At 45.2% G+C, this 67,290-nt stretch overlaps 1 protein-coding gene across 2 annotated transcripts; it reads right to left on the bottom strand.

The window, feature by feature from the left end:
- Nucleotides 1-17,356: 17,356 nt before the first annotated feature.
- Nucleotides 17,357-65,807, bottom strand: LOC147005046 (actin-related protein 3B-like). Of its 2 annotated transcripts, XM_085836136.1 has the most exons (10): nt 65,712-65,806; nt 63,519-63,629; nt 48,262-48,357; nt 45,836-45,943; nt 41,126-41,269; nt 39,087-39,260; nt 38,393-38,485; nt 19,240-19,365; nt 18,564-18,647; nt 17,357-17,847 (listed from the first exon to the last, which is right to left on the bottom strand). In XM_085836136.1, exons 1-10 carry the CDS (start codon nt 65,751-65,753, stop codon nt 17,752-17,754), a joined length of 1,074 nt encoding a protein of 357 aa, XP_085692262.1. In that variant the 5' UTR covers nt 65,754-65,806; the 3' UTR covers nt 17,357-17,751. The 2 variants fall into 2 exon arrangements, with proteins under 2 accessions (XP_085692262.1, XP_085692264.1); XM_085836138.1 differs by lacking the exon at nt 41,126-41,269 and having other exon boundaries at nt 65,712-65,807.
- Nucleotides 65,808-67,290: the final 1,483 nt, after the last annotated feature.

Genomic DNA, 67,290 nt, shown 5'->3' with positions numbered 1-67,290 from the left:
CCAGACTAGGGTAAGCTCACTTTGGTACCACATCCACCTTTGTGCTCCCAAAACATCAACCTCTGCTTCATATCTTCACACCATGTCTACCAACATTCCTGAAAATTGTCATCCAATTTTCTTAAACTCCATTTTTCTGTTGAAACAACTCACCTTCCAACAGGAAAGACCATGTTCTCTACTATAGCTCTTGAGTATCTTAATAGTAAGTACCATGACAACCCTAGCTGATGGTTCCAACATGTGTCACTACTGTATTTGGTTCTGTCAATCACATCACTTTATAATAGTGGTTTAGGCTTAGATTTTTCCAAACCTAGTTTGTTTGTTTGTTTGTTTGTTTGTTTAATATTTCTTAAATGCTTCAACCTCCCTTCTAGCCCATCAACCAGAGGTAGGGGTGAAAGAAGGTTGATAGGAAAAGGGGGTTATGGACCTGTTTAGAAGAACTTCCTTGGAGAAATTTCACTCATCATTGGCAGGGTCCAGCAGTCCAGTTCAATAGCAAACACCAAACATGAATCAGTAGTGGTGGCTCAATCCAACAGAAACAGTGAGATTCCTCCAAATCTGCACAAGTCAGCAAAAGCTGCCAATATTAATCAGAAGACCACAAGAAGTTTTTTGGCACATTTCTTTTTACAAAGTGAAGACAAAGACTAGCAAAGACCAGCAAATAAGTGAAACCAGATAAGCATTACATGTCCTAGCAAGGCAAGAGCCTCCTCTCACTGTTTGTGGGGTTATATTTATATTATTTCTAAACATCACACATTCTCTCCTGTCTGTTTTCAACAAAACATTGCATGCCCTCTCACAAGACAGCTTCCAGAAGAACATCATGTGACACAACTGAGTTCTTTAAAAAACAAAAACAAAAAACAAACAAAAACACAGAAATGTTTACTTCACTGTATGCACTTTTTCTTTTGTGTGCCTTGTAATTTTGTTGAAATCTACAGATCATATGGAGCTAGCAGGGAATGAGCAGAGTGTTTGTGCCTTGGCTTTTGTTGGCTGGGCTTTTAGTATATGTGTCAGGAAGTTCTGTTATACCAATCAGAATGTAGTTGGAGTGAATGTTATTATGGTTACTCTAAGAGTATGGCAGACTACAAACGTTTAATGACTACTTATGATTATGGATGGGATGGGGAAACAAGATGCTATTCTACTCAACTTTCAATCTTTTTTTTTTTTTTTTTCTCATGGCCACCTAGTAAGAGTTTATCTCCTGGCCCACCTTTTCATGTTGCCTAACAACAATTAGGCTGAGGTAGAAGGGTCTCTGCTGCTCTGACCCAACTGGAATCATGGACATGAGTGTGGCTCTAGATCTTGGGAGGGGTCTTCTCAGGCACCCTGCCCTCCTCCCCGTGGCAGAAAACCATTAATGTCCTGACACCTCTATTTCAGAAGAGGCCTCCTTACTATTCCCTTCTTTCAAACCCAGGGGTTTCTCACTGGTATTATGAGGGTGAGAAGGTTTGGCATCTTCCCCTTTGAGGTTTATCACCTGATATACATGGAATATGGGCAATGAGGACCCAGAAAGCTACAAGTCTTTACCAAAGCCCCATCTTTCCCAGATCTACATGGTAAGGAAGGTTTTCCCATGATTTTTCTGTTTCTTGGCTTTCTTTTTTTTTATTTTTAATATTTTTATTACATATTTTCCTCAATTACATTTCCAATGCTATCCCAAAAGTCCCCCATAGCACCCCGCACTTCCCTACCCACCCATTCCCATTCTTTTGGAACTGGCATTCCCCTATATTGGGGCATATAAAGTTTGCAAGTCCAATGGGCCTCTCTTTCCATTGATGGCCGACTAGGCCATCTTTCGATACATATGCAGCTAGAGACAAGAGCTCCGGGGTTCTGGTTAGTACATCATGTTGTTCCAACAATAGGGTTGCAGATCCCTTTAGCTCCTTGGTTACTTTCTCTAGCTTCTCCATTGGGAGCCCTGTGATACATCCAATAGCTGACTGTGAACATCCACTCCTGTGTTTGCTAGGCCCCGGCATCATCTCACAAGAGACAGCTATATTTGGGTCCTTTCAGCAAAATCTTGCTAGTGTATGCAATGGTGTCAGTGTTTAGAAGCTGATTATGGGATGGATCCCTGGATATGGCAGTCTCTAAATGGTCCATCCTTTCATCACAGCTACGAACTTTGTCTCTGTAACTCCTTCCCTGGGTGTTTTGTTCCCAATTCTAAGAAGGTGCACAGTGTCCACACTTTGGTCTTCATTCTTCTTGAGTTTCATGCGTTTATCAAATTGTATCTTATATCTTGGGTATCCTAAGTTTTGGGCTAATATCCACTTATCAGTGAATACATATTGTGTGAGTTCTTTTGTGATTGTGTTACTTCACTCAAGATGATGCCCTCCAGGTCCATCCATTTGCTTAGGAATTTCATAAATTCATTCTTTTTAATAGCTGAGTAGTACTCCATTGTGTAAATGTACCATAATTTCTGTATCCATTCCTCTGTTGAGGGACATCTGGGTTCTTTCCAGCTTCTGGCTATTATAAATAGGGCTGCTATGAACATAGTGGAGCATGTGTCCTTTTTACCGGTTGGGACATCTTCTGGATATATGCCCAGGAGAGGTATTGCTGGATCCTCCGGTAGTACTATGTCCAATTTTCTGAGGAACCGCCAGACTGATTTCCAGAGTGGTTGTACAAGCTTGCAATCCCACCAACAATGGAGGAGTGTTCCTCTTTCTCCACATCCTCGCCAGCATCTGCTGTCAACTGAATTTTTGATCTTAGCCATTCTGACTGGTGTGAGGTGGAATCTCAGGGTTGTTTTGATTTGCATTTCCCTGATGATTAAGGATGTTGAACATTTTTTCAGGTGTTTCTCTACCATTCGGTATTCCTCGGGTGAGAATTCTTTGTTCAGTTCTGAGCCCCATTTTTTAATGGGGTTATTTGACTTTCTGGAGTCCACCTTCTTGAGTTCTTTATATATATTGGATATTAGTCCCTTATCTGATTTAGGATAGGTGAAGATCCTTTCCCAATCTGTTGGTGGTTTTTTTGTCTTATTGATGGTGTCTTTAGCCTTGCAGAAGCTTTGTAGTTTCATGAGGTCCCACTTGTCAATTCTCGATCTTACAGCACAAGCCATTACTGTTCTATTCAGGAATTTTTCCCCTGTGCCCATATCTTCAAGGCTTTTCCCCACTTTCTCCTCTATAAGTTTCAGTGTCTCTGGTTTTATGTGAAGTTCCTTGATCCACTTAGACTTGACCTTAGTATAAGGAGATAGGAATGGATCGATTCGCATTCTTCTACATGTTAACAACCAGTTGTGCCATTTCTTGGCTTTCTTAAGAGCACCCTTACAAGGGCTACAGAGCACAGTCCTTTGGAGAATAAGACTATGTTACTCCAGAGGACTTGAGGATCTCATCATAGTCCACATCATGCTTGAATACCTTTCAAGAAATTGTGTCTCCTATGTGGTAGCTTCTGCCCATAAGGAATGAGAGCTCTTGTCTTGCCACTCTTTAGAAAATAGTCCTAGCTTTCCTGGGGTGTCCAGTGAGTTAATGGCCTATGACTTTAGCTTTCTAAAGAACTAAAGTGGCATAGTTGATCAGTTGATTGTTATTGCTGTAAAGGTGGCTTTGTACATCCTTTGGAAAGCTGGGAAACGATGCATCAAAGACCATGACTGAAGGAACAATCTTTAGTGGAACTTACAGCAGAGACTGAGATGAGTGGCACAGAGAGCTAACTGGTGGGATGTACATATGCACTAGAAAACTAAAGCCCGGAAAGATTTAAGGCACTGTTGCATATAGTGGCAGAGAACGAAGCTGTCCTATATAATAAAATAAGATGATACAAAATGAATTGGCACATAATAGAACGGTATAATCATATATAGGGGAAGCAGAGTGACATTGGAGGGCATTGATTGTTACACACACAGAATAGAAGCTGATTAGAAACATTTTTAAATAACCACACTGCAGTCAGCTCTGCTACATGATGCTCATCATAAAACACAAAATAGCTTCAACATGTGTATTGAGGACCATTTTGAGTACAGTAGGAATGTTTCATGTGCTCATGCTGAGTTTTTTTCAGTCAGCAGTACTGTGGCTTGTGACTCCTTGGGTTAGCTAAGACCATAAGAAAACACAGACATTTATATTACTATTCATAACAGTAGCAAAATTACAGTTATGAATTAGCAACAAAAATGAATATAAATCCATAAGGTTGGAGGTTACCACAAGAGGAAGTGTATTGGCCTTCTGATTTCCACCTGTGCTGGGAGCAGAGCCTGGGCTCTGGACACAAACCCACACAGCCCACACCCCAGTTCCAACTTGACTCCTCAGATATTCTGACACATCCAGGATCACAGGTGAGACCCCAGACCCTGCCCCAATACCTGGCATAACTGGGACTCCAATAATCCTAGGAAGCAGATACCCCACCCAACCAAAGACCCACATGCCTTCCAGTTTCCATCTGTGCTGGGAGCAGAACATTGGCTCTGGATCCAAACATACACAGCCCTCACCCCAGTTGTAGATAGACTCCCCAGGTATCCTGGCATATCCAGCATCACATGATCACAAGCTCACATGAAGACCAGGCTTCATCAGAGATAGAGAGGCCAAAAAACACCAGTGATAACCAGATGGCAAGAGGCAAGGGCAATAACATAAGCAATAGAAACCAACTTGGCTTGGCAACATCAGAACCCAGTTCTCCCACAACAGCAAGTCCTAGATACCCCAATACATCTATAAAGCAAGATTGACATCTAAATTCTCATATCATAAAAATGATAGAAGACTTTAAGAAGGACATAAATATATCCCATAGAAAAACACAGGAGAACACAAGTAAACAAGTAGAAGGCTTTAAAGAGGAAACACATGAAAATCCCTTAAAGAAATACAGGAAAACACAATCAAATAGGTAAAGAAATTAAACAAAACTCTCCAGGATCTAAAAATGGAAAGAGAAACATTAAAGAAAACACAAAGGGAGACAGCCCTGGAGATGGAAAACCTAGGAAATAGAACAGGAGTCACAGATGCAAGCATCACTAACAATACAAGAGATAGAAGAGAGAATCTCAGTGGTAGAAGACACCATAGAAGATATCGACACAACTGTCAAGGAAAAAACAAAAAGCAAAAACATTCTATCTCAAAACATTCAAGAAATCCAGGATACAGTGAAAAGACTGAGCCTGAGAATAATGGGTATAGAAGAGAGTGAAGATTCCCAACTCAAATGACCAGCATCTTCAACAAAATTATAGAAGAAAACTTCCCTAGCCTAAAGAAAGAAATGCCCATAAACATACAAGAAGCCTATAGAAAACAAAACAGATGGGACTAGAAAAGAAATCCCTCTCATCACATAATAATTAAAACACCAAATGCACAGAATAAACAAAGAATATTGAAGGCAAAAAGGTCAAGTAAAATATAAAGGCAAAGGCAGACCTATCCAAATTACACCAGAATTCTCACCAGAGACTATAAAAGCCAGAAGATCCTGGCCAGGTGTGAGACAGACCGTAATAGAACAAAAATGTCAGCCCAATTTTATCTAAGGTCCCTCCCTTTGAGTCCTGAAATCTCTCACCTCCCAGGTCTCTGGTAGAGGTGCACATAACTCTTGAGAGACTTGAGTCCCCAGGGAGTGGGGAGGAATGGTGGGGAGGGTGTGTTGGGGAGGGGACATCATCTTAGGAAAGAGGTATGAGATGAGGAACAGCCAGATGGTCAACAGGGAAGGGGATAATGACTGGACTGTAAAACATGATTAAAGAATAATAATAAATAAATAAAGGAAAAGGAAAAAAATGCCAGCCCAGGCTACTATACCCAGCAAAACTCTCAATTACCATAGATGGAGAAACCAAGGTATTCCAAGACTAAACCAAATTTAAACAATATCTTTCCACTAATCCAACCCTACAGAGGATAATAGAAGGATAAGTCCAACACAGGAGGAAGACTTCACCCAAGAAAAAGTAATAAATTAATCTTTTCACAACAAACCCAAAAGAAGAGAAACACACAAATATAACTCCATATCTACCAACAAAAATAACAGGAACCATAAATCATTGGCCCTAATATCTCTCATCATCAATGGACTCAATTCCCTAATAAAAGATATAGGCTAACAGACTGGATATGCAAACAGGATCCAGCATTTTGCTGCATACAGGAAACATACTTCAGTGACAAAGACAGACATCACTTCAAAGTAAAAGGCTGGGAAAAATTTTTCCAGGCAAATATCCCCCAAGAAACAAGCCAGAGTAGTAGTCATTTTAATATCCAATAAAATAGACTTTCAACCAAAAATTTCAAAAAAAAAAAAATGGAGAAGGACACTACATATTCATCAAAGGAAAAAATCCACCAAGACGAACTCTTAATTCTGAACATCTATGCTCTAAATGCAAGGGAACCCACATTTATAAAAGAAACAATACTGAAGCTCAAAGCACGCATTGAACCTCACACAATAGTAGTAGTCAGGGCAGGTACTCAAGCAAGACAGGAACCTGGAGTCAGGAGTTGATATAGAGAACATGGAGGGGTGCTGCTTTTTGTTCAGCCTGCATTCTAATAGAACCCAGGACCACCAGCTCAGGGACAGCACCACCCACCATGAACTGGGTCCAACTCATCTATCAATAACTGAGAAATTAAATGAGTTACAGCTGGGTCTTATGGAGGCATTTCCTCAACCGAGGTTCCTTCTTCTCTGATGACTCTAACGTGTGTCAAGTTGACACAAAACCAGCCAGTACAGTATGTGTGTGTGTGGTGTGTCACAAGTATATCATATATGAACACTAATGGGTGCCAGTGAATACACCTATGCACCTATGCACATGGGAGAAGGCCAGAAGAGGGCAGCATGTGTCTTCCTCATCACTTTCTGTCTTATTCCTTTCAGGAAGTGTCTCTCCATGAATTGTGCTTTGGGGTTAGGCTGGCAGCCAGCAAGCTCCAGCTACTGTACTGTCTCTGTCTCTGTCTCTGCCTTGTTATCTGGATGCTAGGATCTGAACTTCATGTGTGAGCTGCAAGTGTTTGCCCACTGGGCCATCTGCTTAGGCCAGAGAAGAGTTTGAATATTTCCTTTTTCTTCACATTCTCTAGAGAAAGAGAGCATGGGTCCACTCTCAAGTCCTGCAGTGAAGGGAAGGAACAGGAGTAGAAACAGGAGAACCCACAGGGACAAACCATCACCCAGTCTATGAGTAATGTTGGAAACATCAAATAGGATGTCACTAACATTTCTCAAATAAAAACTATTTCCCTCTTTCAAAATTCTCCCTCAGCCCTTGGTTCTATGAAGACTCTATGTCCCAGTATAAGGGAATGCCAGGACCAGGAATGGGAATGGGTGGGTTGGGGAGCAGGGGGAGGGGGGAGGGGACAGGGGATTTTCAGAGAGAAAACTAGGAAAGGGAATAACATTTGAAATGTAAATAAGAAAATATCTAATATAAAATTCTCCCTTGGGCACATAACTTTTAAATATGAATATGGAGCACGAGGCTCCTAGTTCCTCCTGGAATGGGTTCCATTCAACATAACAACCTCTCTCTCTCTTTCACTCATGACCAAAGGCTCATGTCCTAAGGGACAGAAGTCTGTTGTCACCTGGACCCATGGACACATTCTGCAGTTCCCATCAGTCAGCACCACTGCCATCCCCAGGTGTCTGATTCCCTCCCCTTGGGTTATTGTGTTTGAATTTCAAGTATACTCTCGGTTAAAGAACTAGGCTTCTTTTTCAAAGGCTATGTCAATACAGCTTGAGGAGAGCTATGGATCGAATGTTGCTCAGCCAGATGAGGATGAGCACAGTAAGGAGATGAAAGATGCACCAAGACACAGGAGCCCCATTTTGCTAAATACACCCTTTCTGCAAAGTGCCCTGTAACTAAAATTCTCCTTAATTATTTCTTACCAATGACCATTAAAAGATACTCTTTTCTCATAGCTCACAATGAAAGCAATATCCTGAAGCTTAGGGTTTTTGTTTTTGTTTTTCCTTTCTAAAACGCTTGGGTTCTCTTCCATATTCAATGGAGTCTTCCAAGAGCAGCGATGAAGGCATCCTTCATTAGCAGACCCAGCTGGGGGACCAACAGACAGACCCATCTGCAGGCAGCTGTTCCAGGGTGTCTGGCCAAGACTGTCTCCCAAGCCTGTTCCCACTGGTTTGCAGGTAGGTCCCAGATGCCGGCCCAGGCTGTGGAAAGTGCAAGAGCCTCCAGCATCCTAAAACCTCTCACAAGCCCTGAGAGGCACCATGTCCCACTGTCAGCCCAAAGCTCCCTAACCCTTGGAGCTTGCCTATGCTCCACTATCCAGCACAGGCTCAGGAACAACTGCTGAGAATGAAGCCCAGGCCACTGGGAGCCAATGGAGTCACCATGATTTGTCCCTTCTGTGAGGCTCACAAGTGACTCCTGTGTGCCCCTTGAACTGGCACTGGCCCATGGGATAGAGCATAGGATGGTGAGCTCAGTTCATGTCTCTCCCATTACCTCCATGGTATAGAGGGAGAGTACAAGAGGAAAGCTAGTCCTTATCCAATAGTGGGGGTGGGTAGAGATCATATCTATTTCCTGATCACCTGGAGATGGGGCCTTGGAGTAATTCTAGTATTCATGGCTGATGGCTTTTCAGACAATCCACTGGAACTGTAGTGCTTGGGGTGGGGGGGATCATAAGTGTGTGTGCATGCCTGCGTAAGTATGCATTCTCTCTCTCTCTCTCTCTCTCTCTCTCTCTCTCTCTCTCTCTCTCTCTCTCTCTCTCACTCTCTCTCTCTCTCTCTCTCTCTCTCTCTCTCTCAAGAACATTGCTGAAAGGACCCAAATATAGCTGTCTCTTGTGAGACGATGCCGGGGCCTAGCAAACACAGGAGTGGATGTTCACAGTCAGCTATTGGATGTATCACAGGGCTCCCAATGGAGAAGCTAGAGAAAGTACCCAAGGAGCTAAAGGGATCTGCAACCCTATTGTTGGAACAACATGATGTACTAACCAGAACCCCGGAGCTCTTGTCTCTAGCTGCATATGTATCGAAAGATGGCCTAGTCGGCCATCAATGGAAAGAGAGGCCCATTGGACTTGCAAACTTTATATGCCCCAATATAGGGGAATGCCAGGGCCAAAAGAATGGGAATGGGTGGGTAGGGAAGTGGGGGGCACTATGGGGGACTTTTGGGATAGCATTGGAAATGTAATTGAGGAAAATATGTAATAAAAATATTAAAAATCAAAAAAAAGAACATTGCATTAGTGAGTTGTCTTTGCTCAAAGGAGAAGGAGGGAAAGGAGGAGGGGCAGAGGAGGAAGAGGAGGAGGAGGACAGTGAGATGCCTCAGTGTTTGTGGCAAAGCCTGGTGACCTGAATTCTATCCCTGGGTCCCACATAATAAAAGGACAAAACTGTCACAAGTTGTCCTCTGACATCCGCAAGTGTGTCATGGCATGTGTGCATGCCTTTATACAAACACACACACACCAGGGGGGGGTAATTAAACCTGGCAATGAACCCCACAAAGCTGTCAAGGGGAATGGTTTCTACACCACTGCCCCACCCCACTTCAGAGCAAAGACAAACACCACCTCCCTGCATCATGAACATAACAACTTCCCAAGGAAGCACCTCAGGAAATGATGCACCCTGTTGTTAGTGTCTGCTAACTCTCAACCCTACTGGGGTTGCCACTGCTGGGCCTAAAGTCTCTGCTCAGAATACCAGCTCTGTAGAGGTCAACTATCTGTAAATCAACCAAGACCTAAACTGTGCATTTTCAGAAATTTTATAATGCTAGTAACACTTGTTCTTAGGGAACACTGAGGTCACATAGAGTATGGCAGTAACTTCCTTAAACTCTAATTCAGAGAACTGTAATTACATCACACAACCATGCCTTAATAAAGTTTAATTTATTATTAACATAATACCTAATGAATAAATAAGTTAAAACATGCTAATTCAGCTTGAGAAAATGGCCGAATTATCAGAATGGCAAGTTGAGTCTACTACCCTAATTAAGATAAAAGATGTCATGGGCAGGCGTCTATGTCTTCATACTGAGCAGGCGTGCTCTGCTAGTGAGCTTTTTTCTAGTTATCAGTCTCATAGGACTCCTGTAGGCTGCTGGACCTTGGGCTTTTCTTTGGTAGCTCTCTAGTACCACTATACAGACAGAGCACACTGGGAGTTTTCTTTTTCTTTACAAAATAAACAAGCACAGTGAGGTAGGGGGAGGGGAGTAGAAACGAAAATACTTCTAAATTTGGCCAGAAAATGATCTTATTGGTAGCTCCGGTTTAAAAATTATAAACAAGGGACTAGGTGATGGCCCAGTGGTTAAGAGCACTAGCTGCTCTTCTAGAACCAGAGGATTCTGGTTCAATTCCTAGTATCCTGTGGCAGCTCACACTACCCGTTTCAGTTTCAAGGAATCTGGCGCTCCTACTTAGACTTCATGGGCACCAGGCATGCAGCTGGTACACAGACATGCATGCAGTCAAAACACCCATACCCAAAAATAAAAATAAACTCCTTCCCACTATTCCTGTACTCTATGATAATAAGCTGTGGCCATCTGTGGCACACATGTGACGGTGACTGCATCCAGCCATTGTAACTTCTCATTCATTCATTGTGACTTCTCACAGCCCTTGTTAGCATCAGTCACATTGAGGCACACACACACACACACACACACACACACACACACACACACCAGAACACCTCCCTCATTGTGTCACCTGCCTCCCGCAGCTGCAGGTACAGTTTCCTCACTTCTTGCTGGTCAGCAGAGGTCATGGGTCATATGCAGTCAGTATCTCTTCGCCTCCCCAGGTCTGCTCTGTGACTAGAGAAAAGCCTGTGGTTAACACCTGGGGTGTCAGCTCTACCATTCCTGGCATTTCCATGAGTCAGTGCTGGGAAAACATCAGACTCACTCAGTAGGTATAAAGTAGGCAAGACTACTGCATTGATCTGACCACCAGATATTAGAACTGCAGCCAAAGCATGTCATTAAGCTTTTATTTGACATCATAAACCTTTAGGTTTATAATTATTCAATTTTAATAATTTAAAAGTATATTTCATGAAATGAAAATTTAAAAATTCCCAGTACTCATATACTATCTGAGAGGAGAGACTACACAGCTGCTTCCTTAACTGAGAATAAGTCAGGGTTTGTAAAAATGCAACCTTTATAATCCTAAGATCAAGCGATAGCTTCTTTTTATAATACTTATTTTTTAATTTTATTTATATATATGTGTAAGCATACAATGTGCCTGTGGAGGTCAGAGGAGAGCCACAGTTGTAGGCAGTTGTGAGCCATCCCATATCGAATGTTGGTAGCCAAACTCAGATCCTCCGGAAAGTCACCAAGCACCCTTAAACACCAAGCCATCTCCGCAGACCCCTGTCACTTTGTAATAAAGATTTCTTTCCTTGTCAGTCATCCATTACAATTGCCTTGCAATCAATTTATATTTCTATTTAGCAAGCCTGACAATACATTTAGAAAGAAACATTATAAAATGCTCTTTAATTAAGTACAAGTAAATTTTCCTAGCAGGGCACTCTTTGAAATCAGCTGTGCTGATTAAGCTGAGAGGTCGACCCAGCCGGACCATCTGTAGAGGAGACACAAGGGGAGGAGCCCAAGGAAGGAATGAACCGCAGGTCTGCACTTTAGTCTCATGAGAGCCTGTTAGTCACTTAGGAAGCTGTAGCAGGAACCACTGTCACCCTGAAACACACTCACACAGCAGGTCTAACGTGGGGGATTTCTCCTGCCTCTTGCTGAGGGGACATTTCTCAAGGCCACCCTCCAGTTCTAACCAGACTGGAGGGACCAGCTGAGACTTGCTACATCAACACACACACTCAGTCACCTGCTCTCCAGGTGCATCCGCCAGCTCTGAAATTCTATTCTAATTTTATGATACTATTAGAATCCTTATGATAAGAGTCATTCATATCCGAACACTCAGAGCCCCAATTCCGCTGAGAGCAGTGGCCAGAGGATAGATACACCTCAGCAGTAGTGCACACGTCACCTGGAGCAGCAGCAATGGAGTCCCCAACTCTGGCAAGTTCTATTTTCCCCCTATATTTATTTTCCCCTTAATCTCAGCCTATGTGGTAACAGAAGAAGCACTTGTGAGTGCCTGCAGTTTTTAAAATGGGGCTTTTCCTGGAGTATAAAGAACAACTCTGAGCTAGCCACTGTGACTCATCAGGTAAGCCTTGTTTGGTCCAGGGAGGAGGAGGTAAAGGAGGGTGAGAGCACGTAGGGGGAGGGCATTGAAGCAAGAGGCAGGGCTGGGCAGAGGGTGGAGAGAGAGGCAGAGAGATTCACCAATCAGTCACAATTGACAGATAAAGATGGTTGTATTTATCTTGTACAACATGAGGCTTTAAAGTCCATGTTCACTGTGGAACAGTTAAATCATGAGCTTTTTTCTACATTAAAGCCATATAATTTTTAATACTTTTTTCTACATAGATGAGAGCTGGTGTCTCAACCTGTCAAACAGGGCAAAGCTCTATCAAAGCACTTTAACAGGTCTAAGAACTGCTGGCTTATAATTCTAGGGTGTGTTTGTTAAAGATGATATTGATCAACATGGTGTCTTGGTTTCAGTTTTGTCAACCTGACATAAACTAGAGATATCTGCGAAGAGAAGCCTCGATTGAGAAAAATGCTTCAGATTGCCTATAGGCACGTCCATGGGTGTTTTCTTGATTAGTTGTTGATGTGGGAGGGCCTTGGGATGGGGCTGTCCTTTGGCAGGGTGAGTGTGCTTTGGTGAACAAGCCAATAAGCAGCACTCCTCCATTTCCTGCCTCCAGGTTCCTGTCTGAGTTCCTTTTACTGGTATACTGTAATCAGGATATGTAAGCCAGACAAACTCATTCTTCTTGGAGTTGCTCTAGGTCATGGTCTTTATCACAGCAACAGAAAGCAAACTTGGACACAGTAGTCTACAGGAAACTTCACTCGAAGTCATGGGCCTTTCCCTCAGGGATGCTTGCCTTTCCTCCCAATTCTACCACATTGCAATCTAGGCTAAGTCAACCTGAACCAAAAGTGTGTGGGAATTTTTTTTAATTAGTGATATAATTCTAACATAGTCCTTCTTTATAAAGTGACCAAATCATATTTTAGTTTTCTATACAATATCTGGCAGCTTTAATCAATAAACAAAAAAACCCTTAAACCTTCTGACAGCAACAAGGTCCTTAGAATGCTTGGGAAATTGAGGGAAGAGGAAAGTAGGTATCATTGACTTAAGGGTAGCCAGTCTTTATACTTACAGCTCTGAGCCTATACTTACAGCTCTGGGTCTTTTTCTCAGGGCTTGCAGACCCAGTTGCAGCCCAGCTCCACCCTGGAGACTGAGAATGGAAGCAGGCTCTGGGCACCTTCCTTGTTCTCCCCACTGCCCACTTCTGACATACTTCCTCTAAGATGTGTCTGAGCCGGGGTTGCAGAGGACAGCACCGTGTAGTTGCATTGCAGTAGATCATATTGCTCTCTATATTTTATATCTAAACTAAAATGATCACTGGGCTGGGAAGGAGGTTCAACGTGTGCCTGCCACACAAGCCTAAGGGTCTGAGTTGTTACCCATGTAAAGAGCCAAGACATAGTGGCACATGGCTAGAAGCCTAGCATGGAGGCAGGGTAGGGCAAGATAGGAGGTCACTGGCCAGCCAGTATAGTCGAATTAGTTTGCTACAGGTTGGTCGTGAAACACTGTCTCAAAAGCTAGAGCGTGATTGAGAAACACATCCAATGCTGACCTCTAACCTCCATAGGCATGTGCACTCACATAAACACATACACCCCACACATACACACACACACACACACACACACACACACATGCACACACACACACACACACACACACACACAATTTTAATTTAAAAAAATGAATGAATAAAAGAGTTTCAAAACAATCTTGTGGCAAATAGAATTAGGTAGACACTCTGGGTCTGAGCCAGTTACACTGGCTCTAGTTTGGCCAACATGAGTGTCAACACTGACATATAGATGCAGAGGATGTGGCTGAGGCAGACAGACCAAGCAGGATTGGTTGCAGTAAAGCAGCTGGAAGGTGGTGAGGAGCCAAAGTTCCCAAGGAAGTGCAGAGAAATGTGTGTCTGGATGAAAGACAACTAAAGACTCCGAACCCTTGATTGGGAGACTGTGGTTGAGCATCTCTGTCACACAGGAAACAGCACAGGATACTGTAGATTTCTTCCATGGTAGCAGATTTGCTCCATGCCCCTCAGGGTTTGCTTGAATCAACAGGCCGTGCGGCTCCTACACTCTGTCATTTCCTATCCATAAATACCTACAGCTACAGCATGGATGTGCTCTGTCCTCTAGCCTCGTGAGTAGGAGGCTTGGTCCTGGGACACCACTATTCGGGGCAGGGGAAGCAGGATGCAAATCTCAAATGATGACAAATCTCAAGTGATGACCAGCCTTGGGTCAGTTCTCTCCTTCCACAGTGGGTGCTGGGGATCAAACTCAGCATGTCAGGCTCACACAGCTTTTGCTCAGAGAGCCATCTCACTGGCTTGCTCTATATCTCAAGACTATCACTACACATCTCCCTGGCTAGCCTAATAGGGTTCCATAATAGGAACCCATTATGTAAAGAGCCTTTGGGTCACTCTGGGGGCTCTGCCCTCCGAAGAGACTGAGATAATGCCCAAGAGAGGGTCATTACAGAAGCTCACCCAGTGTTCTGTGGCTTCCTGAACCCAGATGCAGTCTTCACTCCCACAATGTTCCCACTGTGACCATCTACCACACCATGAGCAAATGAGAAGGCCCTCACCAGAGCCGAACTGATGCCCTTGAACCCCTGAGCTTGGCAGCTAAACAAAGCTCTTTCCTTTGTTAGTAGCCTGCCTCACCTGATACTACACTAATACAGTTAATTCACACTTGCAGACAACACCCTCACGTGCATTATTCTTGGACTTTCACGCTCCCAGTGTTGCTCTTTTCTAGCAACATGGCCTGTCACTGGCTCTTGTGCAGTGTGACAGCAGCAGTAAGCTACAATACAGTCAGACATGCTATTGAGAGGAGAGACCGCTCTACGGTGGACCATGCTGTCAGCATGGTAGAATGGTGTTTTCCATCCTATCTGCACAGCACCCGTGTGTACTCAACAGTCTCCTGCTAAGCTGGCTTTGTATTAGATGATGCTGCCCACACATGACTGTGATGAGTACACTGTCTGTGTGTGTATGTACACACACACACAGACAGTGTGTGGTGTGTGTGTGTGTGTGTGTGTGTGTGTGTGTGTGTATGTTGGGTTTTGCTTTGTTTTTAACTGTGGGGAACATTTTATTAGTAGTGTACATGTGTATGCACATTAGCATATATTAGCATATATATCACAGCATATAGATAGAGGTCAGAGGACAACCGTGGAATCTCAGTTCTCTTTCTGTGCACTATGAGTGCTAGAGATCAGACTCAGGTTGCTGGGCTTGTACAACACAGCCTTTACTCAGTGAGCCATCCCAAACACCAAGTATATCCCTGGCTGACCTAAAACCCACAGGCAGACCTCAAGCTTGTAGTGACCCTCCTCCCTCTGCAAGGTAAATGCTGAGACTATAAGCATACAAGTATTACAAAGTTTTGTGTGTGTGTGTGTATATATATATTATATATATATGTGTATGTGTGTGTATATATATATATGCACGTGAGCACTCCAAAGCACATTGTCAAGCAAAGTGAATGAAATGTATATTCATGTAATAAATATTCATTAAGTATTTTAAAATAATAAAGTCCATTTTAGAGTAAGAATAATTATGCTACAATGAAAGTTACACAAGGATCCAGTAAGACAGCTCCACTGGAAAAGACACATGCGAGCCTGCAGACATGATTCAATCCCAGACCTAGTGAAGGTGAAAGAAGAGAAAACCAACTACATCAAGTTGTCTCTGACCTTCATGTGGGAACCTTGGCACTTGTGCTCACACATATACATACCACTCATATACACATCTATACACACCACACTGAGCAGACACATATATGCATATATACACTGCACACACACACATTTACACACCATGCACACACATATCATGAACACATATACACACAGATATATACACCACACACACATAAATACAGACCATACGTGTGTGTAAACACACACACTAACTAATTTTTTTTTAATTATTTACAGTTCCCTGGAGGTAGTCTCTCTGGTTCGCAGAATCATTGACTATTCTCAGATTCAGGATGGCTGTGAATTACTGACAGGAAGAATCAAATGTGGAGAGATAGGAGGCCTCAAAGCTCAAGTTTCCAAAATAAACTTGTGTCTGAGAGAAAAACATGCCTCACAACTTGGAGGACTATAACAACAATTTTTTTTTATTTATTTATTATATGTAAGTACACTGTAACTGTCTTCAGACACTCCAGAAGAGGGCGCCAGATCTCGTTACGGATGGTTGTTAGCCAACATGTGGTTGCTGGGATTTGAACTCTGGACCTTTGGAAGAGCAGTCGGGTGCTCTTACCCACTGAGCCATCTCACCAGCCCTAACAACATTTTTTAAAGTAACAAGGATTCCGGGAGAAGGGAGAGCTTTGGATCTACTAACCTACACTTGAGTGAGGGGTCACTCAGCAGACATCAGAGCACTGAATGCTTCCTAAGAAAGCAGCCTGGACACCCCAAGGATGTCCACACCACCGTCCAAACACAACAGGCAGGCTGTCCACCCAGGCTTGATGGCACGTTTAAGACAAACACACACACACACACACACACACACACACAATCAATCATCAGTTGTCTGCAAACCTATAGAGTCTGAGGTTCTCTGAATGGATGGGGAGGCAAAAGTGACCACAAGGAACAGTTATAAAGATTCTAGCAGCCTTTATTACAACAGTGCAATAGTATTTCATCCCGCACTCAACAACATTAAACCATTGTCTTCTATAAAGCAGCTCCAGGAAGTTAGATACATCTGTACCAACTCTCACTCAACAGCGGTTGGTGCTCAGATGTCACACCACCCCAACAACATGTAATCACTTCCCAGCAGACGTGGCATAAAGCCTGTACACACATCAGAACATGCCTCACAATCAAGTACTTTATTACAGAACTCTGACATCCATGAACTCTGTGACTACTCATGCTTAGCATTAGCTGGTTATACCAAATACCATAAAATACAAAATGATAGGAAATATAAACATCAATTTGTATTTCAAGTTTATAACATTTTATTTACAAAAATAGGCTGGGAAGGCCAGGGTTCCCCCACCTTACAGTCTTTCCTGGAGAATCCACTGCATCCTCTAGTAGCTTCTACAGTTGCATGGATTCCTTCAGAGCTACACTTGACTAGAAGCTCGGGTAGAAAGGAGAGAGAGTGGGAGGGGCAGGAGGGGAGGGGCTGGGAGGAGGACCACGAACAGTCATACCGGATAAATGGCTTTACTGGGAAGACTGTGCCCGGCCCCACAGGTGATGAAAGCACGCTGCTCACACACCCATTCCACACTGCTATGTACAGGAGCCGTGGCTGCTCTGGGTTCTGAAGGACACTTATTCCCCAACAGGACACTGTCAGACAATCGCTCCTATGCAGACACTAGGACATGACTCCAAAGACCGGGTTGTGACGGCAGATGCTTGGCCCATATTCCTCATAGTCCTTCTTGGTGTGACAGACCTGAAAGAACTCCGGCTGCAGGAGGAGCAGCCAGAAAGAGGAAGAAGATGAGCAGGTGGGAAGAGGAAAACATTGAGCAAATGGGAGGGACTTATCCAAGGGTCTCTGCCAATCATGGTACCACACCTGATCTGATAACAAACCAGGCAGAACTTGACTTCGCTTTTTAAAATTCACTCAGCAATTCCCAACTTTACAAAGCAACAACAAATCTACTTAGTTTCCCTTACTGGGATCAAAAATGTGTCAACCTGAACTAAAAATGGCTGCTAACAAACTCTGGGGGTGGGGGGAATATTAATAAATAAAATAACCACATGGAAGGGACAATGAGCAGGGTGGATTTTTTTGGTTTTTTTTTTTTTTTTGGTTTTTGGTGGTGGTGGTGGTAGTAGTGGGGTGTTTTGTTTGTTTGTTTGTTTGTTTTGTTCTGTTTTTGGTTGCTGTTCTTTTCAAGGCAGGGTTTCTCTATGTAGCCCTGACTGTCCTGTAACTCACTGTGTAGACCAGGCTGGCCTCTGCCTCCTAAATGCTGGGATTAAAGGCATGTGCCACCACCGTGTTTGTTAATAAAGCATACAATTTAAGTGACTAAAATATTTTTATATCAAGTAGAATTTGTTTTGCATATTTAAAGCCATGCAAACAGAACACATGCTATTTCACATTTGTAGACAATACTTATCCAAACTCAATAGGAAAGCACAAATGACAAGAGATCAGGGACTTACAGTTGAGGCCAGCATTGAGCCTCCAAACCACACGGCATAGCGCTGCATGTGGTGAGTGATCACCTGCACCTCCACAGGCTTAGGCTGAAAAAGAAAGCAACTGCATTTAGTCTGCATTTAGTCTGCACAGTGCATCCTCCAAGCAGTGTGTCCATGATAGACAGTGACTCCTCCGGTGACGGCCTCAGTCATGCTATAGGCCCAGCCCACAGATTCAGGAGACCCCTTCTTCCAATACTAAAACACACAATTAATCAAACCAATAGCTTCCCTCAAACAAATCACAGGGTGTAGCAAGGCCAGTAACAAAGTGAACCCCCAAACACTATAACAAAACAAACACTGCACCGGGCACCTTCACTGCCGTAGGTTCTCTTCCCCACCAAAGCCCACCTCAGGGAGAAGCCCAGACAGCACCCAGCAGCTCAGAGCTGTGGTCTTGGATGAGCATGGCCTGGCTCCCCACGCACAGCAGTTTTTTTTCCATTTAATGAGAACATTTCCTCACCACTAGCCCATCTTGTCTCTGCACCACCCTGGTCACACACATTGATGCCTGACTGACCCAGGTGGTTTTAAGGACGACCTCCCATGAATTCCAGCATCAACCCTCGGCTACCCACCCCCCAGTGAAGCTTGGCTCTACCCCCACAGCGGCTGGCACACAGCCTCCTACCTTTATCCTGCCTCCACTGAGCTCTTGGCTCAGCTTTAACCTGGCGTCCACCACTCTTTTCAAATCTCTCTGCAGACGACGTCCAAAATCTCTGAACATTGTGGAGCCTCCAGAAAGAACGACGTTCTGAAAGACCAAAGTGAACAGTGCACAGCCTTGGGTGAGACTGAGTGCCTGTGATGGTCCAGTCTCTGCCTACAGCAGGATGACTTATGTAAGTAACACACTGTGCAGCATGAGCGCCCCCTGTCGGAGTTGAAGGCAGACTGCTGCTGGGCTGCCTGCAGCAACTCTCCCACACCCTCTCCTCTTCCCTGCACTGAGTCCCCTGGAATCCTTCAGCTGACACCACCAGCCAGAAAGCACAGGTTTGCTGTGTTTGCAAAGACTGGTTACAAACTGCAGAGATATGGGGAGGCTGGGACTTGCAGCTCGAGAAGCAAATTGCCTATCTTAGGCTAGCTTTAGCCCCTGAATAGCCATTCCTTGTCCACCTCTGTGTCAGAACAAACATCCTTTGACTAATGTATAAAAGCCTTAGTAAGCTATCAGCCTAGAAGATCCCGAGTTTCCGCCAAACCAAAAGTTAAGACAGTCTACGAATAGCATTTGGGGCCTACAGAAAGGCTCCCCCATCTTGCTCTAGTTGCCTCTCTTACATGCCCACCAATGCATTTGAACTTGTTTTGACCTATAACTTTCTTCATCCTGTAAAACTCTGAAAATGCTTCCACATTGGAACATGGAATCTGGGGTGACCCCAATCTGCATTTCTGGCTGTGGTCCCCTAAAGTGGGCTCTAGGATGGGCTCCTGCTTTCTTTAAGGGTGGCACTCCTGCGTTGTGGGCTGACTCTCCTCAGAGCTCTACCATGCTATCTGTCTCTGTCACTAGGGTCTGAACTCCTCAGAGTCTCCAACATGTCTGATTCTACATGGCATTAATAACTGCCCCCCTTGAATCCCTCACCTGAGACCTTTCGCTAGCCAAAAGGCGTACATTATATATATATATATTTTGTGACAGCACAATACTAAACATTTCCCTGGTACTTCCTACACTGTAAGCAACTGAAAACACATAGCAATTCATGCCCACGCTCCCCATGCCCCGGGCAGAACCCTGACAAGAGCCAAGAAGCCAGAAAATCCACATTAACTGACCCACAGGCTGTATATAATAGCCAACAGGGTCTTCCCTCCTACTGGAATCCTTCAGAGCTGCAATGCTGAAAGGAAGCATATTCAAATCCCCTGGGGACATTTTCAAATGGCTCCTCCCTCTGCCCACAGCCCCATGATCGCTCCAGCCTCTATCATGCGACCACACCAGACGTCTGGTGGGTGAGGCAGGATGAGAATCATGAAACTGACTGACTGTTACAATGAAAGGCAGCTCTATTCTCTCAGGCTACAGAATATTATTTAGGACAATGAAAGTGAAATTGCCCTCATTTAACTTTCTGACAGAAAATATCATTTGAGAAAACTATAAAGAAAATAAAAACCATCCTTCAAGGATCCATGAGTTCCCACACTGCCTTTCTGGATGCCAGGCACCCCATCAGCCAGCCAATCCCTCACAAGTTTATGGGAAAGCAAAATCACACAGATCCAGGCCAGAGAGCCCAGGTTAGGCTGGGTCTGTTCCACTCATTACTGCTCGCTGCCAGTGAGAGATGGCCAAACTGAGAACCACAGCTGCTGAGGTGAGATATGTAGAGCAGGCAGTAGAGACAGAGGCAGAAGAGCAGAGTCCTGTAAAGCCATCTCAGATCTAGTCTTCTGCCTTGATACATAGTCCAGCTCTAACATGAGTTTATGTAGAAATTTCAGCTCTAATAGCCTACCCATAGCCTTAGGAAAGCCTACAAGAAACCCACACTCTTGTTCACTCTATACCTCAGGATGGCTGCCCCATGACTTTCCAGGGAGTCTCCTATCTGCCTCCTACCTCATCTGAGGAGACTAAGATCACAGACAGACTGCCACCCTAACCTGGGTTATGGATGCAGATTGCCACCCTAACCTGGGTTACTTACATATATACAGCAAGTCCTTTTACCCACTGAGGCATCTCCCCAACCCAGTCTTTCACTTTTTTAAATGTATAAAGCAAGCACGGTTCATTTTCTTGGAAAACATGAAATGAATGTTGTTAGTAGGTCCCAAATATTGTTTCTAAAATGTCTTTCTCTAGAATGACAGGAAGTTCATATCTTAAAATGTGATTTTTACATTTTTAAAACTTTTTCAAAGTCATAGGCCCCTTTAAGAATCTTTAGATTTAGAGGTATGAGCCCTTTCTTGTGCCAGAGAATGTTCCCAGTGTGGCCCATGGTCTGCCCAATGCAACTTTAGGAGTTTAGTGCCTTTTCCCAGTGATAGTGCTTGCTAAGGGAAGAGGCTGTATCCCTGACCAACACAGTGCTCCCCTGGCTGTCACAGTGCTCCCCTGGCTGTCACAGTGCTCCCCTGGCTGTCACAGTGCTCCCCTGGCTGTCACAGTGCTCCCCTGGCTGACACAGTACTATCTGGTTGTCACAGTGCTCCCCTGGCTGACACAGTACTCTCTGGCTGTCACATTGCTCCCCTGGCTGTCACAATGCTCCCGTGGCTCTCACAGTGCTCCCCTGGCTGTCACAGTGCTCCCCTGGCTGTCACAGGGCACAGGCATAGAAGTCTCTAAGGGCATTTAGTTGTACAAAGTGCATCGTGTGTAAATGTGTGGGTCAATATTACAGCAAGAGTGAAGCTTAGGAAAATGAAGTCCCTGAAAGCAGCAAGAAGTATGGTGATAATGGTGATGGGTCACCTGAGAAGTACCACATTTTGAGAACCCACTGGTTTTCCTTACTCCCCCTGAGTCTTCCTAGTGAGTCACCCTGTGAGCAGTCATCTGGATGAGGAAGGCCCACAGGCTTGTTTGTGAACTGGTTTGTTGAGGCAGAAAACTGATCAAACACAGAATGGGACTTAAAATGCAATTCAGGTCACATAGAAGATCTTGGTGCAATAGCTGAATTTAATAATGATTCTACCTTCTTCATAAAGGATCACTATTGGGGCTGGGGACACGCATATGGTCTGGTAACCATCTCAATAGTTCATCTTCACCAAGCTAGTGAAAGACACTATGTCGGTCAAAAGACACTGAGTCGGTCACGGTCCCTTCCTGTAACACAGGTTGTAAGGAGCCGCCCTCACATTCGCCATTACAAGATGGCGCTGATGGCACTGGCACCCATGTAATCAAACCATCTGTGCATGCGCCTGGGTAATTTCCCACCCCATGTGCTCTGCCTTCCCCGTGACGACAACTCTGGCCGATGGGCTGCAGCCAATCAGGGAGCTACACGTCCGAGGCGGAGGACAGTCCTCCATAAAAGGGACAGGTTTCCGCCATTCTATCAATCTCTCTATCTCTCTCTCTCTCTCTGGCTCTCTTCTCCACTGGCTCCTGAAGGGGTAAGCAATAAAGCTTATGCCGCAGAAGATTCCGGTTGCCCTGAGCGTGTTCTTACCAGGGGGAACAAAAGCGCGGGCAGTAACAGGTGGCTCTTCCAAGGACACTAGGTCAGTCACCATCCCTCTTATCCTCAACTTTGTCTAACCACCTGAGAGCATCATGCTTCCTCCTAAACATTTTAGGTGTGTGCACACTAAAACTGTCCCACATTGCAGTGGCCATCTTCAAAGCTGCATTCATAAGTACTGCTTCTTCAATATCTTGTTTCTTTGCCTTTTAATAACTTTTACATCCTTTTTCCCCTCCAGTCCAAGACCCAGCTCAATTTTACAATTACTTGTCATGTCTTTGCAATGGATTTCTTAATTAAAAAATAATAATAATCCACTAGGGAATGAAGTAAATGATCACCAGAATACCCTAGTACTCTGCAGTGCTGTAAGATCTCAGTGCTGTAGACCTGCATAACTCAGAGCTTGGGAGAACAGGAAAACATATGCTTACTTAGAAACTGAACTACCTAGCCCTGCACATATTTGCTAAGTGCCAAATACTGCTGTGTGCCTTTACAGGCACTCTGCAGTTACATCAGCTGACTAACCTCTGACATCACAACATCCCTATGTGAGTCTTCTCCAAGCAAGAAAGGCCAAGAAACTAGGGACCCAGGCCTCATGCTGCCCACAGGTGACTTGGCTGCTACACAGCTGTCTGCTCTGGAGCAGCCGCTCCTGACCATGAAGACAGAGAGATACAGACAGCTTCCTCAGAAGCTCTCAGCAGGAGCAGAGCTCAGTGTGTCTCTCTACAGGAAGCCCGACAGAAAGCAAGCATCTCTCACTAACAATCACCTCACTCCATCAGAACCTGCTGGATACCCAGGAACTCTGCAAACCACTTAACACTGCCATTGAAAATCTAAATGTAGTCACAGGCCTGGAGAGGTCAGAAAGCATCTTAGTCAGGAAGGGATCAGACCTTCTCCAGTCAGCAGGTTCTCAAAGTAGAACCACCCAACTCCAAAATATCTGAAGGAGAGGCGGCCCCTAGAGCCAGCCTCAGGCTAGCATATGCCCTAAAACATAACAAAGTAAAGAAAAAACGGGATGTAAGTTCAGAAAAACACTAAGTACTCAAACACAGGGAAGGGTCAGCACTGAACCAACTTCATGAAGGATGATGTTTCTGGAGAGTTTGCTCTATTAAGGACGTTTTTACAACACTGCTGAGTGAACACTCAGGACACAGATAGAACCATGACGGGACACATCCATCCTCCTTCTTCTAACTCAGAGCCGCAAGAAAAGCTCAGCAATAACTGATAATCGATAACTGATAATCGATAACTGATGATCAATAACTGATGGTCAATAACTGATAATCAGGGATACAAGCGACATCTGCTTTCTTACACACATTTCTGGCACACCTGAAGTTTACCAAATTGAATGTGCAGTTTAATTAGAGATAAGGCCTTTGCCCACCTACAGAGTCTAAACTTCTTATGAAGACGTCCATTTTTACATCCTAATACTTTGGCCACCCCCTCCCTCTGCTTCCCTGCTCCCCAAGTGGCTCGGGATGCATCTGCTGTGTCCCTTTGCACAGTGTGAGGGTGTCAAGTGTTCATGAAACCCACTGTCTTGTCTAGATATTTTTTTCAAGAGCCCTTCTAAAATTACCTCCCTACCAAAAGTCTCCATTTTAAGTCACCTTTGCAAAGTGTGCCCTCTTTCTGCTGGTAGAAAATGCCATGACACAACATTAGATACACACAACCTGTCAGCCTTCTGAAGTATAAGTCAGAAAGATTTAAAATAAAAAGCTTTACCACCAGCAAGTTCATTGTCAATATATAATATGGACTGGGGGTATGGCTCGGGGGTAAGCGGCTGGCCAAGTGCAAGCACTAAGTCTCATTTCCAATACCTGTTCAAAAAAGTATCACAACATCAAAAGCAACCATACTTCCTGCTCCTGGAACTTCAGTGCAGCTCAGCTCACACTTGACTTTGAATTCAGTTTGACAGACACATGGCGCCACCTGTGCGCCATCATGTGTAACTGCAGGTACAGTGTTAACCACTCAGGCAAGACCTGGTCTTGCAGGACTGTAATCCAAGCTACTCTGGAATCTGAGGGAAAAGGATTGAAAGCTCAAGACCTGCCTGGGCCAAAGAGCAAGTCTGAGGCCACCTTTAGCAGCTTCGCTTGTCTCAAAAACAATGTGAAGGGACTGGAACGCAGCTCAGCGGCACTACCAAACTTGCCTAGCATATACAAGGCCCTAGGTCCAATCTCCTCACAACACAGGAGAAAAGGAGGACGCTTGCAAACCAGCACAGGCCAGGAAAAAAGAAGCACGCTTCAAGACAGGCTGCCTCTCCTCTCTTGCAGTTTAGATGTCACAGCAGCTACAGGCTCAGCTGACAACTAAAAGTGCACATTTGAGAAAACCCCTAACTGTGAGACACTCAACCATGCCACTTTTGAAATCCAAGCAAATGTTCAGGCTGGCTCTAGGGGCTGCAGGAATCTGCAGGAATCACTTACATGACTTCTTTTTCCTTCATTTGCATTCCTTTGGCCTCTGATCCTGTGGGGACAGTGACCAGGCAGGCCAGGGACAGTTGTCTTCCAGTGCTCTGAGACTTGACTTTGAGGGTGATTGTGTGTGTTGAACTGTCACACTATCACACCTTGTGACTGAAGCACACAGGAACCCAGGTGTAGCTAACAGAGGTGACACACTGCTGCAGGTGATGACACAGTCATTTTTCTCCACTGGAGTCACTGCGTATCCTTCCAAAGTCCTCAGTGGCCCTCGGGACAAACTCAATCTCTACCTCTGTGCAAGGCCATGTCTTCCCTGAGAATCCCAGCCAGCACACAGTGGCACACCCGTCTCCTTCAGGTCCCACGTGATCTGGCTTTGGGCAAGCCTCAGGCTTCTCAATCACTACTGTGTATATAAATATCAGGCCCAGGGATGCTGAGTCCCTTCCCACCCACAGCACACTCTGCTCCTGGCTCTGCAAACACTCTTCTCCTTAAAGATTTATTTTACTTTTTTAGTTATGTGTATGCATGTGCACATTTCTGTATGTGCATGTTACACATATGTACTGGTGCCTGCAGAGGCCAAAAGAGGGCATTGGAACCCTGGATCTGGGGTACACACTGTTATGAGTACCCAGTGTGGGTGCTGGATCCTGTGTAATACATGTTCTTAACTAGCAAGCCAGCTCTCGTTTTTTGTTTTTGTTTTTGTTTTCCAAGGCAATTTCTCTTTGTAGCCCTGGCTGTCTCAGAACCTACTCTGTAGACCAGACTGGCCTGGAACTCAGAGATCTGCTGGCCTCTCCTTACTGAGAGCCAGGATTAAAGGTGTGTGTCACCACTTCTCAAAGGTGATATTTTAGTTCCCATCTTTGTGTTCCCTGTTCTGAGCAGATCACACCAGCCTGGGGGACACCAGTCTGAGCTGTCCCACAGTGTAGCCCTTAGTCCAATATTTCTATTTATATCTGTATCAATTTAAATTAAACAAAATTTTATATGCCTTCTTGTTGCAACCACATTTGAAGGATGCAGCAGCCACATTTGGCCAGAACTGGCACTGCCCTGGATGCCAAAACTGCAGCCACATCCACTGTGGTACAACCCCATGGGGAGCATTAGCTCCAGGAAGCCCCTGAGGCACCAAACTGGGCTCAAACCGGGTGCCCATCCGTCCTTATGCTCACCTCACTAGATGCCACTGAATCCCTGCTTCCTGAGCGCCTGTGCTGAGCCTAGCGAGCAGCCAGCAGACACCCCGGCGGGGCATCGTGAGAGAACTTATCACTTATCATCCTACCCCTGCATTAAAATACCTGAATTCGAGAGTAGGGCCACAGGCCTCATCCGGCCGGATCAGCACCAGGGTAGCTAGAGCGCAGGGTCGGCTGACACCCGCCAGCTACCCACGACCCCCGCCACAGGATTTTGAGACTGCTGGTGAGTGGAACACAGCTTCTGCTCCAGTCCAATCACGCGGGACCTGAGACTGCTCTGGTTGGGGAGAGAGAAATCCGGCCTACATAGGGCCACAAGCCTCTTCCGGTCAGAAAAGCACCGGGGTAGCGAGGGCGCAGGGTCGGCTGACACTCGCCAGCTACCCACAACACCTGCCACAGGATCTTAAGACTTCTGGAGAGTGGAACACAGCTTCTGCTCCAATCCAATTGCTGGCGGGACCTGAGACTGCATTAGTTAGGGAAGCAGAAAACCGGCCTGAGTAGGACCACAGGCCTCTTCCGGCTGGACCAGCACCGGAGTACTGCCAGCTACCCACGACCCCCGCCGCAGGATTTTGAGACTGCTGGTGAGTGGAACACAGCTTCTGCTCCAATCTTTAAACAGTGACAACGACAACAACTAACCCCAGAGATTACCAGATGGCGAAAGGTAAACGTAATAATCTTACTAACAGAAACCAAGACCACTCACCATCATCAGAACCCAGCACTCCCACTTCGCCCAGTCCAGGGCACCCCAACACACCGGAAAAGCAAGACACGGATCTAAAAGCATATCTCCTGATGATGGTAGAGGACTTCAAGAAGGACTTTAATAACACACTTAAAGAAATACAAAGGAACACTGGTAAACAGGTAGAAGACATTAAAGAGGAAGAACAAAAATCCCTTAAAGAATTGCAGGAGAACACAGCTAAAGAGTTTCAAATCCTTAAAGAAAAACAGGATAACCTAATCAAACACGTAGAAGTCCTTAATGAAAAACAGGAAAACACATCCAAACAGATGATGGAAATGAACAAAACCATACTAGACCTAAAAAGGGAAATAGACACAATAAAGAAAACCCAAAATGAGGCAACACTGGAGATAGAAACCCTAGGAAAGAAATCTGGAACCATAGATACCAGCATCAGTAACAGAATACAAGAGATGGAAGAGAGAATCTCAGGTGCAGAAGATTCCATAGAGAACATCAGCACAACAATCAAGGAAAATGTAAAATGCAAAAAGATCCTAACTCAAAACATCCAAGAAATACAGGACACAATGAGAAGACCAAACCTACGGATAATAGGAGTGGATGAGAATGAAGATTTTCAACTCAAAGGACCAGCAAACATCTTCAACAAAATTATAGAAGAAAACTTCCCAAGTCTAAAGAAAGAGATGTCCATGAACATACAAAAAGCCTACAGAACTCCAAATAGACTGGACCAGAAAAGAAATACCTCCTGACACATAATAATCAGAACAACAAATGCTCTAAATAAAGATAGAATACTAAAAGCAGTAAGAGAAAAAGGCCAAGTAACATATAAAGGCAAGCCTATCAGAATTACACCAGATTTCTCACCAGAGACTATGAAAGCCAGAAGATCCTGGACGGATGTTATACAGACACTAAAAGAACACAAATTCCAGCCCAGGCTACTATACCCAGCCAAACTCTCAATTAACATAGATGGAGAAACCAAACTATTCCACGACAAAACCAAATTCACACATTATCTCTCCACGAATCCAGCCCTTCAAAGGATAATAACAGAAAAAAACCAATACAAGGACAGGAACCACGCCCTAGAAACAACAAGAAGATAATCCCTCAACAAACCTAAAAGAAGACAGCCACAAGAACAGAATGCCAACTTTAACAACAAAAATAACAGGAAACAACAATTACTTTTCCTTAATATCTCTTAATATCAATGGACTCAACTCCCCGATAAAAAGACATAGACTAACAAACTGGCTACACAAACAAGACCCAACATTTTGCTGCTTACAGGAAACTCATCTCAGAGAAAAAGATAGACACTACCTCAGAATGAAAGGCTGGAAAACAATTTTCCAAGCAAATGGTATGAAGAAACAAGCTGGAGTAGCCATTCTAATATCTGATAAGATTGACTTCCAACCCAAAGTCATTAAAAAAGACAGGGAGGGACACTTCATACTCATCAAAGGTAAAATCCTCCAAGAGGAACTATCAATCCTGAATATCTATGCTCCAAATACAAAGGCAGCCACATTCATTAAAGAAACTTTAGTAAATCTCAAAGCACACATTGCACCTCATACAATAATAGTGGGAGACTTCAACACACCACTTCACCAATGGACAGATCATGGAAACAGAAACTAAACAGGGACACAGAGAAACTAAGAGAAATTATGAATCAAATGGATCTGGCAGATATCTACAGAACATTCTATCCTAAAACAAAAGGATATACCTTCTTCTCAGCACCTCATGGTACCTTCTCCAAAATTGACCACATAATTGGTCATAAAACAGGCCTCAACAGATACAAAAATATTGAAATTGCCCCATGCATCCTATCAGATCACCATGGACTAAGGCTGATCTTCAATAACAAAATAAATAATCGAAAGCCAACCTTCACGTGGAAACTGAACAACACTCTTCTCAATGATACCTTGGTCAAGGAAGGAATAAAGAAAGAAATTAAGGACTTTTTAGAGTTCAATGAAAATGAAGCCACAACATACCCAAACTTATGGGACGCAATGAAAGCATTTCTAAGAGGAAAACTCATAGCTCTGAGTGCCTCCAAAAGGAAACTAGAGAGAGCACACATTAGCAGCTTGACAACATACCTAAAAGCACTAGAACAAAAGGAAGCAAATTCACCCAAGAGGAGTAGACGGCAGGAAATAATCAAACTCAGGGGCGAAATCAACCAAGTGGAAACAAGAAGAACTATTCAAAGAATCAACCAATCAAGGAGCTGGTTCTTTGAGAAAATCAACAAGATAGATAAACCCTTAGCCAGACTCACTAGAGGGCACAGGGAAAGCATCCTAATTAACAAAATCAGAAATGAAAAAGGAGACATAACAACAGATCCTGAAGACATCCAAAACACCATCAGATCCTTCTACCAAAGGCTATACTCAACAAAACTGGAGAACCTGGATGAAATGGAGAAGTTCCTAGACAGATACCAGGTACCAAAGTTGAATCAAGATCAGGTTAATGATCTAAACAGCCCTATATCCCCCAAAAAAATAGAAGCAGTCATTAATAGTCTCCCAACTAAAAAAAGCCCAGGACCAGATGGGTTTAGTGCAGAGTTCTATCAGACCTTCAAAGAAGATCTAATCCCAGTTCTTCACAAACTATTCCACAAAATAGAAACAGAAGGTACTCTACCCAACTCATTCTATGAAGCCACAATTACTCTGATACCTAAACCACAAAAAGACCCAACAAAGATAGAAAACTTCAGACCAATATCCCTTATGAATATTGATGCAAAAATCCTCAATAAAGTTCTTGCTAACCGAATCCAAGAACACCAATCATCCATCCTGACCAAGTAGGTTTCATCCCAGGGATGCAGGGATGGTTCAATATACGGAAATCCATCAACGTAATCCAGTATATAAACAAACTCAAAGACAAAAACCACATGGTCATCTCGTTAGATGCGGAAAAAGCATATGACAAGATCCAACACCCATTCATGATAAAAGTCTTGGAAAGATCAGGAATTCAAGGCCCATACCTAAACATGATAAAAGCAATCTACAGCAAACCAGTAGCCAACATCAAAGTAAATGGTCAGAAGCTTGAAGCAATCCCTCTAAAATCAGGGACTAGACAAGGCTGTCCACTTTCTCCATACCTATTCAACATTGTACTTGAAGTCCTAGCCAGAGCAATTCGACAACAAAAGGAGATCAAAGGGATACAAATTGGAAAAGATGAAGTCAAAATATCACTCTTTGCAGATGATATGATAGTATATACAAGTGACCCTAAAAATTCCACCAGAGAACTCCTAAGCCTGATAAACAGCTTCGGTGAAGTAGCTGGATATAAAATTAACTCAAACAAATCAATGGCCTTTCTCTACACAAAGAATAAACAGGCTGAGAAAGAAATTAGGGAAACAACACCCTTCTCAATAGTCACAAATAATATTAAATATCTTGGCGTGACTCTAACTAAGGAAGTGAAAGATCTGTATAATAAAAACTTCAAGTCTCTGAAGAAAGAAATTCTAGAAGATCTCAGAAGATGGAAAGATCTCCCATGCTCATGGATTGGCAGGATCAACATTGTAAAAATGGCTATCTTGCCAAAAGCAATCTACAGATTCAATGCAATCCCCATCAAAATTCCAAATCAATTCTTCAACGAATTAGAAAGTGCAATCTGCAAATTCATCTGGAATAACAAAAAACCTAGGATAGCAAAAACTCTTCTCAAGGATAAAAGAACCTCTGGTGGAATCACCATGCCGGACCTAAAGCTCTACTACAGAGCAATTGTGATAAAAACTGCATGGTACTGGTATAGTGACAGACAAATAGACCAATGGAATAGAATTGAAGACCCAGAAATGAACCCACACACCTACGGTCACTTGATCTTCGACAAGGGAGCTAAAAACATCCAGTGGAAGAAAGACAGCATTTTCAACAAATGGTGCTGGCACAACTGGTTGTTAACATGTAGAAGAATGCGAATCGATCCATTCCTATCTCCTTGTTCTAAGGTCAAGTCTAAGTGGATCAAGGAACTTCACATAAAACCAGAGACACTGAAATTTATAGAGGAGAAAGTGGGGAAAAGCCTTGAAGATATGGGCACAGGGGAAAAATTCCTGAATAGAACAGTAATGGCTTGTGCTGTAAGATCGAGAATTGACAAGTGGGACCTCATGAAACTACAAAGCTTCTGCAAGGCTAAAGACACCATCAATAAGACAAAAAAACCACCAACAGATTGGGAAAGGATCTTCACCTATCCTAAATCAGATAAGGGACTAATATCCAATATATATAAAGAACTCAAAAGGTGGACTCCAGAAAGTCAAATAACCCCATTAAAAAATGGGGCTCAGAACTGAACAAAGAATTCTCACCTGAGGAATACCGAATGGCAGAGAAGCACCTGAAAAAATGTTCAACATCCTTAATCATCAGGGAAATGCAAATCAAAACAACCCTGAGATTCCACCTCACACCAGTCAGAATGGCTAAGATCAAAAATTCAGGTGACAGCAGATGCTGGCGAGGATGTGGAGAAAGAGGAACACTCCTCCATTGTTGGTGGGATTGCAAGCTTGTACAACCACTCTGGAAATCAGTCTGGCGGTTCCTCAGAAAATTGGACATAGTACTACCGGAGGATCCAGCAATACCTCTCCTGGGCATATATCCAGAAGATGTCCCAACCGGTAAAAAGGACACATGCTCCACTATGTTCATAGCAGCCCTATTTATAATAGCCAGAAGCTGGAAAGAACCCAGATGTCCCTCAACAGAGGAATGGATACAGAAATTATGGTACATTTACACAATGGAGTACTACTCAGCTATTAAAAAGAATGAATTTATGAAATTCCTAGCCAAATGGATGGACCTGGAGGGCATCATCTTGAGTGAAGTAACACAATCACAAAAGAACTCACACAATATGTATTCATTGATAAGTGGATATTAGCCCAAAACTTAGGATACCCAAGATATAAGATACAATTTGATAAACGCATGAAACTCAAGAAGAATGAAGACCAAAGTGTGGACACTGTGCACCTTCTTAGAATTGGGAACAAAACACCCAGGGAAGGAGTTACAGAGACAAAGTTCATAGCTGTGATGAAAGGATGGACCATTTAGAGACTGCTGTATCCAGGGATCCGTCCCATAATCAGCTTCTAAACGCTGACACCATTGCATACACTAGCAAGATTTTGCTGAAAGGACCCAAATATAGCTGTCGCTTGTGAGATGATGCCGGGGCCTAGCAAACACAGGAGTGGATGTTCACAGTCAGCTATTGGATGTATCACAGGGCTCCCAATGGAGAAGCTAGAGAAAGTACCCAAGGAGCTAAAGGGATCTGCAACCCTATTGTTGGAACAACATGATGTACTAACCAGAACCCTGGAGCTCTTGTCTCTAGCTGCATATGTATCGAAAGATGGCCTAGTCGGCCATCAATGGAAAGAGAGGCCCATTGGACTTGCAAACTTTATATGCCCCAATATAGGGGAATGCCAGGGCCAAAAGAATGGGAATGGGTGTGTAGGGAAGTGGGGGGCGCTATGGGGGACTTTTGGGATAGTATTGGAAATGTAATTGAGGAAAATATGTAATAAAAATATAAAAAAAAAAAAGAACTCACACAATATGTATTCACTGATAAGTGGATATTAGCCCAAAACTTAGGATACCCAAGATATAAGATACAATTTGCTAAACGCATGAAACTCAAGAAGAATGAAGACCAAAGTGTGGACACTGTGCACCTTCTTAGAATTGGGAACAAAACACCCAGGGAAGGAGTTACAGAGACAAAGTTCGTAGCTGTGATGAAAGGATGGACCATTTAGAGACTGCTGTATCCAGGGATCCGTCCCATAATCAGCTTCTAAACGCTGACACCATTGCATACACTAGCAAGATTTTGCTGAAAGGACCCAAATATAACTGTCTCTTGTGAGACGATGCCGGGGCCTAGCAAACACAGGAGTGGATGTTCACAGTCAGCTATTGGATGTATCACAGGGCTCCCAATGGAGAAGCTAGAGAAAGTACCCAAGGAGCTAAAGGGATCTGCAACCCTATTGTTGGAACAACATGATGTACTAACCAGAACCCAGGAGCTCTTGTCTCTAGCTGCATATGTATCGAAAGATGACCTAGTCGGCCATCAATGGAAAGAGAGGCCCATTGGACTTGCAAACTTTATATGCCCCAATATAGGGGAATGCCAGGGCCAAAAGAATGGGAATGGGTGGGTAGGGAAGTGGGGGGCGCTATGGGGGACGTTTGGGATAGCATTGGAAATGTAATTGAGGAAAATATGTAATAAAAATATTAAAAATTAAAAAAAAAAACCTGAATTCAGCCATGACTAGTTGTTCACACCAGGCTTCCTTTCCCACTAAGATGGAAAGAAATCTTAGTGTTTTGGAGTAAATTAGCAGGAAGCACATTTAAATGTTGTGGGTAGGTTTAAACGTTCTGTAACTGTTAAACCCGTGACCCTGTCCAAATCTAAACCACTGCCTTCCGTCTGCTTGCATCTTGAACTTGCATTTGGTTTCACTGGAAAGGGACATTTGTAAAGGATGCTGGGTTGAGATGTAGCTCACTAGCAGAGTGCTTGCCTACAATGACCTGCATTCTATCCCTAGTACTGAAGGGAGAGAAAGGAGAGACAAAGATAAAACACCACTAGTAGATATGTTTTCTAATTTTCTGTTTCATCTATTGAAGATATCATACCTACTCAACATCAATAGATAATATACACAGCTTGTTCACCCTGCATCCTGCTGTTCTGACTTACAAGCACTAAGATAATTACTATACTAGACCCAATTCAAGCCACTAGTTATAGAAAAAGCCAACTTCGAGCACATCAAGATGCAATCACATCTTCTTGACAATAGAACAAGTAGGATATTTTCCCAGCTTCCAACTTAGTGCCAAAGCAGGATGACAGATGTCTCATACTGCCACCTCCTTCCGGCCCTGCTGCACCCAGGGTTCAGGAAGGGTGAATTCCTTATGCACCCCTAGATCCCTGCCTCTGTGCTCAGGAATCTATACCAGGCAGGCCTCTTCCACACCTGCTGAGAGGCCAGCTCTGACTGGCTTGGAAGGTGCCTTCCCAAAGCCTTGATCCCTCTAATTAAAAGCAAGCTGCTCATCCTTCAGTTACCATAACTGCATGGTTCGTTTAATGCCATTTAGCTTGCAGTGGTTCCTATTAATTATTTCAGTATTTTCTGCTTTTTGATCAGTTCCTAAAGACAAGCACACCACCACATACATATTAAATCTCCTTAAATTTAACAATACAGCTAGTATCAGTAAGCACTCAAGACAACACACACACTAGAGAAAAAGACACCCAATTACATGATAAAGCAATTATAACTGGTCCACCTTCATGCAAAACAGACAAAATACTAAACACCGGATAATCCAAGAATGGACTAGCTGCTGACAGTAGCTGTCAACTTAGCCAAACTCTAGAAATGTTTTTAATATGCATTTAATATGCCTCCTCCCTAACCCCGGCCCAGCTATGTGAGGGTCTGTGGAACAGGACACAAGCTGCTGTCTGATAGTGAGGTCTACTGTACATGGAATTTGCTGTCAGTGGCTCTTAGGCTTCTCAACACATGCACACTCATAGCAAGCTATGAGGTGGCGAGTGAATGAATTAGTCAGCTTAACATGGTTTCTGCAGTGGATGCATACATCAAATCAACCTGTCCACACCACAAACACACACCGTTTTTATGTCAACCATACCCCCATAAAGCTAAGCGAACAGTCCAAATCTTCAGAGTCATCTTTTATTCTTACTGGTTGTTTTTCTTCTTGCCTGAGAACCTAGACAAGATGTTGGCTCGATGGCCAACAAAGTCTTGGGTCACTCCACAGTCTAAAGCGAGCCACCTCTTACCCACTCGGTCATAAGAAACCCCCTGAAAATCACCAAGGCTGAATGAGCAAAATAGAACAGCCTTGGCCCCACAAGTCTGGATTACTCAAGAAAGGAGAAGGCTCCAAACAAGAAGAAAGATAACCTTCTAGGGCTGAACAGGATATCATGGAGCTTGCTGCAAACTCCATCCATGAGTTCTCTACTGTCTGGATAAAGCTGTGAGACTGGAGGGAAAGCACACAGGAGGATGACATCAGGAACATAACATCCGCACTCCTAGGAGAGGGCATTTTACCATCCAGGAATCCATCAGGGTCCAGCAAATGTGTTATTCCCCCTGTCTAATCTGAGTTTCCCTGGTCCTAGACCATGTTGTCCAATCGTTCTGATCCACTGATTGCTGCCCCACTGTGAAAGGGGCCTAGGTCACTGGCAAGAATGAAGAAGAGAGGGCCTCAGAACAAAAATGAAAACAAGAGGCACCCCCTACAGACAGCAGGTGTTGGGCTATGCACAGAAAGACATCCATGTGTGCTACAGATTGTGTCTTCTAACCTAATTTCTTTAGACACTCAAACACCTATATGTCTGTACATTTAGCCTCTGTGAAACTGAGGCCACAGGATATTTTTCAAGTGGGCATCCATAATTCTCAATATTCCACTTTCTCATCACACCCTGGCTTCGGGAAGCAGTCCCTTTCTTAGTGGTAGTAGTAGAAGCTGAGATGCCCACCAAACACTGCCAGAGCAAGAAGAGTGACCCGAGGGCTGCCCAAGGAGGGAGTGGCAGCTTCCTGAAAGAACCCAAGACAATGTCAAACTCACTGAGGCGCCACAATGGCTGCTGCCCTAAGAAAGACAAGAACCCCCAAGGTCCATTTCCTGTCAGAATCTAGTTACAGCAATGAATGTCTCAGGAGACAGAGGAGGGGCAGCCTCTTTTGACTCTCCTCTCTCTCCAGAGTAGAATGCTCAAGCTTCATTAAAAACAACACATAGTGTGGCCAACTCCACTGTCCTCAGCCTTCCCAGCTCAGTGGGACTTGAATTCTATCACTTCCGATGCTACAATAGCAACTAGCAGCCCCATACCGACCTGGCACCCTGCCCCCTGCCACCCTACCCACCCAGCAGCCTACCCAAAGAGAGAACCTGTTAAAAAATGCTCCCCCACCCACCCACCAAATTGGCCTGTGGTTAAGTCTGTGGTACATTTCCTTGATATGCGAAGGTCCAGGTCTCTGGGGGGTGGAGCCATCCCTAGGCTAGTGAACCTGGATGCTATAAGAAAACAGGCTGTGTAAGCCACGGGGAGCAAGCCAGTAGGGAACATCCCTCTATGGCCTCTGCACCAACTCCTGGCTGAAGATTCCTGCCTTGAGCACATACCCTGGCATTCCTACATGATGGGTTGTGATTGGGACACAGAAGCCAAACACTGTTCATCCCTCCGGTTGTTTCTGGTCATAGTGTTTATCACAGCAATAGAAACCCTGAGACAACTCCTGTATATCTATTAACTTCTTATACACACAAACGAAGGTCATGTACACTAGTTACTGTCACAAACTGGATGGCCAGGCAAGCTAAAGCCTCTACAGCCCACAGTGGAGGAGTGGTTCTCCTAGGGAGAAGTAGGCAAGGTTTTCTTCTCACTATCTCTTCAGAGATGGGCAGAGTGACTCAGTAGGGAAGGCCTAAACTTATCAAAGATACAGGAAACTGGTTCAAAAGCCAACCTTGCCATTTAGCAGTTAACATGATCCTCCCAAATACATACAAGTTCAAAGACACGGTATACTCTAGACCCCCTACATGCAGAAACCTCACTAACTCAGAGCTGTATAGATGGGCTTTGGGACAGGGACTGGTATTTCAAGGGCTCGTCTCTGTTTGACTGTGATATGCAGACAGAAACAGCATGCCTACAGGGAGTGGCCATAGGCAACTGTTTGATTCAGTTCTCTAACATATACACACTCAATGCATCACAGATATTTGTTAATTGATTAAGGCCTACAATTAGTAATGTGCTTTCAAGAATAATCTGTTCAGCTGGAAGAAGCTCAAGGTTGCTTCTCAACAGCAACAGGACCTGGAAAGCAACGAGACACAAAATTCAATCTGGAAGTATGTGTGTGACTGTATAGTGACTCTCAGTACAAGATTAATGAAAGCCCGGAAATGCTATACAAATAATCCAACAAACAGAGCATTAAGGCAAATGACTACAAGTTTAGAGTCAACCTAGACTGCACAGCAATATCCTGTAAATAAAAAATATATATATAAGAATAAGGAAATGCAAGTAACTATTAAACCCCTTGCACTATACTCATATGAGTTGGATGACAATAGCTGTTTTCCCACCAAAGACTTTTCCATGGGAATTTACCCCATTCTTTAAAAGGTATGTAGTACCTAGTATGGAACACAGCAGTAGTTAATACATTTTCACTAAGCACCTTTCTCTGTTTAAAATGTAGATGCCTGTGTGTGCATAGTGTAATGTGAGGTCATGAAGCTGAATCAAAGGCTCGATGCACACATGCACGTTAGCTGAGGATGAAGGCTTGATGCACACATGCACATATTATCTGAAGATAATTTCTGCTCTTGCTAACCAGCTGTCAGCCATTATTCATTTCATGTAACAATGACTAGATTTCTCTCGTTTCATTCTTACAATTCCAGACAATCAAAGAATTTTGAAAAACTCCTCCACGTGCATATTTGTACTTACTGCCGGGCTAACCTCAGCACTGACCGTAAATACCCAGCAAAGAATAAGAGCGGTTCCCAGAGAGCCTGAGCAGGGCAAACCTTCCTCTTTCAATTGGTGTGTATGGCTCAGGCTGTGTAACTCAATCCAGTTTGACAGTCAAGACAAAAAGACAGCTCACGCCAGGCATGGAGACACAGGGTTTGAAACCCCAGTGCTAGGGAGGGCGAGACAGGAAAGTCATGGTCTGCGCTCAAGCAGAGGAGGGAGGGGAAGGGAGGAAGAAAAGAGTTTGAAAAGTCCCTCTGTTGGTTGTGTCATATTCCCAGCGTCCCACTCATCCCCTCTCTGAGTCAAAGCTCTCAGTTATACACAACTGGAACGTGTTTCCTGCCGGGAGCAGGAAAACAGTGATGAAGACTTGCTACATGGATAGCCAACAACTACAGGCCTTTTATGTGGGAAGGAACTCAAAACACCTTACCCAAGAAGTTTATACCTTATACAGCGGCCGGCGCACATCTATGGGACAGCTCTGTATGACGTCATCAACAACATCCGAGATGGACTCCATAAAGTCTGGGTTGGCAAACTATATTTTATATAAATAGGAAAGAAATATTATACACTTTCTCAAATAACACAAACTATTTTCAAACAAAATGTTAAGACTTCATTTTTACTTTTAATTATGTACTTTGTTATGTGTGTGGGTGTGTCTGGGTGTGGGTTTGAGCATCTGAGTGCAGTGCCCGCAGAGACCAGAAGAAGACAGCATATCCCCTGGAGCTGGAGTTGCAGACAGTTATGAGACAGTTCACCAGCTGGGCATTCACTGGTTTTACACGCACAGTCACAAAACACTCCGTCTTACTGTTACTTTCATACAGGGATCAATGCACACAGGCCTTGAGATTAGTGACTGCTTTATTCCTACAGGTGCCTGGAGATCAGTTTCAAATCCATTTATTCTATTGCTCTTCAGAGATCTTCCTCATGCCCAGGATAACCCCAACCTTAACTGTTAAAGCGGGTAAGCCTACAGCAAGGCACACCAGGCAACCACTCTGCGGAGGGAACCACCATGTGAAACCAACTTGCTCACTGGGTCCCTTTACTGGGAACTGCTCCTTCTGCACACTGGAGGGCAGCATCGCTCCACATACACTACTCAGTACACTCAGACATCTTACCTCAGGGTGAAAGAATATTTCTGGTCCCAGGAACCTTTCATAACCAACATCTATAATGAACTTCTTCCGGTTGATGGCATTGATCCCTGTGTACTGTTTGATCCACTTCCGAGGATCTACGTCATACTTAGCAAATTCTCTGACAATATCCGGGCAAATGTAACAGTACTTCTCCTGTATGTACACAAAAAGACATGGCCAAAGCATTGATAAGTACCCGCACCTCTGCCCTCTGACAAATACACAGGAACCCACATCTCACAGACACCTCTGAACTCATCTCTGCCTACACTGTAACTCTTGGGTGATTGAACCATCAAGCATGTGTCCTGTTGTCTTTCAGCTTAAGCATGACTACACTTGAGTAGGTAAGTCTGTTTTCTCTGCAATGGTTACACATCACTACCATGTTCTCCCTAATTCTGTTGCCATATTGTCTGAAAGAATATCTATCTATAAAACATCAGCTCCTTGTCTCCACCCAGGCTTTGCTTGCCCCCTCAGGCTCCCTGTCAGGTGCCAGCCTCACTACTGTCCACAAGAACAGCAAGCTAAGCTTGGCCCAGAAGCCAACTGCATGAGAGAGAGAGAGAGAGAGAGAGAGAGAGAGAGAGAGAGAGAGAGAGAGAGAGAGAGAGAGAGAATGTGCACACATGCGTAAGGGAATGCTATCTGCCCTCCCTCCTGTTAAATGTCTGCTTGATCCCCTGACCTTGCTGGTTAGGTATTCTAAGTCACTTGATCAACACTGGAGATACACAGTCGATGAAACACTTAGATCCCTCTCAGAGGTCATCTATCTCAGAGTCAGACACTAGGTGACTGAAATAAGCAAACATCATGACATCAGTTGGCAGCTACTGTAGAATAAGAGCAGAATCAGGCGAGAGCACTGGGGCTGCCAAGAGATGGCTCTCACTGAGGAAAAGGAAACAAAGGCTGAGGGGAAACCTTGGAAATATTTTAGTCTACAAAGAAGTCTGAGGACATCTTTTCAAATCTCTCCCCACCATGGAACGACCAGTTTTTCCCTTTTGCTTGAGGACTTCAAGTCTCCCCAGTCCTGGGAAGCCCAAGCCCACGAGGGAGGGACAGGTGGCATTTTTTTCTGTAGGAGCCAGCCCTCTACCTGTCCCATCCCAAAAGGATTGTTCTCAACTAGCATCAGCCAAAATTCAGAAATCTTGTCCCCTGCCTCTTTGAATTTAACCAACCTCCAGAGATGCTTGGCTGAGAGGAAACAGCAGGAGAGTTACCCCTCTACGCTGCAGCTCAGAACCAGAGCTGTGTGAGGTCACATGTCATACCCCACCTCAGACCCTTCTCCAGATTCAAACAAAACCCTCCCTCCTCTCGATATATGATAACCAGTCTTGAACACTCAGGAATCTCTTGCATTTTGATTTTTTTTAATGTTTTAGTTTTGCTAGCTGAGAAGAAAAATTCCTTTTAAAAGTCTGTAACTGCCATGCCCACACCAATAGGAAGATGGGTGAGGTCAAGTAGACCCTCTAAATAATGACCTAAGAGTCACTTTGCTCTTTTGTTACTAAGTTCACATTTTCCTGTCACTGCTGTAACAGGTAACTGAGGTCTGGAGACAGGCAGGTGGATTCTGTTTAAGGACCCTGAGATCTAGACTGGCAGGGTTCTGAGGTGTACTCTCAGGACACAAAGCACGCAGACACCTCAGGATTCCTGACAGCTACTGCTGCGACTCGCCTCCTGATTCTAAATGGAAGCACGGAGGGAGATGGGGAAGCAGCATGCAGCTAATTGAAGGTTTGGTTTAATTAGGCTTTAATTAAACAACGCTCTACTCCACACACCGGTGGCTCAACACCAGCTCAGAAGCCGCTCTCTGTGTAGGAGAGCACACTGAGCCTCACGTCCCCAGCACAGGAAACTCAATGGCAAAACAACCAAGGCCCACACTCACGGGGGACAGGAAGGGAGCAGGAGGGGCAGTGGCATTGAGGGGAACACCCAAGCACCATCTCCCTCACCCCCAAACCAGCCAGGTTCCCTTCTGTTTTTACCTTGATGGCTTTTGCGGTTTCCAGTGACTGCTCAGGAGGGATTCCCACCTCCCTCTCCCTTAGCAGCTGTTGAATGAAATATGTAATATCTCTACCTGCAATTGGGATGTGTTTGATGCAGCTTCCAATTACATAACCTTCTGCCTGGAGAAGAGAGGAGAGAAGAGGAGAGGAGGCAGGACAGCCACGTCACTAACCACAGTCCAGAGCCCGTGCACTCAGCAGGTCCCCACCCTCCCCTTCCCAGATGTCCACCCTTCTGAGCACTGAACTAGCATTTAATGGCTCCCACTTAAAAGGTTCAGTATCTCTGGTCTTTTTAAATGACAGCATCTGAAGTTCCATTAATATTTAAAATTCTGAATGACTCCAATAACCTGAATCTCCATAAGCAACCAAAATGTTTCCATTAGGAACATGTAGGCAACGACACAGAATTGGTCGTTTGTAAAAGGTGCTGCTGCCTGAGAGAGGAGCTAACCTGACAGTGAAGCTTTCCTCTAAGTAGGCCGAACAGGCTTTGTCTGTGCACTGTTAAACCACCGATGAAGCTGCTCCTAACTCAAAGTTAGCAACTGTGGAAAAGCACAGAGGACGGTGATCCCCAAAGCCTGGATCCCAACCCTGGGTCAGGGATCCTAACCTCCATCCCTAGTGTGGAGCAAATACCCTGAGGGCATTTACAGCGTCTATGAAATAAAACCCAGCCGGTCACACATGGGCTTTAAGGGCAGATACTAAGGATTCAAGACATGGCTCTGTTCAGCACATTGAAAGTGATTCAAAGAAGCTAACCAGTCAGTGCTAGCTAAGACCAGTGCATCTTAGGATCTGGATGCTCCCTGATGCCTTTCTGAGCTACTAAAGGCATGTCTGTGAGGGGCCTGTGGGAGTCCACAATAACTCTGCCATCCACTAGCAGGAGTGCCTAGAGTCCACCTGCCCACAGCAGTGATGGGCCCAAAGTCCCCTCACTGACCTTCTGTTTGCACACACTTGCCATAGCAGCCACAAGCCTGGCCACCCATGCAGCTTGTCTGCAGCGACTCAGGTGTGGGGACACTGGTGGTCAGTTTCTCACACTAGCACTTTGTGGTCGCTGTGCCACAGGGCCAGGGGGAAAGAGAGGACATGAAGATGAACCACAGCTCCATGCTGGGTACACGCATGTGTGTGTGTGTGCGTGTGTGTGTGTGTGTGTGTGTGTGAGTGTGTACTGTGTGTGTGTGTGTGTGTGTGAGTGTGTACTGTGTGTGTGTGTGTGTGTGTGTGTGTGTGTGTGTGTGTGTACTACATCCATCAGTACAGGCACAGACAGAGCCATGCTAAGCTGTAAGGATCACCTCCCCAAGTCCTCCTGGGCTCCTCCCCCATGCTCCTAACTTCTAGACAAAACATTGGTCCTTTCTGCAAAGTACAACTATTTGTAAAATATTTTTAGAGAAACGGTATGTACAAGCAATTAAACATTAGCTTCTAACACATGGAATCTTCCCAATCACCCCGTGAGACCCACATACACCAATTCCTAAAGCCAGCATTAAGTAGGCTTCTCAGTGTGCTTCGCACCCAACAGCAGGACAGTCACCACCATGTCACTTTAGATCACACACCATGATTTTAGGTGACAATTTTTCATAGGATGTTTGACCATACAGAAAAGGTATCATTAAATGAATGTGCAAAATACAACTTTAGTATTATTTATACTGTTAGAACACAAACTAGACAGAAGATATTCTCTGTGCTTGTGCATGTGTATTTTAACCAACACTTGAGAGGCTATGCAGTTCATAGTGTGATTGTCTAGATGGATTTATGAGTAATTTTGTTCTCTTAACTTTACCCAGATTATCAGTAACAAATTAATTTTTATAAATGGGAGAAGAATCTACAGTAATAAATTACAAAACCCTTTCTCTCTGGACTTGGGCTCTATGTGAAATGTCTTTTCTTCCTACCATACACTTTCTGAGTGACCCTTGACCCTGGGCAAAGGGAACAAGTGATAGAAGGGCCTCTGCTCACCCTGGCCCACAGTGTGGAGATGATGGAGAAGGGGTGCAGGCAGACCTGGGGCTCCAGCACTGGGAGCAAAGGCCCTCTGCTCTACAAGGCAGCACAGCAGTGAGAAAGCCAGAGGGGCAGCACCTCCTCCAGCAACTCCCACAGAGCCAGCCTCTGAGACGGCTCTGAAGGGTCCACTCCTCCCATGAAGAGGACACGTGGGCAGGGGTACAGGGTGACAGGGACCATAAAGCCTTTCATGACTTTAGCCTTTCAGCAGACACAAAGCAGCAAGAGAGGAAGTTCACCCGTCTTGCTTGGCTTTAGCCAAGTTGGGTTTTGTTTGTTTGTTTGTTTGTTTGTTTGTTTGGTGTATATACACACACGACATGAAGGTAGAAGATGTTCAATTTTGTGAAGCTGGTTGACACGGGTCTCACGTATCCCGGGCTGGCCCTAAGCTCAGTATTAAGCCAAGGTTGACCTTTCTCTTCTGAATCTCCTGCCTTCACCTTTCAAACGCTGGAATTACAGGCTTGTGCCACCCCACTCAGTTTTGGATTTTTTAATTCTCTTATTTGCATTTTAAATTTACATTTAGGAGGCTGGAGAAATGGCTCAGCGACTAAGGTCATGAACTGCTCTTGCTGCAGACTAAGCTCCGTTGCCAGCGCTGATATCGGACAGCAGACAAAATAACTCCAGTTCCAGGGGTTTCAATGCCTCTGGCCTCTTGGGGGAACCTGTATTCATGTGCACAAACCCATACAGAGACACAAACATCATTAAATAACTTTTTTTTCAAAACTTAAACTTATTTAAGGGCTGGTAAAATAGCTTAGCAGATAAGGGTGCTCGGCCTGAGTTTGATCCCTGGAGCTCACATGGTAGAGAGAAGTGAGGCCCACAAGCTCATATGACTACTACATATGATCATGGCATGCAACTCCATGCAAACACAGTATACACACACCCTCCAAGTAACAAAACCAAGCCACAGAACTTCATATAATTGATGTGTGTGTTTATAACGATGGGTAACATAAATAACTGTGGTTAACACCGTAACTATGGCTACTGAGAAAACCTGAAGGGGGATGATCATGACTGTCTGACTTTCTACTGACACTGTTGATTTTTTAAATAATTCCTTTAAGTCATCCCTTGGACCAAAGGAAAGATGAGAAAGCCTCCTGCATTGACTCCCCTAACGACTTAAAACCCAAAGGTGATAGCATAAGGAGCCCTGCAATCAAATGTGATTGTCACTCTTGAATTCATTCAGAGGCAAGAGCAAGTTCTCCTCAGCCCCAGATGAGCAGAGCCTGTCACTGACCCTTGACGTTGACATCAGAATGATGTCTAACTGAAGCAGCTCCAATGATGAGTGTCTTACTTAGGAATTCTATTACTGTGAAGACACCATGGCCATCGAAACTCTTATAAAGGGAAACATTGAATTGGGGTGGCTTACAGTTCAGAGGTTTAGTCCATTATTGTCATGGTGGAAGCATGGTGGCCTGCAGGCAGACATGGTGCTGAAGAGGGAGCTGAGAGGTCTATATCTGGATCCTCAGGCAGCAGGAATAAATAGTCCAATAGGCCTGGCTTGAGCATCTGAAACCTCAAAGCCCACTCCCAGTGATGTACTTCCTCCAAAAGGCCACACCCCCTAACAGTGCCACTCCCTATGGACCATTTTCATTCAAGCCAGGACACTCACGTGACACTCGTGGGAATACAGCAGAATCCTGGCCAAAAAAAAGCATGTGACTACATAATTTGCTCCATATTGCAAAACCAACGAAGGCACAAACATAGCCACTTTTTGAACTCTTTCTCACCTTCCTGAACTCTAAATTCGCATTGCCAAGGCTGGCATGGTGACGTATACTTTGAATCCCAGCACTTGAGAGGCAGAGGCAGATAGATGTCTGTCAGTTCAAGCCAGATAAGAAAATCCTATCTCACAATAAACAGAGAGAGAGAGAAAGAGAGAGAGAGAGAGAGAGAGAGAGAGAGAGAGAGAGAGAGAGAGAGAGAGAGAGAGAGAGAGAGAGAGGAAGAAAGAGAGAAAGAAAGAAAGAAGGAAAGAAAGAAAGAGAAAAAGAGAAGAAGAAAGAAAAAAGGAAGGAAGGAAAGAAAGAAAGAAAGAAAGAAAGAAAGAAAGAAAGAAAGAAAGAAAGAAAGAAAGAAAGAACAAACGGGAGGGAGGGAAGGAGGGAGGGAAGGAGGGAGGGAAGGAGAGAGGGAAAAGAGAGAGAGAGAAAGAGAAAGAAAGGAAGAGAGAGAGAGTGAAAGAGAGAGAGAGAAAGAAGGAAAGAAAGAAAGAAAGAAAGAAAGAAAGAAAGAAAGAAAGAAAGAAAGAAAGAAAGAGAGAGAGAAAAAGAGAGGGTGAAAGAGAGAGAGAAAGAAGGAAAGAAGGAAGGAAAGAAAGAAAGAAAGAGAGAGAGAGAGAGAGAGAGGGAGGGAGGGAGGGAGGGAGGGAGGGAGGAAGGAAGGAAGGAAGGAAGGAAGGAAGGAAGGAAGGAAGGAAGGAAGGAAGGAAGGAAGAAGTCGGTCGGTCCCATAGCTGTTTCTACTACACCACGTAAAAGCTGGCATGTTACTTGAGTAGGCTGCGTTTTGATTTGCCTTTTCATTTCTTCTCTTACCCCAGGTCAGCTTAAACCTCAGAGAGTAAAATAAGAACCCCGTGCTTACCACCGGGATAACGTGGGTGACACCATCTCCACTGTCTATAACTATCCCCGTTAGTGTGCGTTCACCAACTTGCCGGGATGTCCAAGAGGCTGCCAGAGCCAGCACTGCCTAGAAAGAGAGACATTGATCAGCCACTGAAGAGAGGCATCACAACCAGGAAGATCAAAAGCCACTGCTCAGCTGGTCTCAGATCCTGCAGTGAACTCTTTCTTACTTAATAAATCTGAGAAACTTCCCTTTCCCGACCCCACATCTCCTACATTACAATTCTCACTCAGCTAACCTGCATGCCAGTTTTCACTTCAAATGAAGGAGTCAAGTTTTCAACAAGAACCTATAAAGCTTTACAAACAAAATCAATGAAGTGGAATCCCACTGCTAAATCATAAGGTTTAACTTCTAATCTGCTGGTGGTCCAAGCGCAGCCACAAACACTACAAGGTAAGACACATGGAGCTGGGGCTTTTCTTTGCTTGTTTGTTTGTTTGTTCGGGAGTTTGTGGTTCAAGGCAAGGTCTCATGAAACCCAGGCTCACTGTGCAGCCAAGAATGGCCTAACTCCTGATCTTCCTGCCTCCAGCTCCAGAGTATTAGGAATTCAGATGTGTGTCACCATACACAGTTTATTCCGGGCTTGGGATCAACCCCAGGGTTTATGCTGGGCAAGCACTCTCCCAGCCCGCATGGAGCTCTTCTCTCACGGATGATGAGGGCCGCCCCCCACCCAGAAACTCTCATCTGAGAGATGCAAGACAGCAGTTCTCAGCCAAAGGCAACTCTCTCCTCACAGAGCAGCTGGCCATGTCCGCTGCCATTGCCCACAGTCACAGTTTGTCAGAGGTGAGGAGGCGGTGTGTGTATGTGGGGGGCAAGGGGGCTGCTGCCCCACATTCTGCCATGCACAGGACACCCACAGCAAGGAACTGTCCAGCGAATGTCAGGCCAAGGCAGAACATAGGAATTCACTTTTAAAAAACATGACTGTTAGCAGTGCAACACTCGCCTCACCCTGAGCAGCATATAAAAGGCCTTCTCAGCATTAACATCAATGTTCTGAGTTGATACACAGTTAAAGATATTTTGGTTTTGCAAAATGTTAGATTGACATTGTGGCCAGATACCAAATTATTTGGCTGTCCTTCATGTCATGGAGACTCTAAGTATGGCATGTGGATCATCTTAAGAACTAATAGTTATTGTGGGACATTGTGGAACACTCTTGTCATCACATACTCAAAGAGGGTGAGACAGGGGGATCATCCTGACTTTGAGGCAACTGTAGGTTATAGTTCAAATAATAATAGTAAGTTCGGTGTTCCTGAGTACCTTCCTATTCTATACATTATATGTATCCTGGGAGAGAACAGAATGAATAGGTCTCAGCTGGGCAGTGTGGCTCATGCCTTTAATGCCAGCAGAGGCAGGCTGATCTCTGTAAGTTTGAGGCCAGCTTGGTCTACCGAGTGAGTTCCAGGTCAGTCATGGTTACACAGAGAAACCTTATCTCAAAAAAGACCAGGAGAAAAAATAATGATTCTAGATTCCCGTGTAAGAATGGTTGGAGCCTTTGCTGTGCCAAGAGGCATTATGACTGATCATGAGGAGACAACAGTGCAGCACCTCCAAACTGCATCTCCCCTGGGACTCTTCTCTCTTAGAAGAAAGTAATATTAGGCAGGAATCTTGGAAAGGGATGCATCTCAGTTACTCCTCAAAACTCCAACCAACTTCTTCATATACAACCACTAAAGCAACAATGAGACTGTAAGCCAAGAAAAAGCTTCAAGATGAGCCCTGAAGCCCCTGGGAGCTCAGGGCCTCTCCGAAGCCAGAGTGCACAGAACTAACGCAGCCGAATCCTAGGGTTCTCTAGAGACATTGACTTTGTTTTGGCTCGGTGTTTGTTTGTTTGTTTGTTTGTTTATTGTGTTTTTGAGACAGGATCTCACTCTGCAACTCAGACTTGCCTCAGAACACAAATCTATCCCAGGTTGACCTCTTGCCTTATCCCCCCATGTGGTAGTATGAGGCTTGAGACACGCTTCCCAGGTTACCTTGTTTTCCAATGGATTTTAGGATGTCTGTTCTTTTCACTTTCACTGTTATTAGGTTTGTTTTGTTTTTTCTTAACAGTGAGGCAAAGTAAGCGTGAGAAGTTTTTTTAAAAAAGGAAGGAAGGAAGGAAGGAAGGAAGGAAGGAAGGAAGGAAGGAAGGAAGGAAGGAAGGAAGGAAGGCCTCTACATCTCTATCTTGTCACCCAAATAAAAACACATGAGACTCTGCCTAGGAAATCTGTAGATCCAGACCAATCTCACTTCAGTGGTAGTTATGAGTGTCCAGCCAGACTGAGCACAAATGACCTTGGAATTACTGCTTCTTACACAACAGAATCACAAAGATAATGTGGGTGTTTTTCTTTAATTACCTGTACCGCAATGTAGAGTCCTGGTACATTAAATGATTCAAACATGATTTCTGCAAGGTACTCTCTGTTTTCTGGTGTGTTCAGTGGCGGTTCTGTCTGTAAGAAAACATTAACTACATCAGAGTTAATAAAAAGGCTAACCTACAGATACATTGGCCAGAGTATTCTAGAACTCCCTAGTTGCCAAGAGGGTCCTCACTGAAGGTGACTAGTTAAGGGCGCCTACTGTGGGTCTTCAAAGCTTTGACAAGGTACAGTGAAGGCAGTATGGGGCTTCTGCTCTCATGACTCACCCAAAGGTCAAAGTTCAACAAGTCAAAGACAAGGAAGAGCTCCTTCATCACCTACATTACACCCAACCACCCTGAAACAAAGAACCCTGGTGCATAACACCAAAGGCAACAGAATACAGCCAAGAGTGAAGACTCAGGACGCTAGGCCCCGTGCCTGGACCAGAGACAGCTGAGCGCTCCAAAGAAGAGGCAATGGTCAGGCAGAAGCTTCCTCTCACCTGTCACTCACAGCAGCAGTGGCAGGCTCCGCCCACCACACTCCAGGTTGGCCGCCATGTTCCCCAGGCAGTGACGCCCTGGGCATACCAAGCCCACACTCACACATGCACTAAAAACAAATGCTAACATTCAATATTGTGTAAAAATACTAAAACAAAGAGAAAAGTAAATGAAACACAAATGGAAAACACACACACACGGACAGACGGACCGACGGACAGACAGATGGACAGGAAGCAGCCCACGATACTCCAAACCTGAAATTCTGGGCACCAAGCTGATGTCACAGTGATCTTACATGACAGGTGTCAGTCAGTACACATGTACACTAAAAGCACAGTATAAAATCATCCTGGGGTTGTAAGTACAGATCCTTGTAAAGCCCAAATACATTTAGCATTTAGACCTCAGTCCTAAGCCCATGGAATCTCATTATGTATGTTCAAGTATTCCAAACTTCAAAAGCTTCTGGTTGCACACATTTTGAGGAGTAAGGGATAGTGGTTGTGCACATAGCATGACATGGAAAAAAGCAGATGAGACTCTTGAAAGATTCTCAGCAAGTCGTGAAGCCTTTTAAAAACAGTAACTACCATAAAATAGGATAAAAATCACCAAACAGCAGAAAAACTAAAACAAGGCGCTGTATTCTCCCAAAGCAATAAAGTTCTACATCTTATATTTATGTAAATACAAAAATAAATGAAAATGGTCTAGGCCTTCTGGCAAAAAGTCCTTTATTCTGAACTCAAGTGGGGGTCCCCCATAGTCCATGCATTAAGGCCCTAAACCCACAAACCTGCCCTCCCTCTTTCCTTCCTTCCTCTCTTCCTCTCTCCTACCACCTGCCTCTCTGCCTCCCTTCTTCTTTACACATGTTAGCACAGGGAAGATGCCAAGCAAGAAGGCAGCATGGAAGGACCAGGAAAAGGGCCCTCGCCAGGAGCCGTCCCAGACAGTACCACCCTAGCCTTGAACCTGTAGCCTCCAAAACTATGAAAACTACATGCCTCTTGTTTGAACCACTTTGTCTGTGGTGTTGTCAAGGCAGCAGAGCACACCACTAACACTTCAAGTTAGAAAATAAAGCCTCTGGCTTCAGTATGGTCACTTTAACTCTGTGGTGCACAGAGTCTCCATGACACAAAGGACAGCCCAATAATATCTGGCCCCAATGTCAATCTAACGTTTTGCAAAACCAAAGTGTCTTTAACTGTGCATCAACTCAGAAAAATAATATTAATGCTGAGAAGGCCTTTTATATGCTACTCAGGGTGAGGTAAGCTATAGACTGTATATAATCACAACACTGTTACTGCTCGAGAATCCCAAATTAAACCCTAATTATCTTTAAATAAAGAATGCTCAGAGAAAGCCTCCTCTCTGAGAACTAGCTTTCATAGTTTAAGAAGGTGCAATGCAAGCTGCCAAAGGAGGCTAGCAATTAGTAGTCCTACCTGACTGTGAAAATGCGATGAACCACAATAATGACCGGCCCTTCAAGACAGTCCTAAATAGTAGTTCTCAGACTTGCTGGTAACCAATCGGACCTAAGGCTTTCTCAACAGCCTGGTACTGACCACCTAGCCTGCCTGCTGGGGCCAGAGAGGTCATGGATCTAGAGGAGAGCCTACTAACACTGCTTTATTAGACCAGCACACCTCCCAACAGCAATGGAAGCATTTTTTCTTATCCCCATAGGTAAGTGTAAATCTCGTCTGTGATGGCTACTCTCATGCCAATTTGACACACAAGCTACAGCTACCTGAAAGAAGAGAATCTTAATGGAGAAAAGGCTTCCATGAGACCCAGCTTTAAGGCATTTTATCAATTAGTGATCAGTGGGGGAGGGCCCAGCCCACTGTGGGTGGTGCCATCTCTGCATTGGTAGGCCTGGATTCTGTAGGAAAGCAGGCTGAGCAAGCCAGGGGAAGCAAGCCAGTAAGCAGCATCCCTCCATGGCCTCTGCATCAGCTCCTGCCTCCAGGCTCCTGCCCAACTTGAGTTCCTGTCCTGACTTCCTTTGGTGATGAACAAACAGTGCTGTGGAAGTGTAAGCTGAATAAACCCTTTTCCTCCCCAACTTGCTTTTTTGATCATGGTGTTTCATCACAGCAATAGAAACCCTAAGACATCAGTCCTCTCTCAGAAGGTTGTCTTTGTAGGAGACAGAGACCACCACAGAAAACCACAACTAGTCAAAATACAATGAATATCAGGTCATGAGGTGCCCAGCTGCAACAAATACAACCTAAGGCTCAGGGAGCATGAGAGAAGACAGGATAGAAAGATTGTTAGGGTCCAGGAGGTCTACTTTGAGACTACAAAGCAATCTCCTAGGAATGACAGGGAAAGCTTGTCACCCATGGTACTGAAACATAACCAACAAGACCAATACACATGCCGAAGTGGAAGGCCACGGCGCTCTACCCTAGACATCAGCCAACTGCAGCTGAGGGAGAGCACTGCTGAGGGAGAAACAATTAGACTTTCCCAAGGATGAGACCCAGGAAATAATCAAACTCAGGGGCGAAATCAACCAAGTGGAAACAAGAAGAACTATTCAAAGAATCAACCAAAGGAGGAGCTGGTTCTCTGAGAAAATCAACAAGATAGATAAACCCTTAGCCAGACTCACTAGAGGGCACAGGGACAGCATCCTAATTAACAAAATCAGAAATGAAAAGGGAGACATAACAACAGATCCTGAAGAAATCCAAAACGCCATCAGATCTTTCTACAAAAGGCTATACTCAACAAAACTGGAAAACCTGGACGAAATGGACAAATTTCTAGACAGATACCAGGTACCAAAGTTAAATCAGGATCAAGTTAACGATCTAAACAGTCCCATTTCCCCTAAAGAAATAGAAGCAGTCATTAATAGTCTCCCAACCAATAAAACCCCAGGACCAGATGGGTTTAGTGCAGAGTTCTATCAGACCTTCAAAGAAGGTCTAATCCCAGTTCTTAACAAACTATTCCACAAAATAGAAACAGAAGCTACTCTACCCAACTCATTCTATGAAGCCACAATTACTCTGATACCTAAACCACAGAAAGATCCCACAAAGATAGAGAACTTCAGACCAATTTCCCTTTTGAATATCGATGCAAAAATACTCAATAAAATTATCGCTAACCGAATCCAAGAACACATTAAAACAATCATCCATCCTGACCAAGTAGGTTTTATTCCAGGGATGCTGGGATGGTTTAATATAAGAAAATACATCAACGTAATCCATTATATACACAAACTCAAAGACAAAAAACACATGAACATTTCCTTAGATGCAGAGAAAGCATTTGCCAAAATCCAACACCCATTCATGATAAAAGTCTTGGAAAGATCAGGAATTCAAGGCCCATACCTAAACATGATAAAAGCAATCTACAGCAAACCAGTAGCCAACACCAAAGTAAATGGTGAGAAGCTGGAAGAAATCCCACTAAAATCAGGGACTAGAAAAGGCTACCCACTTTCTCCCTACCTATTCAACATTTTACTTGAAGTCCTAGCCAGAGCAATTAGACAACAAAAGGAGATCAAGGGGATACAAATCGGAAAAGAAGAAGTCAAAATATCGCTTTTTGCAGATGATATGATAGTATATAATAAGTGACCCTAAAAATTCCACCAGAGAACTCCTAAACCTGATAAACAGCTTCAGTATAGTAGCTGGATATAAAATTAACTCAAACAAGTCAATGGCCTTTCTCTACACAAAGAATAAACAGGCTGAGAAAGAAATTAGGGAAACAACACCTTTCTCAATAGTCAAAATAATATAAAATACCTTGGTATGACTCTAACTAAGGAAGTGAAAGATCTGTATGATAAGAACTTCAAGTCTCTGAAGAAAGAAATTAAAGAAGATCTCAGAAGATGGAAAGATCTCCCATGCTCATGGATTGGCAGGATCAACATTGTAAAAATGGCTATCTTGCCAAAAGCAATCTACAGATTCAATGCAATCCCCATCAAAATTCCAACTCAATTCTTCAAGGAATTAGAAAGAGCAATCTGCAAATTCATCTGGAAAAACAAAAAGCCTAGGATAGCAAAAACTCTTCTCAAGGATAAAAGAACCTCTGGAGGAATCACCATGCCTGACCTAAAGCTGTCCTACAGAGCAATTGTGATAAAAAAAAAAAAAACTGCATGGTACTGGTATAGTGATAGACAAGTAGACCAATGGAATAGAATTGAAGACCCAGAAATGAACCCACACACCTATGGTCACTTGATCTTTGACAAGGGAGCTAAAACCAGCCAGTGGAAAAAAGACAGCATTTTCAACAAATGGTGCTGGCACAACTGGTGGTTATCATGTAGAAGAATGTGAATTGATCCATTCCTATCTCCTTGTACTAAGGTCAAATCTAAGTGGATCAAGGAACTCCACATAAAACCAGAGACACTGAAACTTATAGAGGAGGAAGTGGGGAAAAGCCTCGAAGATATGGGCACAGGGGAAAAATTCCTAAACAGAACAGCAATGGCTTGTGCTGTAAGATCGAGAATTGACAAATGGGACCTCATAAAACTGCAAAGCTTCTGTAAGGCAAAAGACACTGTGAGTAAGACAAAAAGGCCACCAACAGATTGGGAAAGGATCTTTACCTATCCTAAGTCAGATAAGGGACTAATATCCAATATATACAAAGAGCTCAAGAAGGTGGACTCCAGAAAAATCAAATAACCCCAATTAAAAAATGGGGCTCAGAGCTAAACAAAGAATTCTCACCTGAGGAATAACGAATGGCTGAGAAGCATCTGAAAAAATGTTCAGCATCCTTAATCATCAGGAAAATGCAAATAAAAACAACCCTGATATTCCATCTCACACAGTCAGAATGGCTAAGATCAAAAATTCAGGTGACAGCAGATGCTGGCGAGGATGTGGACAAAGAGGAACACTCCTTCATTGTTGATGGGATTGCAAGCTTGTACATCCATTCTGGAAAATCAGTCTGGTGGTCAGAAAATTGGACATAGTACTACCAGGGTATCCCGCAATACCTCTCCTCGGCATATATCCAGAAGATGTTCCAACTGGTAAGAAAGACACATGCCCCACTATGTTCATAACAGCCTTATTTATAATAGCCAGAAGCTGGAAAGAACCCAGATGCCCCTCAACAGAGGAAATGATACAGAAAATGTGGTACATTTACACAATGGAGTACTACTCAGCTATTAAAAAGAATGAATTTATGAAATTCCTAGCCAAATGGATGGACCTGGAGGGCATCATCCTGAGTGAGGTAACACAATCAAAAAAAGAACTCAAATGATATGTACTCACTAATAAGTGGATATTAGTCCAGAAACTTAGAATACCCAAGATATAAGTTACAATTTGCAAAACACATGAAACTCAAGAAGAACGAAGACCAAAGTGTGGACACTTTGCCCCTTCTGAGAATTGGGAACAAAACACCCATGGAAGGAGTTACTGAGACAAAGTTTGGAGCAGAGACAAAAGGATGGACCATCTAGAGACTGCCATATCCAGGGATCCATCCCATAATCAGCCGCCAAACGCTGACACCATTGCATACACTAGCAAGATTTTGCTAAAAGGACCCTGATATAGCTGTCTCTTGTGAGACAATGCTGGGGCCTAGCAAACACAGAAGTGGATGCTCACAGTCAGCTAGTGGATGGATCACAGGGCCCCCAATGGAGGAACTAGAGAAAGTACCCAAGGAGCTGAAGGGATCTGCAACCCTATAGGTGGAACAACATTATGAACTAACCAGTACCCCGGAGCTCTTGTCTCTAGCTGCATATGTATCAAAAGATGGCCTAGTAGGCATCAGTGGAAAGAGCGCAATTGGTCATGCAAACTTTATATGCCTCAGTACAGGGGAATGCCAGGGCCAAAAAGTGAGAGTGGGTGGATAGGGGAGTGGGGGGGGGGTATGGGGGACTTTTGGGATAGCATTGGAAATATAAAAGTGGAAAATACCTAATAAAAAATATTTAAAAAGGAAAAAAAAAGAAAATCAATCCTTATATGACTTCATAAAAAAAGAGAACCTCTCTCTCTCTCTCTCTCTCTCTCTCTCTCTCTCTCTCTCTCTCTCTCTCTCTCTCTCTCTCTCTCTCTCTCCTCTCTCCTCTCTCCTCTCTCCTCTCTCCTCTCTCCTCTCTCCTCTCTCCTCTCTCCTCTCTCCTCTCTCCTCTCTCCTCTCTCCTCTCTCCTCTCTCTCTCTCTCTCTCTCTCTCTCTCTCTCTCTCTCTCTCTCTCTCTCTCTCTCTCTCTCTCTCACACACACACACACACACACACACACACACACACACAGGGTGGATAACATCTGAAACACAATGCCCAAGGCTGCAGGAGGGAGCACAGAGTGGCTGCTTGTCATCTCCTACTCTCCCACACTCACTATCACCAGCCCCAGCACAGCACAGCACAGCACAGCACAGCACAGCACAGCACAGCACAGCACAGCACAGCACAGCACAGCACACAGCTCCACCTCCTGCCACCACACAGTGGCCCCAGTCTCCCTTCTTCCCTTCCCATCTCATGCCGCACCCACCCCATCTCAATGCTTTACTTGGCTCCTTGACTTGTTCTTTCTTTTTGAGTTATATTCATAAAGTCTGAAAGATGTTTTCTAAAGTTACAACTTGATTTCCGCTCAATGCCACAGCGATCAGGCCAGTAGCACATGACTGTGATCTCAATTGTTCGGAAGGCTGAGGCAGGAGGATCACAATTTTGAGGCCTGATAAGGTTTCAGAGAAAGAGAGTTCATGCCCACACTCAGCAACTTTAGACGCTGCTTCAGAATGTGAAAAAAGCAGAGACACAGTAGGCACCAGGGGCGCGGTAGGCAATAAGGAGAGACACAGTGGGCACCAGGAGCGTTGTGGGCACTACAGAGAGACACAGTGGGCACCAGGAGCATGGTGGCCACTAAGGAGAGACACAGTGGGCACCAGGAGTATGGTGGGCACTAAGGAGAGACACGGTGGGCACCAGGAGCGCGTTGGGCACTAAGGAGAGACACAGTGGGCACCAGGGGCAGGGTGGCCACTAAGGAGAGACACGGTGGGCACCAGGAGTATGGTGGGCACTAAGGAGAGACACAGTGAGCACCAGTGGTGCGGTGGGCACTAAGGAGAGACACGGTGGGCACCAGGGGCAGGGTGGGCACTAAGGAGAGACACAGTGAGCACCAGGGTTGCGGTGGCACTAAGGAGAGACACAGTGGGCACCAGGAGTACAGTGGGCACTAAGGAGAGACACAGTGGGCACCAGGAGTACGGTGGGCACTAAGGAGAGACAAAGTGAGCACCAGGGGCATGGTGGGCACTAAGGAGAGACACAGTGGGCACCAGGGGCACGGTGGGCACTAAGGAGAGACACAGTAGGCACCAGGGGCAGGGTGGCCACTAAGAAGACACAGTGGGCACCAGGGCGTGGTGGGCACTAAGAAGAGATACACTGGGCACCAGGTGCGCAGTGGGCACTAAGGAGAGACACAGTGAGCACCAGGGATAAGGTGGGCACTAAGGAGAGACACAGTGAGCACCAGGGTTGCGGTGGCACTAAGGAGAGACACGGTGGGCACCAGGAGTATGGTGGGCACTAAGGAGAGACACAGTGGGCACCAGGAGTACGGTGGGCACTAAGGAGAGACACAGTGAGCACCAGGGGCATGGTGGGCACTAAGGAGAGACACAGTGGGCACCAGGGGCACGGTGGGCACTAAGGAGAGACACAGTAGGCACCAGGAGCACAGTGGGCACTAAGGAGAGACATGGTGGGCACCAGGAGTACGGTGGGCACTAAGGAGAGACACAGTGGGCACCAGGGGCATGGTGGGCACTAAGGAGAGACACAGTGGGTACCAGGAGCACAGTGGGCACTAAGGAGAGACACAGTGGGCACCAGGAGTATGGTGGTCACTAAGTAGAGACACAGTGGGCACCAGGGGCAGGGGGGGCACTAAGGAGAGACACAGTGGGCACCAGGGGCATGGTGGGCACTAAGGAGAGACACAGTGGGCACCAGGGACGTGGTGGGCACTAAGGAGAGATACAGTGGGCACCATGGGCACGTTTGGCACTAAGGAGAGACACAGTGAGCACCAGGGGCAGGGTGGGCACTAAGGAGAGACAAAGTGGGCACCAGGAGCATGGTGGGCACTAAGGAGAGACACAGTGGGCACCAGGAGTATGGTGGGCACTAAGGAGAGACACAGTGGGCACCAGGGGCACGGTGGGCACTAAGGAGAGACACAGTGGGCATCAGGGTCATGGTGGACACTAAGGAGAGACACAGTGGGCTCCAGTAGTATGGTGGGCACTAAGGAGAGACACAGTGGGCACCAGGAGCACGGTGGGCAATAAGGAGAGACACAGTGGGCACCAGGAGTATGGTGGGCACTAAGGAGAGACACAGTTGGCACCAGGGGCAGAGTGGGCACTAAGGAGATACACAGTGGGCACCAGGTGTGCGGTGGGCACTAAGGAGAGACACAGTGGGCACCAGGGGCAGGGTGGGCACTAAAAAGAGACACAGTAGGCACCAGGGGTGCGGTGGGCACTAAGGAGAAACACACTGAGCACCAGGGGTACGGTGGCACTAAGGAGAGACACGGTGGGCACCAGGGGCATGGTGGGCACTAAGGAGAGACACAGTGGGCACCAGGGGCACAGTGAGCACTAAGGAGAGTCACAGTGGGCACCAGGAGCATGGTGGACACTAAGGAGAGACACAGTGGGCTCCAGTAGTATGGTGGGCACTAAGGAGAGACACAGTGGGCACCAGGGGCACGGTGGGCACTAAGGAGAGACACAGTGGGCACCAGGAGCATGGTGGGCACTAAGGAGAGACACAGTGGGCACCAGGAGTATGGTGGGTACTAAGGAGAGACACAGTTGGCACCAGGGGTGCGGTGGGCACTAAGGAGAGACACGGTGGGCACCAAGGGTGCAGTGGGCACTAAGGACAGACACAGTGGGCACCAGGATTATGGTGGGCACTAAGGAGAGACACAGTGGGCACCAGGAGCGCGTTGGGCACTAAGGAGAGACACAGTGGGCACCAGGGGCAGGTTGGCCACTAAGGAGAGACACAGTGGGCACCAGGGAAGCGGTGGGCACTAAGGAGAGACACAGTGGGCACCAGGGCATGTTGGGCACTAAGAAGAGATACAGTGGGCACCAGGTGCGCGGTGGGCACTAAGGAGAGACACAGTGAGCACCAGGGGTGTGGTGGGCACTAAGGAGAGACACGGTGGGCACCAGGGGCAGGGTGAGCACTAAAGAGAGACACAGTGAGCACCAGGGGTGCTGTGGGCACTAAGGAGAAACTCGGTGGGCACCAGGGGCACGGTGGGCACTAAGGAGAGACACAGTGGGCACCAGGAGTACAGTGGGCACTAAGGATAGACACAGTGGGCACCAGGGGTGTGGTGGGCACTAAGGAGAGACACGGTGGGCACCAGGGGCAGGGTGAGCACTAAGGAGAGACACAGTGAGCACCAGTGGTGTGGTGGGCACTAAGGAGAGACACAGTGGGCACCAGGGGCATCGTGGGCACTAAGGAGAGACACAGTGGGTACCAGGAGCACAGTGGGCACTAAGGAGAGACACAGTGGGCACCAGGAGTATGGTGGGCACTAAGGAGAGACACAGTTGCCACCAGGGGCACGGTGGGCACTACAGAGAGACACAGTGGGCACCAGTGGCATAGTGGGCACTAAGGAGAGACACAGTGGGAAGCAGTGGGCACTAAGGAGAGACACAGGGGCACCAGGTGTGCAGTGGGCACTAAGGAGAGTCAGTGGGCACCAGGGGCACGGTGGGCACTAAGGAGAGACACAGTGGGCAGTAGGGGCGTGGTGGACACTAAGAGAGACACTAAGGAGAGACACAGGGGCACCAGGTGCGCAGTGGGCACTAAGGAGAGTCAGTGGGCACCAGGGGCAGGGTGGGCACTAAGGAGAGACACAGTGGGCACCAGGGGCACGGTGGGCATTAAGGAGAGATACAGTGGGCACCAGGGGTGCGGTGGGCACAAAGGAGAGACACAGTGGGCACCAGGGGCAGGGTGGGCACTAAGGAGAGATACAGTGGGCACCAGGGGTGCGGTGGGCACTAAGGAGAGACACAGTGGGCACCAGGGGCGTGGTGGGCACTAAGGAGAGATACAGTGGGCACCATGGGCGCGTTTGGCACTAAGGAGAGACACAGTGAGCACCAGGGGCAGGGTGAGCACTAAGGAGAGACACAATGGGCACCAGGGGCACGGTGGGCATTAAGGAGAGATACAGTGGGTACCAGGGGTGTGGTGGGCACTAAGGAAAGACACAGTGGGCACCAGGGGCAGGGTGGGCACTAAGGAAAGACACAGTGGGCACCAGGGAAGCGGTGGGCACTAAGGAGAGACACAGTGGGCACCACGGGCTGGGTGGGCACTAAGGAGAGCCACAGTGGGCACCAGGTGCGCAGTGGGCACTAAGGAGAGTCAGTGGGCACCAGGGGCACGGTGGGCACTAAGGAGAGACACAGTGGGCAGTAGGGGCGTGGTGAACACTAAGGAGAGACACAGTGGGCACTAGGGGTATACCCAGGTGGTGGAGAGCTTGCCATGCAAACCTCAAAGCCTAAGGATCAATTCCTAGAACAAAGAAAGAAAAGAAAAAACAGCAAACCTCTTTAAAGCAGGATTCTGGCAAATGTGGTGGCTAGTGGCTCACACTCCTAATCTCAACACCTGGAGACTGAGGCAGCAGGACTGCCATGAATTAAAGACAGCCTGTGCTACATAGTGAGTCCCGGGCCAGTCTAGGCTACAGAATGCCTCAAAACACCCAGTTTTATGTTAAGGTCTGGTCAGTTCAGTGTTAGGGACAAGCACAGGACCCCTATCTGCCACCAGCTCAGTTCACAGGCCAGTGTGTGTCTAAATCATCAGAAAACATGCTGTCCCTGAAAAAATGTTCAACATCCTTAATCATCAGGGAAATGCAAATCAAAACAACCCTGAGATTCCACCTCACACCAGTCAGAATGGCTAAGATCAAAAATTCAGGTGACAGCAGATGCTGGCGAGGATGTGGAGAAAGAGGAACACTCTTCCATTGTTGGTGGGATTGCAAGCTTGCACAACCACTCTGGAAATCAGTCTGGTGGTTCCTTAGAAAATTGGACATAGTACTACCGGAGGATCCAGCAATACCTCTCCTGGGCATATATCCAGGAGATGTCCCAACCGGTAAGAAGGACACATGCTCCACTATGTTCATAGCAGCCTTATTTATAATAGCCAGAAGCTGGAAAGAACCCAGATGCCCCTCAACAGAGGAAAGGATACAGAAAATGTGGTACATTTACACAATGGAGTACTACTCAGCTATTAAAAAGAATGAATTTATGAAATTCCTAGCCAAATGGATGGACCTGGAGGGCATCATCCTGAGTGAGGTAACACAATCACAAAGGAACTCACACAATATCTACTCACTGATAAGTAGATATTAGCCCAAAACTTAGGATACCCAAGATATAAGATACAGTTTGCTAAACACATGAAACTCAAGAAGAATGAAGACCGAAGTGTGGACACTATGCCCCTCCTTAGAATTGGGAACAGAACACCCATGGAAGGAGTTACAGAGACAAAGTTTGGAGCTGTGACGAAAGGACAGACCATCTAGAGACTGCCATATACAGGGATCCACCCCATAATCAGCTTCCAAACGCTGAGACCATTGCATACACTAGCAAGATTTTGCTGAAAGGACCCAGATATAGCTGTCTCTTGTGAGACTATGCCGGGGCCTGGCAAACACAGAAGTGGATGCTCACAGTCAGCTAGTGGATGGATCACAGGGCCCCCAATGGAGGAGCTGGAGAAAGTACCGAAGGAGCTGAAGGGATCCGCAACCCTATAGGTGGAACAACAATATGAACTAACCAGTACCCTGGAGCTCTTGACTCTAGCTGCATATGTATCAAAAGATGGCCTAGTCGGCCATCACTGGAAAGAGAGGCCCATTGGACATGCAAACTTTATATGCCCCAGTACAGGGGAACGCCAGGGCCAAAAAAATGGGAATGGGTGGGTAGTGAAGTGGGGGGGGAGGGTATGGGGGACTTTTGGGATAGCATTGGAAATGTAATTGAGGAAAAGATGTAATAAAAAATATTAAAAAAAAAAAAGAAAAAGAAAACATGCTATTACCAGCTCGTTCTTGCTCTGAACCCTCCAATGACTAGATACAACACAAAGGACAGAACTGTGGGCTCCTAACAGGCTGGTGATATGAGTCACTTAGGGCTTATACACACTAAACCCCAAGTCCTCACCTAAAAAGCAGTTAGATGTCTCTCCTCCCTCCTGCATTTACTTCCCTCCTCCCAATCCTACCCACTGATGGGGAAGAACACAAGGCTGGGAGATAGCTCTGTTGGTGAAGTGCCTGCTACCTTTGTCCTGAGTTCACACCCCCTGCACTCACATAAAAGGTCAGGAATATTAGCAAACACACCTGTGAGAGGCAAGGCAGAAGGACCCACGTGGCTTGCTGGACAGACAGTATAGCCAGAGAGGAAAGCTCTGCCTCAAAAAGTAAAGCAGAGTCAGCACAATGGCTCTGCACTCTCCTCAAAGACCAAACCCTGAGTTTTTAGGATCTACACAGTAAAAGAGAGACCCGACCCGGTAAGCTGTGCTCTGCTGCACACCTGCATACCACAGCACACACATACCCTACCACCACCACACAAAATCTGTAAGTGTCATTTTTTTACTATAAAAATGAAGTAGAAGGGCTACAAAGTTATCTTAATGGTTAAGACTTTAGAGAGGACCTAAGTTTGATCCCAGCACACTTGTCTGACAGCTTACAATGTTTGTAACCCTAACTCCAGGGGACCCAAAGCCCCCTTCTGGGCTCTGTGGGCACCTGCACATATGTGGAAAACATGCATACACACACATATACCTGGAAGAAACAGGAAATTCCCAAAGTCACGTTCAACACTTGCAGATTCATAGTGCAGTGTGTGCAGTATGATCTACTTTGTATTTGTTGAAATGGATTTGAATATTTTTAAAATTCACCATGGGTACCTATTTTTGGCAAATGGACTTTTCTAGGTTCACATGAAACTCCACCTCCGTTTCTTCCTAGAAACTGATTGTTTTTCCCATTTATATATATGCTAAATCAGGGAAGGGTGTGCATGTGTGAGAGAGATGGGGGGAGGGGAGGAAGAGGACCAAGAGGAGGACCAGGAGGAAATTAGAGGCAGAGACAGGAGAGAACAAAATCTTTCTGTCTGTCTGTCTGTCTGTCTGTCTGTCTGTCTCTCTCTCTCTCTCTCTCTCTCTCTCTCTCTTTCTAGGAAAGGTGTCCTGTGACATGCACTGCACTCACTCCACAAGCCTTAGGTCAGATCCCCTTTACGCAGAGGCAGAGAAGAGCCCTGGCACAGTAAGCTGAAGCACGCAGAAGGCAGCAGTTGGAGTGGTACCAGGCCCTAAAATCCTGTCCAACAGGTAGTCAGTGATAAGCAGGAGCAGGGAAAGCGCCAAGCCCAGCATGCAGAGTCTGAGACAAAGGAACTCATGCTGTCAGTCCCCTGGCCTCCTTTAGTCAATATAACCACTCCAGGGAGGAAATACAGAGGCCTGTAAGACACAGAAGCCATGCCTGACAATCCCACCTAAGGGGCAGCTCAGAGCACCCTCAAAGACTTGCCTTGACAGACATTAACTCTGTAGACTCCTTAACTATTAACCTTGTAGTTACCACCTTCTAAGCCAGACAACTCTAAAGAGGGTGTATGGGAAAACACTGAAAATCATTATAACTGAATTTGGAACCATTTAACAATATACTTGCACAGAAAAATCCAAAGCTAATTCATGTGAGTTTTAATATGCAGCTTCTGTTGTACAGAGTTTCTGTTCACTAAGTAAGCATATTTTACCTTAGCCTACTTTTAATGTAAAAAGACTGCTCCATGGAAGGAAACATTATGTTAAATAGAACAATGAGATCTCAGAGATCCCAGGAGGGATTTCTTCTCATTTCTCTATGCAGTTGTTGTTTGACAGGACACTTACATACCATCATCAGAGCCCATAACTCAGATCAGTTCCCTCCTACAATAGGATCTAAACACTGGAAAGTGATCTCATGGCTAGGGTTCCTCTGTGATAACAGAATAATAGTCACAGCGTCCACTCCTGAGGACACTGCAGGACATAAGAGCTTCCCACCCAAGCCTCCCTCTCTGAACCTTGTGCTTGAGCTTACAGTACTCACCCCTCCTCCCAGTCTAAGAGACCACAGACAGCTCAGGCACACAGGACAAAACCACCGGGAAGGTTCCTAAGCTTAGGAAAGCTGCAAGTAAAAGGTCTCCCTTCTACCACTGAGCAGAAATACGGAAAGACTCTGAAGTAGCGGCACAGGACGTTGGATAGCTGTCCTGAGGCACCAGAGAGCCACACTAAAAGCCCAGTTCATCCTGAAGCTGATGGTCCGAGGAGCCCCAGGCAGCCGAGCTCTGCCCTTCCTGGTCTGCAGGGTGCTAAGCCTTGTAGGATCTTGATATTCTTCTTGCACTTTCTGGTATTTGCCCCTAAAAGCAGCCTGACTCATGCAAAGTCTTTAGGAGGACTCTGCATTTAAAAAAGGAAATCTAAGTACTTTGGAACTCACAGGAGTGTATTTCTCTTGGTTCCAACTACTCACCATTAAAAAGTAATGGTCCTCAGGCTCAGCACGAAGATACTTAAAGACCACTTGTTCCATGAACCTTTCCATAAGATCCCAGTCTTCAACGATGCCATGTCGTATAGGCCACTGCAGCAAAAAGGGCAGAAGCAGCAGAGTCACCAAAGGAACGCAGAGGAGGCTGTGTGCTCCCACAGAATGAAGGCCTCCTGGGGGGCAACTCCCAGTGATGAAAACATAAGCAACATACATGTATTTACAGCAGTGCCTCTCAGTACATGGAACTACCTGATGGCCGTGGCAGACCCATCAACCATGCAACTCCCTCTGGTCCTTCTGAGTTTACTGAAGACAAAGTGGCTTTGCTGGTGACAAGGTGGAGAAAAGGACACTTCGTGCACTGCTGGTGGACTGTAAAGTGGCAGAACTATTACAGAAGTCAGTGTGAAGATTCCTAATAAGAACTAAACACAGAACTGCGGTATAGACCAGGGATATAACTGAAGGACTCCAAGTCAATAAACCTTGGAGACAGATGCATGGCAATGGTGACCACTGTGTATTCACAGGAGCCAAGGAAAGGGACCCAGCTAGATGTCTGTCAAAAGTGGATGGATTCCTTCTCAATGTAATATTGATACACAATGGGATCTTATTTAGCCATTAAAAAATGAAATCATGGGGTTGGAGAGATGGCTCAGCAGTTAAGAGCACTGACTGCTATTCCAGAGGTCCTGAGTTCAAATCCCAGCAACCACATGGTGGCTCACAAACATCTGTAATGCAGTCCAATGAACTCTTCTGGTGTGTGTCTGAAGATAGCTACAGTGTACTTATATAAATAAAAATAAATAAATCTTTTTAAAAAATGAAATCATGATTGGGGGAAAAACAAATGCAAAGGGATATTATTAAGGTAAATAAAATAGGCCAGACCCAAAAAAACAAAGATTTCATGTTTTCTTTTATATATGGGACCTTGATTTAAATCAATCTCTCTCCCTCTCTCTGTCTGTCTGTCTGTCTGTCTCTCTCTCTCTTTGTGTATGTGTATGTGAGTGTGTGTCAGTGTACATGAATATATGTGTGTATGTGTCTGTGTATGTGTGTGTGAATGAGTCTGTGTGCATGTCTGTATGAGTGAGTGTGTCTGTGTGTGTATATGTGTGTGTGAGTGTGTCTGTGTGTGTGAATGTGTGTCAATGAGTCTCTGTGTGTGTCTGTGTATGAGTGTGTGTGTGTCTGTGAGTGTCTGTGCATGTGTATGTGTGTGTGAGTGTGTGTGAATGAGTCTGTGTATGTATGTGTGTGTGTGAATGAGTCTCTGTGTGTACCTGTGTGTGAGTGTCTCTGTGTGTGTGTGTGTGTGTGTGTGTGTGTGTGTGTGTGTGTATGTGTGTGTGTGTGTGTGTGTGATGAGTGAAAGCAAAGAGGGTACCATGGGAGGAAAGGAAGTGATCTTACGGGAGGAGGGAGAAAAGAAGGATGGAGTTCATGTATCATAAGGGCAGAAAGGAGGAGTATTTGGAGGAGAGGAGGGAACTGGCAAGAATGGGAGGGTGGACCAGAGAGGTCATGAGGTCATCAGAGGAAGTGGGAGAAGAAGAACAAAGTACAATGACAAATGTCAGGATGCAATCCATCGCTTGGTATGCTAAATTTAAAAAGTAATTTAAATTATTTCTTAAAAAAACACATGCATAGCCAGGCATGGTGGCACACACCTATAATCTTAGCACTTAGGAGGCAGAGGCAGGTGGATTTCTGAGTTCAACGCCAGCCTAGTCCACAGAGTGAGTTCCAGGACAGCCAGGGCTACACAGAGAAACCCTGTCTGGAAAAACCAACCCTCCCCACTCCACACACACACAAAAGCAAACCCCATGCATTTAATATCAGCACTTCTTCTTAGTCACTCAGTCTTCAGTCTCCACATCTGACACGTATGTCAGTCAACATGCACCTTCGCAGAAGGGCAGGTTTTGCTCACCCTGATGACAACTGTGTGACTCAGGACTGTGCTAGCTCACTTGGTACTCCACTCTGAAATCCACCTCTTCAAAAACAACACCCTCGGTTCAACTAACCACCTCTGCCTGAGCATAAGAAACAAGAGCGTTCCACAACTCACAGGTACAGCCTCCAGACACAGCCATGCTCTGCTCCGTTTGGCTCTGCTCTTACACAATCACACTGCTGGCACAACTATACCTTGGTAGCGTAGGTAGGTTTATCAATGGCTTCATCCCCCATGAAGAAATCAAGGTCATCAACTCCTCTCAACACCCGCCTTTGGGCTTGATCAACTACCTTTGCGGATTCTCGAATGGCGATACCTGAGGGGAAACAGATGTTTTTCTTTCAATCTCCACGAGTTGCCTGAATTATCAGGAACAGTTAACATAATCTATATGTCCATATGAGTGAATGGTGATGGCTAAGGTTGTATCGGTGTTGGGATGCTCCCGGGGATGTGGTGAGCACGTGAAGTAAGAGAGAAACAAACAACTCTTTTCCAGTATCATCTCAGTGTGATGCAAGGGAACTGCTTTTAATGTTGGCACCGAAGCAATGTTATTAAGCGGCCTCATATGGAGGAGCCCCTTAAGAAATCAGGGGATGTTATAGACTACACACCCACTACAGGTTGATTATAAAATACAGTGCGGGGGCAAAATTCTATACAACATAGAAGATTAAGGGAAACTGAATGTGTATATATTCTTAAGTCATTTTAATAAAATGACATCGAATAGTTCTTAGATATAGAGTCTATTTATAGAGGGGGAGGAACTGTGCCTTCCAACTAAAATGAAGCTATCAGGTTAAAGACCCAAATCTATTGCAAAATGACAGATACAATTATTCAAAGAAAAATACCGCAGATCTTAACAGTACATTTTGCAACTACACTTAGTAATAAATAATCATATAAACTTTACTCCAGAATTAATATCCAATAAACTGGGAAACACTCCTAAGCCCTGGTCACAGTCGGAGCTCCCTTCAATTCCTCCTCCTCCTCGGGTCTCTGGGGAAAGCCATCCCCTCCTGGAAACATGCCCTGACTACCAAGCAGTGAGGCCATGTTCTCAGTGTCCACTGGCCCTTCCTCCTCCCATCAATTCATCCTTCATAAAGAGTACCAACCAATCCACCCCTGAGACTGGAGACCCTCCAAGTGCATCTTCTACTACATCTCCAGGGGTGGGCACATGCAAATTACTAAAGTAAGAGGCACAGAGAGTTAGGGAGAACTCTGCTGCTCCTCTTTGTGCACTGTCACCGAGTCATCAGGGGAGCCTATCAGGTAGGGACTATGTCATGCTGCTTCCAAGAAACAGAGCCAGGCTTTGCATCTGAGCAGCTGACACCAGTGAGCACCATGAAATGTGTGTTGTGTTAATAGTCTACTCTTCTGAAATACTGATTGTGAATTTGGAAAATGGTCTAACTATGTCAAATCATTCTAACATAAGCCTAATTCTGTAATTATGCCAACAGAACATCCTAAGGGGTTTGGTGTATGTCTAGTAAAGCCACAGTCTCCACTGCCAATATACAGGAGGTCCTCAGAGTTCCATCATGAGAATCCTGTGTGTGCCTCAAAAGGGAGGGTACGTGATCTTTCTGAAAGCCCCTTGCACACAGAGCTCAGGACTCCCAGGCTAGTTGCTCTGAAGTAAGTGCACTCAGCATGCACTCCATATTTGCAATGGAGACTGTGGCTTTACTAGACATACACCAAACCACTTAGGATGTTCTGTTGGCATAATTACAGAATTAGGCT

This window comes from Mus caroli, unplaced genomic scaffold (genome assembly GCF_978045245.1).
Source record: "Mus caroli unplaced genomic scaffold, Mus_caroli_1 scaffold_4, whole genome shotgun sequence".
NCBI lineage: Eukaryota > Metazoa > Chordata > Mammalia > Rodentia > Muridae > Mus > Mus caroli.
Note: the sequence above shows the minus strand (reverse complement) of the source record. Positions and strands in the feature narration are given on the sequence as shown.

Coding starts and splice junctions, on each gene's coding strand:
- LOC147005046 (XM_085836136.1), bottom strand. CDS start 65,753: ATGGGGGATGAAGCCATTGATAAACCTACCTACGCTACCAAG. Junction 48,358..63,518: donor AGGACCATTACTTTTTAATG/GTGAGTAGTTGG, acceptor GTTTTCTTACAG/ACAGAACCGCCACTGAACAC. Junction 39,261..41,125: donor AAACCGCAAAAGCCATCAAG/GTAAAAACAGAA, acceptor GTGTACATACAG/GAGAAGTACTGTTACATTTG.